Here is a 72,089-nt window from a genome sequence, read left to right as displayed (position 1 = left end):
TCAATAAACCCTAGTGGTTCCCTCCTTCCACTAGGACCAAATATAAATTCATCCAATTATCATTTAAGGCTTTTCACACCTGGCCCCATCCTAACCTCACCTTTGTAGACTTATTATACATTTCTCACCCTTCTTCACTTCCTTTACAATCCAGTTATACTGTTCTTCTGCAGACTTCTTATCTCCTTCCATCTACACTGGCTGGCCACACCTAGAATGTCCTCCTTATTTTCTGGTTGAATGCCTGAGAGATTCAGCTAACTGTCACCTTATTCAGGAGGATTTTCCTAGTCTCCCAGTAGCTAGCTAGTGCCTCCCTACTCAACCCCTTACTTTCTGGTTTCCCTCCACGCCTCCTCCAGGGTACCTTGGCTCTGCATTGTATCTGTTTGGCACAAATCAATGCACAAGTATTTAATGAAGGCTTTTTGACTGATTCGTTTTTTTAAAATCTTGCCTTGAATTTAGAGTTCTATGAAATGGAAGCTTGGGTTCTAAAATGTCACTGCAGCTGGAAAGTAAAAACCTTCATGGATTTTAAACTATGCTTTGAAGAATAAACAAGTAACTTCTTTGGGAAATGTGCGCCAGACCTAAAGGGTAGTCTAAAAAGAGCAACATGATAAGAGTGGGCAGAGGATTTAGAAGTGCCATCAGGCGACCTGTATTTGAATCCTACATCTGCTGTGTGACTTTGGACAAATTGCTTCATCTTCCTAGGCCTTCATTTCTTCATCAGTAAGCTGAGCCAGTTGAACTAACTGACCTATAAGGTCAATTCTAGCTCTTCGTGCTATTATCATAATCAAAGGGCAGTATCTTAGCCAGTTTCACTTGAATAGCTTTCTATCTAAAGAGGGGAAGTAGAACAATGGATAGTGCTGGTTTTATAATTTAGAAAAAAACTTTGTATGCATTCTGCCTCAGATCCCAGCTAGCTGTGTGAATCTGAACATCTCTTAATCTCTCTGAACCTCAGTTTCCTCATCTGTAAAATGGTAATTACCATTTTACCAATAGTAACTCTGTAAGTTTGGAGAGGCTCAAATGAAATAAAATATGTTTATCTGAAAACATTAAATGTACTATGTAAATGGGAGCCACAATTATTTTTGTCACATAGAGAGCTATGACTTCCCTATATTTCCCTTGGATATTAAGCAGAGGTAGCTAAACTTGTTACAAAAGCCTTTTAATATGCAGGATCCCTTTCTCCATGTTTTTCATGACCACTGACTGACAAAAAGCCAAAGTGAAATAAAGAAACGTGATCAAATACTGGTCTAAACAAGACATTAAACCTGAGAAAGGCAAAAAAAAAAAAGGAACAGATGCATTTATGGTCAGGAAAACTTTCTTTGAGCTGACAAATGGATAATTTCTCTTTTGGATTCATTCAGGACATATAAAAGACTAGGGCTAAAGCTGAGCTTCCAAAACTGTTAGGAGATCTGAGATTAAATTGTCCTGAAGAGGAAAGATGTTTGAAAAAAAAAAAGTGCTCTGTAATTAGATATACATCAGTATTTTCATGTCCCCTTTGCTATTCTCTTCCCTCTTATTTCTGCTTTTAATATACAAGGGAATCAGCTAAGGGGAAAAGGTATGTAATGAAACTAATCCAAGTTTTAAAGTTTTCAGAGCAAACATATTTTTTGTTGTTGTTCAGGCATTTCAGTCATATTTACTTCTTCATGACCCATTTGGGGTGTTCTCAGCAAAGATACTGGAGTACTTTACTACTATCTTCTGCAGTTCACTTTACAGATGAGGAAACTGAGGCCAGCAGGATTAAATTATTTGCCCAGGGTCACATGTCTAATAAGTGTCTGAGACCAGATTGGAATTTAGGTGTTCCTGACTCCAAGCCCAGCATTCTATCCACTGCACCAACTAACTGCTCTAATATCTGTTTAGTTATGTGTGTGTGTATACATATGTATATATATATATATGTATATATGTATATATACAAGATACAAGATATATATGTATATATATATATTGACATTTTTATTTAATTAATTTAGAACATTTTCCCATGGTTCTTTCCCTCCCCTCCCTCAACCCCCTCCCGTAGCTGACAACAATTCCACTGGGTTTTACATGTATCGTTGATCAAGACTTATTTCCGTATTATTGATATTTGCACTAGGGTGATTGTATAGAGTCTACATCCTAAATCATATCCCCCTCAACCCATGTGATCAAGTAGTTGTTTTCTTCTGTGTTTCTACTCCCACAGTTCTTTCTCTGGATGTGGATGGTGTTCTTCGCATAAGTCCCTCTGAATTGTTCTGGATAATTGAATTGTCACTAATGCAGAAGTCCATTACATTCGATTGTGCCACAGTATATCAGTCTTTGTATACAATGTTCTTCTGGTTCTACTCCTTTAGCTCTGCATCATTTCCTGGAGGTCATTCCAGTTCCCGTGGAATTCCTCCACTTTATTATTCCTTTGAGCACAATAGTATTCCATCACCAACATATACCACAATTTGTTCAGCCATTCCCCAATTGATGGGCATCCCCTCATTTTCCAGTTTTTGCCAACACAAAGAGTGCGGCTATAAATATTCTTGTACAAGTCTTTTTCCTTTTATCTCCTTGGGGTACAAACCCAGCAGTGGTATGGCTGGATCAAAGGGCAGGCAGACTTTTAAAGCCCTTTGAGCATAATTCCAAATTGCCATAGAAAATAGTTGGATCAATTCTATGTGTATGTATATTTTAAAGCATATGTTATCTCATTTGATTCTCACAACATTATGAAGAAAAGATTATATTGTTCCCATTTTACTGATAAGGAAACTGAGAACCTAAGTGATTTATTTGCTTATGATTACACAGCTAGGGAAGAGTCTGAGGCAGGATGTGAACCATGTACATGCTGCCTCTCAAAGCAGAATGTTTAGGCAGTTGGAAGAAATAGACAATGAGCACAACAACCCTCTCTCACATATAAGAACTAGCATTCCACATTCACTGGTGGTGTATGCTCAATACATCACTGATTAATACAATAAAGAAAAGGAGGGTAAGGCTAAAGCAGTGATGATGAAATTTTTAGAGACTGTGTGCCCAAACTGAGTGTCCAAACTGCAACCCTCATACTACATGTGAGCTGCTCCCCCCCACACCTTAACCTAGACAGGGAAGGGAAGAAGTACTCCCATTGGGTTGCTGGGCAGAGGGGCAAGTGATGCGAGAAATGTCTTCAGGCACCCATGGAGAGGGGGAAGACAATGGCCCCCTCTGGTATGTGTGCCATAGGTTTACTAACACAGGGCTAAAGAAAGCTCACTTCAGCTGAATGGCACAATACAGGCACAGAATGTTGACCATATTAGGGGAATTTTAGCTTTTTCTCTCTGAAGTGGTTTGCTGAATGGTGAATTTAAGAGTTGAAAGTGGAGAGAGGTGATTTTTCAGTATGACCCATTTCTTCCCTTTGATCCTCTAAGGAACTATAGCAAACATGGTAAAATATCATAAAAGGCAGCAGAGACTTGTCTAAAATTTAATCAGATCATTAAATGCTTGGGACCCTATGAAAGAAGGGAAACCCCAAGATGTAGTAGAGGAGTGATTCCATTTTTAGCGATCCCATTTGCAAACCTTAGAACTCTAGAATTTAAACTTTTATCTCTGCCTTAAAAATATTAATCAGTTTGTAATTGACTAGGGAAACCTCTGTCATTTGTTATTTCATTTCATTCCCTTACCTTAGGTTATATTCAAGCCTTTTGTTTCACCTCTCAATTATGGAGCATTTTCATGTTATTTTACATTTTTAAAATGTGCTATTTTACAAAAATGGGGTTCCAACAATTCCTATTCATATGATGGCCTAGAAACCCTTAGAGAATTATTAAACTTCTAGCATCAAATAGTGTCATTATCATTCATGTTGGACAGTCATGCTATTCAAGCTCTGGAGTCACCTACAGGTAACAAATGGCTGCTTTTATTTTTTAATTGTGCAATTCTCCTTAGTACTATGAATATGATTTTTTAAAAAAGCATTTACTCCCTGACCTACTTTGAAAATGAGGAAATGAAATTACTTTGAAATTCAACTTGAAAAAATCATTAAATATCTATATTTAAACAGACCAGTCCAGATCAAAAACACCCAGAAGCAAGAGAATACAGTAGCCCAGTGTTTAGTAAGCCCAAGTACACAAAACTTCCAGGGAATGACTCTCTAGTCAATCAAGAATTTCAGGGGAAAGAGAACCCTTTGGCAGAAAATAGGTTTAGTCTAGTATATTACACCAGCTATCAAGAGAAGGGGAGGGGCAGCTGGGTGGTTCAGTGGATTGAGAGCCAGGCCTAGAGATGGGAGGCCCTAGGTTCAAATCTGATCTCAGACAGGTTCTAGCTATGTGACCCTGGGCAAGACACTTAACCCCCATTGCCTAGCCCTTACAAAACAGAAGGTAAGGGTTTAAAAAAAAAAAAGAGAGAGAGAGAAAAATGGGTTTAGGATATCTTTCACAACTATCTTTATGCAGAGAATGTATAACCAATTAAAGGATGGAGATTACCAAAAGAATAAGCAATTTTGATTATATAATATGTATCTATAAATTCTTGACCAAACCTCTCCAAAAACATTGTTACCACTACACTATAAAGTCTTATTTCACATTACTTCCTAGTTTACATTAATTATAAAAGAGAACAAAAAAAAAGTAGCCATTGTCAAGTTTATATTAGTTTGCATTTCTTCAACAGAGAAACCCTCAAAACCGGGAATCTTTATAACGAAAGTTGCATTCAAGAGCTCTTTCCTCAAGCAACATGCGGGAAGTCTGAAAAGAGTAGGGAAATCTCAGTTTCTTTGGGGTCCATTTAAATCAGAAAATTTGAGAAGCATTTAAAATTTTTCAGTGATGAATTGAAAATGCCTATCATCCCATTTAAACTCTTTTCTTTTAATAATTCTTCTGAAGAATGAAATGCTTCAAAATATTAACTACAGGGAAAATCTCAGCTAGCTGGATTTTAGACACATTGACACCATCAATGGATTAAAAATATCATTGAGTTTTCAGATTTTTGCTGCTAGCTCAGTCACAGTGAGCAGGAAGAGGCTTTTTAACAATTAAAACACAACGTTACAAGGTGGGAGCTGTTCGAAGATAAGGATTGTGGTTCACTGGTGCAAGAATGTTGCTCTTTCCTTGACTGAGCAGGAGGAAAGTTCCTTCCTCCACATTTCACTTTTAAAGGTTGCCTGCATTTTACTTTGCCCCCTCCCCCAAGCCCAATTTTGAGCAGTTGTAAAAATGTGAAGCCAAGGGAGATATTTAGGGAGGTGGAAAAAGAGAAGGAAGCCATGACTCCTAAGGTGGACAGACAACACTGTGGCCAGCAACAGGATAAGTTGAAATGGAGCAAAAATTGAGAAAGCATCAGGTAGGACTAGAGAGGGAAGAAGGGCTAAAAAGGAGAGGAGGAGCAGTCGCCTGGATCATTCCGTACGTGACAGTTTCGCTTTCATCAAAGTGGCCTGGGCTGGGCGGGCAGGCAAGCGCATCCGAAGGCGGCAAATTAACTTCCTGCTCCTCTGGAACCCACGGGGAGCCGGAGACCATAACAACGCTGGGCTGGCCCATCCTATTCCAAGCTTTTTCCAAAAATCTCCGTCCAGAAAGCTTAGGGGATAGAAGCTAAGAGGTCAGGATGTTCTATGATAAAGGAGGGGATGTTGAGGCGGAGGCGGAGGAAGAAGGAAAAGGCAGGAGGGTTCCTGCGTAAATCCCCCCCACACCCAGCCCTGGGCTCCTTCCTACCTGCTGCCTTCACCCGCGCGGCTCCGAGAGAGAAGCAGGACCAGAGTAGGGCAGGTTCCCGCGACAGCCTCCGTGGACCAGCTCCAAGAGAGAAGTGGGGAGAGACGGAACTCGGGATTTCTGTCCATCCTGCGGGGCAGGCTCCGCTCTGCTCTCTGCGCAGAGGGACCCGAAGGGGCCCCTCTGCGTCCTTCTGCTCCTCTTACGAAGCAATCAATTCCCCACCAGCGGCGGCGGCGGCGGCGGCGGCGGTGGCGGTAGCGGCTGTAGCAGCAGCAGCCGCAGCAACAGGCACCCGTCTGCGAAGCGGTGGCAGCCGCCGGGCGGGGGCCCTAGGGAGGCGGAGGAAGAAGGAGGGGGGAGAGGGGAGGGGGAGATGGAGGGAGAGGAGGTGGTGTCTGTACTGAGCTCGCGCTTCCTCTTTGTAATCTGAAGGGCGCGGGGTAGCGGAGGCTCTAAGTGGGGGAGACAGGAAAGAAAGCAGAGAGATGCGCCCAGGCGACAATAGCCACCCGAGTGGCCGCCGCCACTCAGCCTTGTGACTTTTTCTCAGGCCACAGAACAACGTCCCGGGCCTGTCACATGCAGGGAACAGCTGCTGCAGTGCGGGTCTGGCGGGTGCTTTGACTCGGCCTCTCTCCTGGCCAGCTCTGCCCTGGGGCACACTGCCCTAGGAGTCTGGGGAGAGCGTCGGACTCTTAAAAGGCTGGGTTAGAGGAGCTACAAACTCTTAAGGCCACCGGGGGCCGGTGAGAGTGGATTGAGAGGGGAGGGGTGGTGGAGAGGGAGTGGACAGTTGCCCACCTACCCCGCCTCCTGGGGAGCTCTTGCTTCCCCCCTCCAAAACCGTTTCACCCTCTTTCTTTCCTCACCCCGACTCCTTTTTGGCCAGGGGAGATGGCCGCAGTCTGCGTTCTATCCAAGCAACAACCCGGTCAGGATTAGAATCTGGACCGTAGCGGGTTTGGGAGCACGCACGCACACACCCGTGTGTGTGTGTGTGTGTGTGTGTGTGTGTGTGTGTGTGTGTGTGTGTGTGTGTGTGTGCACTTTGCTGACTCCCCGAGGGAGGTATGATTGCACAGTCTGTACCCAACCATCTATTTATAGCAATCCAGCCAAGAGCTGGGCGCAGTTATTAAGGCCCGGTCTGCACCCTCTACCTTTCTCAGCAACTGGCGTGACTATCTCGCTGTGGGATACCTCTATCCAGTTCTCCACTTCCCAGTCCACTTTCTCCTTTTATGCACTGCCCCCCACTCTTTATGGAAAATGTGTCAGATGCCGGGAAAGGGATTGAGGAGAGGATCCAAGCTACTTTGCCCAAGTGCACCTCTAAATTATCCAGAGATGTCAGGGGCCAGATAGGAAGAACAAAGTATTCCCTTACTCCCCCGGAAAAAAAAAAAACAAAACTAAAACTAAAACTAAATGTTGCTGCGATCCTGAAACAGAGGCAGGAAATCTCTATCCCTGGGAATTTGATTTAAAAAAAATATCCAAAGAAACTGCTAATGTCCAAAACGAGCTCAAGAAAACCCCCTTATCCCTTCTCAAAGCAACAAATCTGCATGGTCAATCCAAACTAAACTCCTCCCCTCCTTTCCCATTTAGAATGAAATCTTCACAGAAAATACAGTCGTTCCAGAAAAGACACTAATTAAGCTTGGACAAAAGCTCTGGGTCTCAGTTCCCTGCACTGTAAAATAAGAACGCTGGATTCTTAGACCTCTAAGCTTCCAACCAATTCCAAATCAATGATCATTTGCTCTTCAGAACCCAGCAGATAGATAGGTGCTTGAATCGGAGAAATTTGAGTCTTAGAATAGGAAAAAATATTTTCTTGGGGAAAAGAGGAGTGAAAAATTAATAAGATTAAGTTTCCTCAGAACTCAAAAGATAGGCTGTTGGGACTACAAAAAGAGGAATTTATAGGGGTAAGGGGACTATCCCACGCGTTTATTTCACATATTCAGGGACTTGGTTTGTTTGTTTTTTCAGCCTTGAACAAGGGCAACAGACAGGTTATTGTTGGTGGTGGTGGTGGTTTTATTAGCTCAATGACACATACCCCATAGGGAGTGGTACATTTTCAGCAACACATAACCACGTACAGAAATGGATCTGTGACCTTATTAATGTGGAAGTTTGCTTCTATATTACAGATCACAACCTGTCCATCCTGTGGGACTTTTGTCTGAAACTTTCCCCAAGTTCTTCATAAGTTATTCACTCACCAGCCTCACCTTTTCCTGACATTCCAAGGATACCAGTGGAACGCAAAGACAGCTTGTTGGTTATCCCTTGCTCATGACATATGAATAGCCCATCTTCTTTTTCCTTCATGCATTTCTTTGGAAACAGCCTTGACCCTGTAGCACTTTATTACATGCTGCATCTTGCTCCTTCCCACTATCTCTCTCTATTGCCCTCCTGAGTGATACTCATTTTTTAAATCTTCAGAGACTACAGTGTTCTATGACTCATGGCTACACAACAGTGGTAGTAGAATTTTGGCATTTTTAAAATAGACCTCTGTTTCTAGGGAAAGTTTAGTGTAATTAAAGGGGCTTTTTCTGTTTTAACTCTATTTCAACTCATTATCTATTTGCAGTGTCAGTCCAATTATGTGCCATAATCAGGATAATGGACATTCTCTTGGCTTTTCCCTTTGTGCAACCAAAGCAAGTAATATATATTGCCATGTATAATTATTTTTCTTTTATACTCTACATGTGGAAATGCCCATTGAATTTGGTGTGTAAGTGTAGAATAAAAATAATTTTAAAAAATAAATAGAATATGTTCTTAATTTCCTCATTTAATGTTTGATTCATCTTAGGCATGTTTTCCACTGAAGTCCCTTTGCAATATCTCTTTGTAATGTCAGAGTGACTCTGGATTCTCAAATGCTGTCCTAAATGAGTACAAGTTTGGAAACCCTTCAGACATAGCTTCCAAGATAGATTGTTATCCAATGATTAGCCTCACTTAATTTGGACAAAATCTTTACTGGCCCTTTGTTATTAGGCATTATTGCCTTCTTTATATTTATATCTCCTGCCACTAGGATAGATTTTGCTATAGAAGAAGTGAATGCTGTAGGATAATAAATTTGGGAGTCATGAGAACTCTCAAAACTCATCTACTATATTATAAAATGACAGTGAACAAGACATTTCATTTCTCTGGGCCTCATTTTCATACTTTCCCAAAAAAATATGTATAGTCCTATAAAGCAAGATGCTAGGAGACCTTGTTGAATTAGGGCAACAGAGCATTATTTTGGCTTATGGTTATGAAATGTATTATTGGCAATAATTTTTTTATGAAGATAAGCTTAATTAAAATCCCTTACCCCATTTTTAGCCCAGATTCTTGATATCATCATCATTTGTATATTCTATGGCCAAATCTGAGAAACATTGGCCTAATGGGCTTACATTTCAAGTTGGACTTGACTTGATTAGAGAAATGCAAATTAAAACAACTCTGAGGTACCACCTCACATCTATCAAATTGGCCAATATGACAATAAAGGAAATAATAAATATTGTAGGGACTGTGGCAAAATTGGGACACTAATGCATTACTGGTGGAGCTGTGAACAGATCCAACCATTCTGGAGGGCAATTTGAAATTATGCCCAAAGGGCTTTAAAAGAATGCCTACCTTTTGATCCAGTAATACCACTACTAGGCCTGTATCCCAAAGAAATTTTTAAAAATGGGTGAAGACATGTTTATACAAAAATATTTATAGTTGCTCTTTTTGTGGTGGCAAAAAAAAAATTAGAAACTAAAGGAATGTCCTTCAATTGAGGAATGGCTGAACAAATTGTGGTATTCTGATGGTGATGGAATACTATTGTGCTATAAGAAATGATGAACAGAATAATTTCAGAAAGAGCTGGAAAGACCTACATGAACTGATGCAGACTGAAATAAATAGAATCAGGAGATCATTATACACAGTAACTACAATACTGTGGGATGATCAAATGTGATAGATTTTGCTACTTAAAGCAATACAATGATCCAGGACAATTCTGAGGGACTTAAGAAAAGAATGCTAGAATAATATGGAAATATGTTTTGCTTGATAATACATGTATGACCCAGTTGAATTGTGTGCCAACCCTGAGAGTGGGGAAGGAAGAGGGAAGGGAGACAACATGAACCATGTAACTTTGGAAAACATATGTGCAAATTTATTATTAGAATAAAATGAAGAAGGAAGGAAGGAATGCTATCCAAGTTGGACTTGATGGCCTCGGGGACTTTTCAGCTCCTAAATCTATGATCCTATAATATACTTGCTTAAAACACAGAAATAATTACACATCTTTTCAGGCTAAGGAACTAAGTGGACATTGGCATTTGTCCAGTATCTATTTTCTTAAAGTTATTCACTACTTTGTCTCACTTTTTTTTTCATTTTTTATTTACATTAAACTATTATTCCTCTTAGGCAACAGGGAAATCCCTTAAAACAGAGAATGAGACAAATCACAGAAGCTCTTTATTCTAAATGTATGTTGAAGAGGGAACCAAATGGATGGCTATTTCATTGCCTGAGTGGACCAAGAGAGATACATCCCATGTAGATTATTTAGTATGACAAGCAGCTTTGAAGTGTCATGATACAAAATATATTTAGTACCTAAGGAAAGTCACTGTTGGGTCAAAAGTGCTGTAAATAGGGGGAAGCTGGATGACTCAGAGAGTCAGGCCTAGAAATGGGAAGTCCTAGGTTCAAATTTGGCCTCATACACTTTCCAGCTGTGTGACCTTGGGCAAGTCACTTAACCCCCATTGCCTTGCCCTTACCACTCTTCTGCCTTGGAGCCAATACACAATATTGACTCCAAAATGGAAGGTAAGGGTTTAAAAATAAATTAATTAATTTTTTAAAAGTGCTGTAAATTATGGTTGTCATTTAAAGTTTAGAATTCTTTATTCTGCCCTACACCACTTCCCAGTGTCATCCTGAATTTCATAGGTATCAGCCTATCAATTTGGAAAAACACAGAACCAGTAAAGTATTCTTAAAATCAGATCATTAATCAGGAAAAAGACAGGTCCTTAATAATTGGCTACAACACAAAGCCAAGTGCTAAATACCACACAGAGTCAAAACTCTGGGGCTCTGGAGACAGTGCCACTGAGAGAATCACCGCCAAAGATGATTGTCCAAAGAATAATAGAAAATAGGGGTCTTATATATCTTTGGGGGAATTAAGTATACACAGACAGCTATAAGCAGGCTTGGGAAAGAGGCTGTAGCCAGAAGCTAGGGTATCAGGGAGTTTCCTGAACTACAATGGATACAAAAGAATGGCTTCAGCCAGGTGTTGGTCTTCTTGGAAATGGATTTCTGATACAATGGGGGAATCTTCTTAGACAAAAAGGGTGATTGAGGATTTGAGCATTTCTATTATGCTAAGTCATCTCTTGCTCAGTTTAAGACAAAGTCAGTTTGGGACTTTCCTTAAAGGAATCCAAGGAATGGAGGCAAACTTGGGGTTTCCAGAAATTGAGTTGAAAAAAGCCTTAGCCCATGTAAAATGGCCACTGAAAGTGTCCTTCACTCCCTGTTGTCTCATTCTCGGTTACAGAACTACAGAATTTCTTTCTTCACATAGAACAAATCAACAGTATGTAAATGTCATTCTTACCATAAGCATCAAAAACTGAAAATACTGTAATTTATTCTATATCTGAACTTTATAATATCACTTTTAACTTGGGTAAAGTTTTTTAACATCTTTCAACTCTTTTTATCTTTACAAAAGCCCTGGTAGGAACATGGGTCAGGTTTGAGAATAGGACAGCAAGGATCGATTTACAAGGGTGGTGAAAGACCCAGTGGGAATGGGACTGAGGTAAGAAAGTGAAATAATAATTGTAAGCCAAAGGCTAGACAAACAGACCAAAGATACTATTGTGACTGAATTCAAGGGAAAATAGCAGGCTGGCTTGGGGTGAGAAAGGAGATAGCCTGACTTTAGAAGCAGAGCTCAACAGTCCTGGGAAGGAGAGGAATATGTCATGTAAAATCATTCTCCCATGTTAAATAATTTGAACAGTCATTATGTACAGCCCAATAAGCCAAGATACCAAGAAACTATATTTCATTGAGTTAGGGCAGCAGAGCATTATTTTAATCTGTAGATAAGAAATGTATTACAGGAAATAATTTTTTTTAAGAAGATAGGCTTAATTTCCCCTATTTTGCTCAAAAGATCCCTTACCTGACTTTTTATCCCCAATTCCTGAAATCATCATCATTTGTGTATTCCATGGCCAAATTTGGAAAACAGTGGCCGAATGAGCTCACATCCCAAATTTGAGGGGTTAGTGCTATCATAGGTAAAGGAAGGGGCTTACATTGCAGAGAAGCCTTTATAAATTGTTGCTTGATTCTGAGCAGTAATGTTTTAGTTATGAGAGTCAGTATTTTGAATATCTAGTTAATAGGAAGTATTCTTCATGACAAGGAGGAGGACTTAAGTTAAGGTTAAAGATCATAACATATTAACTGATCACTTCTACTGTATTATTTATTGGGAAAATGGGTGGGATTGAAGAGCAGGGGATACAGAAGGTTTTGTAATAGGGAATGGAGGAGCTGAAGGGAGAGAGGGAATATGGCTGCTGCTGAGGTAAAAGGAGAGAGATGTCCCCTGCTGAGAGGCTATTTTTGAAAAATGGGGTTCCTGAAAAATGGGCCACTTATTATAGCCTGTGGGGATGTCTTCTCTATGGATTGATGCTGAATATACCCCAGAGCACATAAGCATGGACCCTCATGAGGGACAAGCCTCCCCCCAGACCAAGGTCACCCAGCAGGGGTCCAATAAGGACCCGTTTCTAGTTGAATGGCTGTCCTGAGGTTCAGTTCCCTATATGTCCCCTGAAAAGATAGTCCTCTTATCTGATTGTGGTTAATTAAATAAAGATAAAATTTAATAGCAAGTTTGGATTGGAGAATTATCAGGGAAGAGGGATTTCCCTAGTTGAGGTTTTTGAGTCTCTCTCAGCTTTTTGAGCTGAGGCCAGGCCTCACAGGCTGGTGGAGGGTTTCACATATTCCTATCTCTGCTATATCTGTGCTAGCTTTCTTGATTTCAAAAGTCTTAGCAGTAGACAGTGAGAGAAAGAAAAGTTCTGAATTTCAGAGCTGGTTGTGCCTGTCTCTTCAGGCTGATGCCCCTAAAGATCGGCCTTACAGTTCAAACTGCTTCCCTTAAGACCATTCCCTTAAGTCAATGACATGATCATAGGAATCCAGGGAGAGCACAGAGTTGGGAAAATCAGGAAAATAGAGGCACTTCTATCCAGAGACCAGGAGAGAGACTCCTTCCAATTCCAAGGCCAGGAATTGAGAGAGGGTCACAAGACTAACTGCCACTCCCAGTTACCCCTCCCCCCACAAACTGTCATTCTTGTCAATATCTTCTCTCTCTAATATTCCCACTGTTGTTTATTCCAACTCAGTGGCAGAAAGTCCAGAACTTGCTTTAATTTTCCTTTCCACAATCATCCCCTTTTTTTTGTTGTGACCTTCCCAAGGTCACTTATTTTTATTATAGTTACCAATCTACTAACTCTAATTTCTAATTACTTCCTCCAAAATAATAAACTTCCCTCAATTACTCTATCACTATTCTATGCTAACTTTATCTACTCTAAGGAATTCTATGCAGGAAAGTTTGGGTAAGGGTAGTTTTAGAGTTTTACAATAAATTCAGTACAATAAATGTTTGAACAAAACCATTACAAAATTTTAAATCTTAGTGTTAATACTACTAACTCTTGCTAAGTTAAACTAAAACAAACAGTTTTCCTATTTTATATATCTATTATTTGCAAACTAATTTTATCTCTATATATTTCCATTAACCATAATCTCAGCATCAGCTTTAAAATAAACAATTAAAACATTACTATCTGCAAATGCAGCTTAAATCTATACCTATGTATAACTAATTGTCTATGCTATGTTTAACTTAACTTACTCCTCATCTATTCCCTACTTATTCTATTATCTAAGTCTCTAGTCTAATTTATAACCTAATCTTATGTATAACATACATACATGCTATGCTAAATATTTACAGACTCTATCACTATGTTACTAACCTAATTATAGTATATACTTTATAGATTATTTACATATAATACAATAATATACATTGTTCCACATCCTGACATCAGTCAAATAGAAATATCTATTGATCTTTCTATTTGCCCAAGACCTTATGGAACTAACTATATACATATTTACATTTTGCATAAATATAATTTCAAACACTTGTTTATTTAAACAAGGTCTCCCAATATGTCAGTTTGTGATTTTGTGTCTTGTGTCTAATAGTGTTGTGTTGAATTAATACTTATCAAGTTTCTTAAGATTTCCACTTCTCATGTTGATTGATGGATCTCTTCTTTCTTCCAAGTTATATGGTGATGCATGCTATTTCCCTAATATGTGAAATTAATTTTGTTTTATTTTTTCAACACACTCAGTCTTACATATAAGTATTTTTTTCAAAAATAGCCTCTTGGCAGGGGGCATCTCTCTCCTTTTACCTCACCAGCAGCCATATTCCCTCTCTCCCTTCAAATCCTCCATTCCCTATTACAAAACCTTCTGTATCCCCTGTTCTTCAATCCTATCCATTTTCCCAATAAATATTACAGTTTTCCCTTAAGTCCTTTTGTCGATGACACGATCACAGGAATCCAGGGAGAGCACAGAGTTGGGAAAATCAGGAAAATAGAGTCACTTCTATCCAGAGACCCGGAGAGAGACTCCTTCCAATTCCAAGGCCAGGAATTGAGAGAGGGTCACAAGACCAATTGCCACTCCCAGTTACCCCTCCCCCCACAAACTGTCATTCTTGTCAATATCTTCTCTTTCTAATATTCCCACTGTTGTTTATTCCAACTCAGTGGCAGAAAGTCCAGAACTTGCTTTAGTTTTCCTTTCCACACTACAAAGCTAGTTTCTGAAATTGCTTTTTGAGAGAAAAAAGGTTGCAAATGAAAGAGGGTTAAAAAAAAAAGACAGTTTATGTATTATGCTGCCTTTCTAATTTGTACCAACAAAAATTGCTATTATTTGCATTTAGAAACAGAATTTACATTTACAGTAAATTGGTTACAATTTATTTTTGAAATTTATGATTGCCCAAATCCACATGATGAAAGTATTAGTGAACTGTGTCTTCAGACATTAATAGAACTTGTGTGAAGCTTAAAAATCTCCTTTTATGGTCAAGGCAAATAATTCTGAACACTACTCCAGTTTCTTTTTCAACAACTTGCTCTATCAGTTATCATTCTACAAAAGCAAGTGCCCTCTTTAGATCTTTGGAGGCCCTTATATTGCCTTTTTTTACGTCCCTCTTCTGAGGGAGAGGAATTTGAAAGAGGAAAGATCACCAGTGCAATGGGTTATCCTAGCATAATTTACTAAATTATATAGTACATTTTCTTAAAGGCATTAGACATTTCAACCTCTTTGCATTCTTTACCTGGAGGCATGTTTATATTTCCTTACATGATATTTCCCCTGATCTCACCCTGATAGAACTTCCAACTCTTATCACATGCAATCCTAGTTCATCTTACCTGTGCCAATTGTTTACAAATTGAATCCGCTCAATGTATTCTGCTCTCTATGTATACCTTTTCACATGTACTCCTAAAAAGGTCTGCTGATGGACTCGAATGAATAAATGACTATCTCTTCTGGAAGACTATAAGCTCTTTGAAGGCCAGAAATTTTTCTGGCTTACCTTTGTTACCCCCATAGTAGATACATTGTAGATGTCTGATAAATGCTTTTTGGATTGGATTAGACTACAGATATATTTTTATGGGAGTGATATGATGAATAAAGATAAGATGGAAGAAGAACAAGTGAGAACTATATTTCTGGCTCACAGAGCAATAATCCTTGCTCCACAATATTCAGTGGTAGTGGTAGACTACAGCTGTCTTTAAGATGTTTTCTGCCAATTAAATGTATTCATGATATCCCATGATTCCCTTGCCTGGTAGAAAGAAACTCAAGAATTTTCCTGGAGCATCTTTTTTTAAATCTTTATCTATTGTGCTATATAATTTTTCATACAGGGCAAGAATACTGAAGTATATATTTGTTTTATCATCCGATGATCTTCTTCTTACAGTAAAAGTGAGTAAGAGATGGTTTACCCTCTTACCTCTTTTCTATTTTCAATTATATATATACATATATATATATTAGCAGACAGCATGAAGTCTTCCTGACATTCAAGAGGAGTCTGATTCTTTAAATAAGGAGTTTTGCTGTGGGAAAAAATAGGGGTCAAAACCTACTTGGGCTCCTGTAAATTCAATAAATATTTACCAACATCATACTACTTGTGAGGCTCAATGTTAAGTGATGGATATACAAGGGCAAAAATTAAACAATTCCTTCCATCAAGAAGTTCATATACTACTAGGGGCATATAGCTTGCACAATTAAATCAACATAAAATTTCCAGCTGACTTGGGTGTTCATCCTTGGTGACCAAAAAATATTATTACATTCAGTCTCAGCAATAATTTTAACTCTTACAAAATGGAGGTGAAAGACAGTGCCAAGGATGGAAGGGGATCCAAGAAGGCTTCACGGAGGAGGGGGCACCAGATGTGAGCTTCAAAGAAAAGTAAGGATTCTGTAAAGAATGTATTCCATGAAAGAAGATATGGGAAAGAGAATGTCAAGTTCAGGGTATATTTCATGGACCAGTTTGGAACATGGAGGAGAAAAAGAAGGAGGAGGAGGAGGAGGAGGAGGAAGAAAAGTAGGAGGAGGAGAAGGAGAAGGAGGAAGAGGAGGAGAAATCTAACTGAAAAAGTAGAAAGTAGGAGCCAGATTGTAGAGGACTTCAAAGCCAGACTGAGTAGTTTGCTTTTCCCCCCTAAATATAACAGGGAATCACTGAGGGATTTTGAGCTAGAGAGTAATAGGAACAAGCCTGTGAATATTTGAGCAAGAAGTAAGAAGACCATTAAGAAGCAATGACAATAGATGAAGAAAGGTAGTGAGTCTTCAACTAGGATAGTGTCCTTCTGAGTAGAAAGATCACAGGATCACAGATATAGATTATGAAATGATCTCATAAGACATCTAGTCCACTCCCCTTTTTTGTAGATGAAGAAAGTGGGGCTCAGGGAAGTTAAATGATTTATACAAGGTAGTAAGCATCAAAGAGAAGATTCAAACTCAGGTCCTCTGATCTTTCTACTGTGCTGTACCCAGTTAATCAACTGATCAAAATGTATTTATTAAGGACTCACTATGTGCCACATATTTTGTTAGGGGTTGAAGAAACAACACAAAAAGTCCTCAGAAATCTATAGCTGGGTACCAGAGTCAATATTGTTGGTCTTGAAGTTAAGGAGAGTTGAGTTTGAATCTTAACTTCAGCATTTACTGTGTGACCCTGGGCAAGGTATTAAACTTCTGCTTGCCTCAATTTCTACATCTGTAAAATGGGACTAATAATAAATAGTCCCTGACTCCCAGGGTTGTGGAAACCAGATAAAATAATAACTGTAAAGCACTTTACAAACATTTTAAGATTAGTTATTATTAGTATATATAAATATGTATATACTTACTATGTATAAGTATATAAAATTTAATGTTAACTAGTATTAACTAGCATAACATTATCATTGCATTCTGTCAAGGGTGGCATATGGACATATAGAAGTATGTAAATTATATTAAAAATAAATACATGGTCATTTTTTGTAGGAGAGGCATCAGCAAGTGGAAGAAACAGGAAGGGCTTTATGTAGAAGACAGAACTTGGCTAGGCTTTGAAGGAAATAGGATTCTAAAGATGGAAGGGAACAGGAGTACATTCAACTCATGGAAGGTAGGATATGCAAAGATTTGAAAATGATTCTATCAAACATTCAAAGAACAGCTAACCCCAATACTATACAAACTATTTGACATAAGAAGCAAAGAGAGAGTTCTACCAAACTCCTTTTATGACACAAACATGGTACTGATTCCAAAACCAGGCAGGTCAAAAACAGAGAAAGAAAACTATAGACCAATCTCCCTAATGAATATAGATGCAAAAATCTTAAATAGGATACTAGCAAAAAGACTCCAGCAAGTGATCAGAAGGGTCATCCACCATGATCAAGTAGGATTCATACCAGGGATGCAGGGCTGGTTCAACATTAGGAAAACCATCCACATAATTGACCACATCAACAAGCAAACCAACAAGAACCACATGATTATCTCAATAGATGCAGAAAAAGCCTTTGATAAAATACAACACCCATTCCTACTAAAAACACTAGAAAGCATTGGAATAGAAGGGTCATTCCTAAAAATAATAAACAGTATATATCTAAAACCAACAGCTAATATCATCTGCAATGGGGATAAACTAGATGCATTCCCAATAAGATCAGGAGTGAAACAAGGATGCCCATTATCACCCCTACTATTTGACATTGTACTAGAAACACTAGCAGTAGCAATTAGAGAAGATAAAGAAATTGAAGGCATCAAAATAGGCAAGGAGGAGACCAAGTTATCACTCTTTGCGGATGACATGATGGTCTACTTAAAGAATCCTAGAGATTCAACCAAAAAGCTAATTGAAATAATCAACAACTTTAGCAAAGTTGCAGGATACAAAATAAACCCACATAAATCATCAGCTTTTCTATATATCTCCAACACAGCTCAGCAGCAAGAACTAGAAAGAGAAATCCCATTCAAAATCACCTTAGACAAAATAAAATACCTAGGAATCTATCTCCCAAGACAAACACAGGAACTATATAAACACAACTACAAAACACTTGCCACACAACTAAAACTAGACCTGAACAAATGGAAAAACATTAACTGCTCATGGATAGGACGAGCCAATATAATAAAAATGACCATCTTACCCAAACTTATTTATCTATTTAGTGCCATACCCATTGAACTACCAAAATACTTCTTCACTGATTTAGAAAAAACCATAACAAAGTTCATTTGGAAGAACAAAAGATCAAGGATATCCAGGGAAATAATGAAAAAAAACACATACGATCGGGGTCTTGCAGTCCCTGACCTAAAACTATATTACAAAGCAGCAGTCATCAAAACAATTTGGTACTGGCTAAGAAACAGAAAGGAAGATCAGTGGAATAGACTGGGGGAAAGCGACCTCAGCAAGACAGTATACGATAAACCCAAAGATCCCAGCTTTTGGGACAAAAATCCACTATTCGATAAAAACTGCTGGGAAAATTGGAAGACAGTGTGGGAGAGACTAGGAATAGATCAACACCTCACACCCTACACCAAGATAAATTCAAAATGGGTGAGTGACTTAAACATAAAGAAGGAAACCATAAGTAAATTGGGTAAACACAGAATAGTATACATGTCAGACCTTTGGGAGGGGAAAGGCTTTAAAACCAAGCAAGATATAGAAAGAATCACAAAATGTAAAATAAATAATTTTGACTACATCAAACTAAAAAGCTTTTGTACAAACAAAACCAATATAACTAAAATCAGAAGGGAAACAACAAATTGGGAAAAAATCTTCATAGAAACCTCTGACAAAGGTTTAATTACTCATATTTATAATGAGCTAAATCAATTGTACAAAAAATCAAGCCATTCTCCAATTGATAAATGGGCAAGGGACATGGATAGGCAGTTCTCAGATAAAGAAATCAAAACTATTAACAAGCACATGAAGAAGTGCTCTACATCTCTTATAATCAGAGAGATGCAAATCAAAACAACTCTGAGGTATCACCTCACACCTAGCAGATTGGCTAACATTACAGCAAAGGAAAGTAATGAATGCTGGAGGGGATGTGGCAAAGTAGGGACATTGATTCATTGCTGGTGGAGTTGTGAATTGATCCAACCATTCTGGAGGGCAATTTGGAGCTATGCCCAAAGGGCGACAAAAGAATATCTACCCTTTGACCCAGCCATAGCACGGCTGGGTCTGTACCCCAAAGAGATAATGGACAAAAAGACTTGTACAAAAATATTCATAGCTGCGCTCTTTGTGGTGGCCCAAAACTGGAAAACGAGGGGATGCCCATCAATTGGGGAATGGCTGAACAAACTGTGGTATATGTTGGTAATGGAGTACTATTGTGCTAAAAGGAATAATAAAGTGGAGAAGTTCCATGGAGACTGGAACAACCTCCAGGAAGTGATGCAGAGCGAAAGGAGCAGAACCAGGAGAACATTGTACACAGAGACTAATACACTGTGGTATAATCGAACGTAATGGACTTCTCTATTAGTGGCGGTGTAATGTCCCTGAACAACTTGCAGGGATCCAGGAGAAAAAAACACCATTCATAAGCAAAGGATAAACTATGGGAGTGGAAACACCGAGGAAAAGCAACTGCCTGAATACAGAGGTTGAGGGGACATGACAGAGGACAGACTCTAAATGAACACTCTAGTGCAAATACTATCAACAAAGCAATGGGTTCAAATCAAGAAAACATCTAATGCCCAGTGGACTTACGCGTCGGCTATGGGGGGTGGGGGGGAGGAAAATAAAATGATCTTTAACGAATAATGCTTGGAAATGATCAAATAAAATATATTTTAAAAAAAATAATAAATAAATAAATAAATAAATGCATAGCCATCAAAAAAAAAAAGAATAAAAGATAAAAATATTTCCTGATTTATCCAGGGTTAACTAACAAGGATCTATGGCCAAGTCAACTTGACTAACTTATAGAATATCTTCAAAAAATTTTATTAAACATCTGAAAGGTACAGATTATCAGTCTACTACAGACAATGGGAGAAAGTTTTATTTGAGGAAAAGACTGCTTTAAGTGGTTTGATGTTTGGCCCTGAACAAACACACACACACACTACTTCAAGTTTCTGAACAACTTCTGAAATTATTTCAAAACAAAATTGAGTCATTTCCAAGGGGAAGTCTGAGAAAGTTGCAGATTATGAGAAAATGTTGCTAGATTATGACCAAAAAGTTTCTAAAATTTTTTATTTGTGATGTTTTAAAATAAATTTGTGTTTAGTTGGCAATGGTGAAATCAAATGCCATAACTCACAGGCATACTAGTTTTCACAAAAGTGAAACAATTTTTAATTCATGACTTATTTTAGGTTAATCTTCAGAATCTTCAGAAGCATCAATGCTTGCTTTCTGTTCAGTAAGGAAATCAAACAGTCACTGAATGGAAGCAGACTATTATTGCCATAGTCTTTCCCATACTTGAATAAGAATCCCTTCTATATATCAGATCAAAGTTTATTTAGCCTTTGCTTGAAGACTTCCATTGAGAGGAAACTCATTATCTTCCAGGACAACCCATTCCATTTTTGGACAGTTCTAATTATTCAGAAATTTTCCGTACATCAAATCTAAATTTGCTTCTCTGCAACCTCTGATCATTCATTCAGCAAGTATTTATTGAGTACCTTCTAAGTGCCAGGTACTGTTTCAGTCATTGGAAATATAAAGAAAAAACTTCATTCCTTATATGGCATGATATAGAAGCCATTTACCAGGACCTTGATTGCCCCTTTTTAGATCTAGCTCTCCATTTGTGTCAATTGATGTGAAAGTATAGTCAATTTGTATTCTACTTTTTTAAAACTTGCATTGCCTTGCTTTAAACAACCTGTTGACCTGCACAGACTTACTTTAGAAAAGTGTGGAGGACCAAAAATGTAGACAAACACTAAAGTAAACAATCATTCAATGCTTTATTTTTCTTAAACACAAGGAATTTCTGTTAAACTAGTTATCCTTGATATACAATAGTCTAGATGTGGGCAGACTAGATTCTCCTGGCACTCATTGAATTCAAACACTTTGGGCTTTTGTCCTAGTTCTATCTTTATTCTTATTGGTTTGTTGCCTTTTAACCTATAGGAACTTTGTGTTTTTAGATAGTCTTATCTTATATTCTATATACTGTCTTATCTGAGAAGAGAATATCTTTTAAATATACTTCCTTATACATGCTTTCTGTCTGTAACAGAAAGTAAGTTCCCTGAGGGCAGAAACTGTCTAACTTTTGGATCTGTGTCCCCATTGTGCAATTGAGTGCTTGACAGCTCTGAAATGCTTTTTGATTAATTCATTCGTTATATCTCTGACTGGTTAGATATGCATGATTAGTCAGCTTATGTTTTTAGAATCACACTGAGTAGCGGTTTCAGAACCCTTCTAGTCTAACCTATACCTGAATAATAACTGCCTTTAATAGCTAGCATTTATATTGCATCTACTATGTGTGTGTGGTACTGTGCTAATGTTTTTACAAATATCATCGCAATTGATCTTCACAACAGCCCTGGAAGGTAAGAGCTATTATTATTCCCTCTTTTTTTTCAGAGGAGGAAACAGACAAACTGAAGGAAAGTGACTTCAAGATCACATAGCTTGTGTGTGAGGTAGGATTTAAACTCAGGGCTTCTTGATCCCCAAGCCCAATCTGGGTACCACCTAGTTACAACATTCTCAATAAGTAATCCCATTCCACTTTTGCTTTTCCAAAGAGAAATGGTAAAACAAATTTTCAGAAACAGTCCATTCCTCTTTTGGATCATTCTAGCAATTATTGTAAACCTAAATTTTCCTCTTTTCAACTTCCACCATTAATCTTATACATAATAGCTTCCAATCTCTAAGTCAGTAAAATGTTTTCTTCTTATTCCAGAAGAATGTCAAGAGAAATTAGAGACAAACACGAGGGGGTACTTCTGGTATTTTAATAAAAAAGTACTGCCCTCATTTTATAAATGGAGATTGTGAAAAAAGTTGCTTTGCCTTTTTTCTTATCTAAACTCAAACTTAACTGTTGAGTTCCATTCTCCAGTGCAAAAAAGAGAAAATGTGCTCTGTATTTAACTGTCCTGCGCCACATGGCAGAATGTCAAAGAGGGCTGCTGGCAGAAACATGTCGGATTACATTTAAGTGATCTTTAAAACCCAAAAGCCTTCCTTCCAGGCTAATTGTACATCTCTCCCTCTTAGACATTTTATATTCAAGAACAAATGTCTGTTTACTGTTAACCATACATGACATTTTAGCTCCCACAAGCCCATAACTTTTCACAATTGTCTTCTATGCCTGGAATCCTTTCCCTCCACACTTCCTGAAGTTCCTTTTTTATGAACTAGACAACCAGACCATAGGTGATTGGTCATATGCTACGACGCACAATAGCATTGACCCTGAATACAACTTTATCTCAGAGGTGAACCAAAGAAGATTGTGTTTGTATGTGCTCTTCTGAACTGTGTCTGTGTCCTTCTGATTGTGAACAAAAAATGTTTCCTTTTGATTTTTAATCCTTCCAGATTTCCTGCAGTGTGTTGAGAATGGTTACACTGTGTAGCATAATGGGAAAGGGAAAATTCATAGCTGAAAGTAGAAGCACCATTTTCATAGGAGGTTGAGGAAATATACTGTTGGAACTAGAAATCAAGTCGAAATTTTAGTTTTCCAGTAAACACCCTTCTTTCTATCTTAGAATTGACACAATTATCAGTTTGAAGGCAAAAGAGCAGTTAAGGGCTAGGCAACTGGGGTTGTAACTTGCCCAGGTCACACAGCTAGGAAGAAGGGTCTGAGGCCAGGTTTAACAAGATTCTCCCAATTCTAGACCTGACATTCTCTCTACTCACTGAGCCTCCTAGCTGGCCCACAACTACTTTTGCTGCCAACATCTTAATTCTCTTCTCACCAGGTTGCAATAGATTAATTGCTACCCTTTACTCTCTGATTTCGATTTTTGATCATTTTACTCCCCCAGTTCAGAAACCATTATACCTCTAATCTTGTGTACAGGATTAAATCCCAACTTGTTAGCCTCACATTTAAAGCCATATCTGATCTGGCTCTAAACTTTCTACTTTGCTATTACATGTATTTTACTGTTGTTCCCTCCAAACACCTTCTCTCCTATTTCCATCTTTAGTCATGTGATTTCTGGTCAAAAAGCTATTCTAGTCTGCCATCTCTTCATGGAAATATGAGTCACTCACTTCTTGGTGGTTAGATTAAATGCCATCTCTCCTCTAGACCATTCTACTCAGTCTAGTCAAAAGAATATTTACTCTATCTAATGCCACTTTGTATGTTTAAAAAAAAAAAACCATGCCACAGGTTGCTGTACACTTAATGACTTGTGTCTTTCATTTCCTTAGATTCTAAACTCCTTCAAGGGGCTCTTCTACATCTGTGTCCCACCCTCCTGCCCCCTCTCAGCAGTGTCTCATCTAGACACACCAGAATTTATTGAAAAATCAATATTTAATCTGCTCATGATACAACTGATGGAATGTATTTGATATTGGTCTAAGGGGTTCACTGGTTTTCTGTGTGAAGGATTGATTCAATAAGCAAATAAAGTTCAAGGGATCATATCTGGTGCTATGGGACCTTTGAAATCTAATCCAATCCTCTCATTTTGAAGGAAACTAAGGACCCAAGAATTTAATTTTCTCAAAACATTGAAAAGCCTATAAAAATAGTATCTTAACTCTCAATAATGCTGAGATCAATTCCTATCATAAATGATATCCAAGGGGGCAGCTGGGTGGCTCAGTGGATTGAGAGCCAGGCCTAGAGATTGGAGGTCCTAGGTTCAAATCTGACCTCAGACACTTCCTAGCTGTGTGACCCTGGGCAAGTCACTTAATCCCCATTGCCTAGCCCTTACCACTCTTCTGCCTTGGAGCCAATACACAATATTGACTCCAAGATGGAAGGTAAGGGTTTTAAATAAATAAATGATATCCAAATTCTTTAGCTGTCTCATTAATATCTTCAAAGAAACTTAGATTACTATTATTGAATCACTAATAGTGAAATCTTGCATGAAAAGCAATCACTATGGCAGAGTACTAGATATGGAATCAGACCTAGATTCTATCCCTACCTCTGTTACTGTCTAGTTGTGACTGGGGGGGGGGGGGGGAGATTCCTTTTAACCTAAACAAAAATAGAGTGGGCTGCTGTAAAAGTGAATTCCCAAATTAGCCACTTACTAACAATAGAGATTCCTATCAAGGCTATAAGGATATTTGAAATTTAGTCTTGTTATTAGTTTAGAGATAAGAAGTTAAGAAGCTGGCTTGAGAAAGAATTGGAGTTTCAAACAGAAATGAGACAGTCAGTTTTAAGTCTAATGGTTTTTTCTGTGGCAGTTGGTCTCTGGCAGTTGGCAGTCAAGACTCTTTCTGAGGCCTTGGAGGAAGTAACATCTTTTCTCTCTGTGAGGTAGAAGGAAAGGAGGGAATGATATGAAGGAACTAAATGTTTTCCTTTCCCAACATAGGAAACACTAGTGACCATTACTGTTTTTATAGATTGATTTAACTCTAAGAAAACCCTTGTCTTTGGTTTGGACTCTGAGTTTGCTAAGGCTCAGAGTCCTAACTTGGTTCTTGCTGAGACTCAGCCAGCTAACCTTTGTTACTTTTATAACTTGTAGATGAAGTTATGAATTATAAGGATAAGTGTTTTTTTATTTAGAATAGTAAAAAATTGGGTTAGTCAGATTAGGAAGGATCAGTGTAGTCTTGTGGAAACAGAAGCAGTTCCTTGCAGAACCAGGTTTTATTTGGATGGAGTTGGAATCCCTTAGCTAGAAATCCTTTATGTCCTTCTATTTTCAATAAATATTTTATTTTTTATAACAAGAGTTTCCTTAGCATCTTTGCACCTGGCCCTGAAGAGTTCATTTATGAGCTTCACTTCACCCATAGAAACTGAAGATAATTTGTATGCACAGCAAGCAGAATATCTAAATCAGTTTATAAAACCCATAATCCATTGCTCATTAGTTTCACAGTTTGCCTATTATTTTTACAAGGCAGACAAGTTGATCAATGAATGAAGTTTGAAAGATCCCTGAAATTCCATGATTACACAGGAAACAGACCTGGGATTGCAAATATAGTACTTGACTTTAAATTCAATGCTTTTCCCCATATACCATGTTGCCTCTATCTGAACGATTTTGAACTTGGGATTTTTCTTAAGAGAACAGTACCTTTTTCCTTTTGGCGGAGAGGTGGCTGGTGGCAGCATGCTGAGCATCTTGGCATCTTGGTGTGGCTGCAACTATCATCCCGGTTTGACTATGAGCGTCCTTGATACAATACTGGGAGAAGCTTAGTAGCATAGTTCAGGTAAGAACTTCCCTGAGCTCTCTGAGTTTAGAAAAAGATTCCTTTTCTTTCCTATACCTTTCCTAAAAATGCCATGATAAGACATGCACATTTTAGTTATTTTGTCATACTTCTGGAGTGCTAAAATTGCATGATGAACCAAAATTGTTCACATATGAATGGGGAAACTCCCACTACTTATATAAAATAGCAACAGCTCTTAAACTTCTGGTCTACAAGATATCTAGGACTTTAAAACTGTGATCCTGTGTACTCCAACAATACTACTACTGGGTTTGTCTCCATAAAATATTTTTAAAAAGGAGGTGGGGAGACCTGTTTGTGCAAAAATATTTTTAGAAACTGAGGATTGTCCATCAGTTGGGGAATGGCTCATTAAGTTTTGGCATATGATGGTGATGGAATCCTGGTGGATGATTTAAGAAAGAGCTGGAAAGACCTACATAAAATGATGTAAAGTGAAGTGAGTAGAACCAGAACAATTTACAATATAATCGACATTTATGACTTAGCTATTCCTAGCAAGTTATACAATCATCTCTTCAAAGATTCATGATGAAAAATGCCATTCATCTGAGAAAGAACTGATGGAGACAAAACGTAGACCAAGAGAAATAACATTTTATATTCACTTTCCTTTCATTTGTTCAGAGTTCTCTTTCACAAAAGAACTAACATAAACACTGTTACACAAGCAAAATTTGTTGTCTTGAGTTGAGGGAAGGCGAGGGTGAGGATTTGGCTCAAACTTAAAATGAAGGCTAAAAGGTCTTTTCACATAACTTGATTTAAAAATGAAATATTAGCAAAAAATTTTAAAAATCTAGGTAATAAAGTTTAAGTGGTCACAGTCCAGGATCGCAGAGCCATTACATGTCAGAGGCAGACGGTCTCCTTGATCTGGAACCGATTTCCTAGTCCAGCGATGGCAAACCTTTTAGAGATGGGAGTGCTGAGACCCACCTCTCCCCCAGGTTCACCCTACCCCCTGACCCCATGCAGCAGAGGAACCCCTCCCATTGAGCTACTGGACAGAGGGCCTAGTGGAGAGGGGAAGGGGAACAGCTCCAGGGAGTCCTGCCTTTCTAGCAATGAACTGTGTGAGGGGGGAGACATGAGTGCCTACAGAGAAAGCTCTCCATGTCATCTTTGGCACCTGTGCCATAGGTTTGCCACTTCTGTCCTAGTCACAGATAGGAAGGTGACATTCCTTCTCTTCTGGCACAAGGAAGAACTTAATAAATGCTTGTTGATTAGCCAATAATTATAAATGTTAATTTTATTCACATTCACTAAGTTAAAGGGTTTTCAATAGCCATTGCTCTACAAAAGATAAAAAGGCATAATTGCTGTAGTTTGCCTTAAAAAGGGAAAAATATTTGAAAATTTTATTAGAAAAAAGAAAAAAAACAGTAATATTGCCCTCCTTTTAAAAAGTCAAATATTGATCTGGCCCAAGATACTTCCTGTATGACCCTGGGCAAGTCACTTAATCCCCATTGCCTAGGCCTTACTGCTCTTCTGCCTTGGAGCCAATACACAGTATTGATTCTAAGACAGAAGGTGGCAAAGGTTTTACAAAAAAATAAATAAAAAGCCAAATATTACACTAAATTTTGCTGAATCTTCACAAAATCTATGTCAGTCACAAAACATCCCCAAACCACTCATTAAGTTTTAAATTTCAAACAAATATTTCTTTCGCGTTTCAGAGTAATGGCAGTAAACAAAATATATTTTATTTTAAAAGAACATAAAAATTGTTGACATTTTTCAATATGTGCAACATACAATGGTGTTTTTGAAACAGATTGTTAAATCACTACTTTTAAACTTGTCTTTAAAGAATGCACTTAGCTGCTTTGACCCACTTCATGTTTTCCTGATTGTGAGTGAAACATTTCTTTTGTTCTTTCCTTTCACATTTTAAGTAGCTTCATATTTAAGCCTAAATATACATAGTAACTAGTTTGCCATTCTACACAACAGGCAGGAACTGTCCTTTCAAAAAATGTAAACAACTAGATTTTTGGTTATTTTCCACTAAACTAGGTTTGAGAGAAAGCCAGCATCATACAGAAGCCATTTATGCAAATTCAGACATTTACCCTATAATATCATCTGAAGCCCAGAGAACTTTACACTTGGTTCTGTTAATACCACACTTTATAAAGTTTTGAGGAAAAATTGTTTTACTATGCCTGCTGTTTTTTTTCCTATTTAGAGAAACTAGAGACAATAAGAAACAGATCTATCTGTAAAAATGTAAACATCTTAGTCACAATTTGCATTATTTGGTTTCTAAAAATATTGCTTTATAAGTGAAGTTCAATAACTGCGGAATAAATGTAATTATGTGAACAGTGTAGTAATGTTTTACTCTGACTTAGGCTGTAGCTTGTTTTTTTCTGGCTCAAAGAAATATTCTTCAATGGCACTGACGAGTTCATCCAATTCTTTCTTTAGCTGTTCATGATCACTACAGGAAAATGAAAGGTTCTAAATTAGTAGGTTATTATGAAACTGCTAAAACATACTTATAAAAAATGAAACAAAAGAAGCATTTTTTCAAGTTGGAGAAACTAAAATCACATAATGTGGTACCTATGTTGTGCTAGTTCTATGGGAAAAAAACTTAATATTTTTATGTAAAATTCCAAGTTTTAAGGTTCACCAGTTCTCTCTAGAATATAATCCCCCCTTTGCTTACTTTATTCTCACTAAAATATTTAAGAAACCATCAAGTTTGACCTTCTGTTCCTAAAGAACCAACAGTGTTGCCTGAGGACATTGTATGTCAGTAATAGAAAGATAAGAGTCTTTGACTAAGTTTATGGCCAAAGATTCTTAAAGGTTTGTTATTTCCAAAACGGTCAAGTTACCTTAGTTCCACAGCATAAAAATACACTGAAGGACATAATCAAACATCCATTCTAACTATTAGGATGCTTCTAAAATTATATACATTTTGCATTAGAAACATAAAATTTTAATTCAACTCAACAATTATTCAACTTATTATGTGCAGGAATAGAACAGTACATGGAAGGTTGTCTTCAAAGTCAACTTGCCTGCTATCCAGTCCTGACTCCTAATAGCTGGGGAAATGGGCAATTAATTTACAGGGAAACAGGCAACTAATTTATAGGAAATGCCAAGTATTTGGTGATGTGTGTCAGTGGACAAAGTGCCCTCCACCAATGAAATTATAAATCCTGCCAGACCAAACACCAAAACTACGTATGATCAAAGCATAGTATTAAGTCCATTGACAAGTAAAGCACAAATCCTGTGGGGTTTAAAAGCTGGTGAGGGAGGGCAGCTGAGTGGCTAAGTGATTTGAGAGTCAGGCCCAGTGATGGGAGGTCCTAGGTTCAAATCTGGCCTCAGACACTTCCTAGCTGTGTGACCCTGGGCAAGTCACTTAATCCCCATTGCCCAGCCCTTACCACTCTGCCTTAGAACCACTATCCAGTATTGATTCTAAGATGGAAGGTAAGGGTTTTAAAAAAAAATAGTGAGGGAAGATGATTTATTAACTATGATACAAGGAAGTATGATTGGAGAGAGAACACTTTAGCAGATTAGTTCCAGGAAAGGCTTACTGGCCTTTGAAGGGAGAGGGGGAGCTCAACAGATGAAGATTGGGGACACCAAGTAAAAAACTGACTTCCAGGTATAAGAATCAACTGGGGAAGAAACATGGTACAATGGAAAGAACAGTGGATTTGAAGTCAATGGTTACATATATGAATTCCAGCTCTACCACTTCTAATCTCTGTGCCCTTAAGCAAACAAATTAACTACACCTTAATTACCTCACCTATAAAATGAGAGGGTTGCTGATGATTTCTAAGGTTCCATTCAGGTCAAAATCTATTATCTTATGAAAGAGTATAAAGGCAGAGAAAGAAAAGTACAATAAGAGAAAAGACACAGAAGAGGTCATCAAGCACATGGAATACATAAAAGGGAGTAGTACAAGATAAAGCTTGAAATCCAGGTTAATGCCAGACTTGTGACTTGAATGCCACAATCAGGAGTTTCAATGCAAAGGAGATCTTGGTCTGGAAAGCCACAGAGATAGTGAATGGAGCAACAGGACAATTGGTTGACATTCCTTTACCAGAACCAATAGCAGTATCAAATTTATTTTTCCCAGAGCAAGGAGAGTAAGTGGGGAGGGGGGTATTAACAGGAAAATACAGTAGGGAAAAAGTTTGGTAATTAGAATGAAGAATGAATTAAGAGATGGAACAAGACTAAAGAAAAGAAGATCAGTTCAGAGGTTATTGCAATGTCCTAGGTAAGAACAAACGAGTCTGAATAATGGTAGTCTATGGAGCTATAGAAAGGAGAAATAAATAGAATAAAGTTATGATATTCTAAGATTGGATGATCAGGAAAATGAGGGCACTATTAAAAAAGGAAAGTTAAAAGTATATATAGTTATTGCAAAAAAAGATAAAGAACCAAGTCTGGAAATGCTGAATTTTAAGAGCCAATGGGACATACAGATAGCAATATCTAGAACACAGCTGAAATATGGTAGTAGAATCCTGGAGAGATTGAGGATCATGCTAGAAATTAGAACAATTGGAGTAGGTAAGATCACAAAGGAGGAAGGGTATACGGAGAACAGGGTCAAAAAAGGAACCTATGAGGCACCAAAATTAAGGAGCAGAAACCAAATGAAGCAAAATGAAGCAAAAGAGATAGAGGAATAGGCATAGCCAATGGAGAATGATAAGCACAGTGTCACAGAAATGCTTAGGTAAAAAAGGAGGGAAAGGAGTATCTATGTCAAATGCTGTAAAGTTATCAAGGAAGATAAGGGCAGGAATAAGTCACTAGATTTAGTAATAAAGAGGTAATTTATTAGTGATTTAGAAGAAAACAGTACACTGGTGGGGATGGAAAGCTGACAAAGTTTGATGAATGAGCTGGGTGGTGAGAAAACAGAACAAAGTGAAAGGAGAATTCTCCTAGAAGTTTGACAGAGAAGGGAAGAAAAGAAGGGTTGTTTTTGTTTAGGACAGGGGAGAACATCAGCATGTTAGTCTGAGAACAAGAAGTCAATAGAAAAGTTAAATAACCAGTGCTAGAAGATGGAGAGAAAGAACGTTGTTGATATAGCAAAGTCAGTGGTTATATAGGGAAGGGATGTGTTCGAAGAAACAAGTGAGGGGAAGTTCATTTGGTAAAAGGGCCAACTCTTCCTCTGAAAATGGAGGGAAATAAAGAATGCACAAGAAGTTTATGTGGCTAGGGAAGGGAATTAAGGAGGGGAAAAGTCAAGCAATTTTTAGAGTCTTTTCAGTAAATCAGTTATGAAAGGAGATAGAAAAGGTCTAGAAAACCTTCTGTACGAAATACAAATAGTATTATTATTTTAAAAGGGAAGCTGCCTTTTTAGATTAATCAGAACAGACCACAAGAAAGTACTGGTTATTGAAGTAGAAATGTTGGGAAATTCATGATAGAGGAAAGATCAGACAGCCTAATATGTGCCCTAGATGTGTGTATATGTATATATATATATTATATATATATATATTTTTTAATATAGGTGATAATTAAAGTCAGAATGTACTGAGAAAGGACAATAGAAGAATCAGACCCACTGTACTAAAGCAAAACAAAACAAAATCCTGACTATCATATTGTTTTTGCTATTGTAAATATTAGAGTAAAACATAGGCTACACAGATCTCCTGAGGAATGAATTATTCTAACTACAAATTTACCCCTTTAAGCAGGTGAAACACCATAATCATTGAAGAAGCAAAATTGTGGATATAAACCAAAGAACTACAGAAGGAAGCAGGGCACAATTAGCTTGTAGCATATTAACAATGATTTATATATAAGGAATGGTATAAAAGAAATCATCCAAGAGGTAAAGACAGTCATACAGCTAAAGCAAAAGATAACTTGATAGAAAAAATGCTGCACTCATCAACAGAATATTTTCTTTTTAAAAATCCTTTATCTTCTTAAAATTAATAATAGGTATTGGTTCCAAAACAGAAAAGCAATAAGGGTTAGACAATGGGGATTAAGAGACTTGCCCAGGATAACACAGCTAGCAAGTATCTGAAGTCATATTTGAACCCAGGTCTTCCTATCCTAGGCTTAGATCTCAACCCACTGAGTTACCTAGCTACCCCCAACAGAATATTTTTTAAGAAGAATTTAAGAGCAAGATATAAATTAAGAATCTGCATGGTTGGAAATAATATCAATATTTGTACTGCAGTACCAAAGCATTTAACTATTTGGAATAAGAGTCTTTCTAAAATACGTTATTATTTTTCATGCCTTTTGAAACAAGCATATACTAAATATAACCTTTTAAGAATGACTAATGGGTATTATTAGACAAGATATTGAGAATGCTTCTCAGAGCATGGATTAAATAAAATCAGGAGACATTTGAGGTAGGGAGACCAATTTAAAGCTGTTGTAATAATCTAGGTAAGACTGGTTAACAATTTACTGAAAAAAAATTATCAGCTCTTTTTTGTGGTGGCAAAGAATTAGAAATTGAGGGGATACCTAACAATTGGGGAATGGCTGAACAAGTTATAGTATATAACTATGAACAAACAGGATGGCTTCAGAAAAACCTTGAAAGATCTATATGAACTGATGTAGAGTAAAGTGAACAGATCAAGGAGATCACTGTAATAATAATAAGAACAATACTGCAATGATGATCAAATGTGAAAGCCTGGCTCAATACAATGATCAGAGACAATCCCAATCTACTCAAGAGGAAAAATATATACCTCCAGAGAACTGATGAAACTTGAGTGCAAACTGAAGTTTAATTCTTTTCAGTTTGTTTTTCTGTGCAACATCACTAATAAGGAAATGTTTTACATAATTTTATGACATCATAGATTGCATTTTCAATGGGTATGGGAGAGGAAGGAGGAAGATAATTTTCAATGTTAACAAAAAAGATAAAAATCATTCCAGTTGCCCTACAGTACCTGTTTCCAGGAGGCACACAGAGTTCAGCATAATATTTGATTTTGGGTTCTGTTCCACTGGTCCTTAGAGTTGCCACTCCTCCATTTGCAAAGGTAAAAGTAATCATTTGGCTGCTTTTACTCGTAGGAAGAATCTATAAATGAAGTTAGTGGCACAATATATTTAAGGTTCATATTTAAGTGGAAGTTATGAATCTTTAGAAAGTATAAGTAATCTTCCTTTAAGGGAAAAAAATAAACACAAAAATAATCCCGAGGCCAATATTTATAGTTAGGAGGAAAAAAAGATCACATACTTGATAGAAATACTACCTAATTCAAAGTTAATTTATAACAGTGAAGTGACATTATAAAATGGAAGAGAATAGTAACTAACTCCAAAATTTCCATCTTAATTATCTCAGATTTTTTTCTTGCTGAAATATTTCAAGTAATACATTTAATGAAATAATTGATAATTTCACTGGTATAATATCTTTTGTTCATGATATTAAAAATGATAAAAAGGCAAATGTCAAAAAGAACCATTGTTATTAGAGAGATCAAAGAAAATAACTAAGCCTTCATATTAGTTCATCAGTGTTTCTGTTTTATCTACATACTCAGCATTGCTATTTTCTGTTCTTTGCATAAGAGACTTACTTTGATTTCAATAGGAAAACACACAAGAGAACCAGAGAATGTCAGAATTGCACAGGGTCTTAGTCTAAACATCTATTTTTTTTTTAAACTGTTTTTTGGCTCCAAGGCAGAAGAGTGGTAAGGGCTAGGCAATGGGGGTCAAATGACTTGCCCAGGGTCACACAGCTGGGAATTGTCTGAGGCCAGATTTGTCCCTAGGACCTCCCATCTCTAGGTCTGGCTCTCAATCTACAGAGCTACCCAGCTACTCCCTCTAGACATCTACTTTTACCAAAAAGGAAGCTGACCCAAGAAGTAGAGACTTGTTTGTAGTCACATGAGTGGTTACTTACTAAGACAAAACTTGACTAGTTTCTAGACTAGTGATACAAGTTATGATTCATTCCTTCTGTGTGTAAATCGAAAACCTAACTTATAGTTAGGATTTCCTATCAGTTTAGGCATTAAAATATTTTAAAACAAAAATAAATTATTTTTTAGACCAAAGAATGTCGATCTCTCAATTCTGTAAATCGTTAGTTTTCTTGTAATGATTCTTCATTAAAGTCCTATGCCAAAACCACATTTTGGCATGTAAAGGGCCTTGGGTTCTCGAATATACTGAGGATTGCTGATAGATTGTAATGCTTGAGAATCAATTTAGCTAAGTTTGAAGAAGTCCATCACGAGGATTACACATCAGGAGAATTATTTTTGTCCACAGAAGCTGCTAAAGCATGAAAGATCTGCAATCTACATCATGGAAGATTATATCAATCCTGATAAAATCATGGCTATTTTGAGGACATGAAGCAGTAGTATAGCAATGGGCATGCCTAGAACTTATTTAGATTATTTCTTTCATTTCTGTTTCGTTTGAATATTCAGTATATGCTTGGAAATGAGTTTTAATCATATAGATCAACAAAGATACTCACAGCTTTTTTGTCAGGTTGGCTGCTATCATAGCCAGTGGTAAGATCCCTAATTCCAGAAACTTCAAATTTGCCACAAGTCTTTGGGTAATTGTTCTTCCCATCATAATTTCTAAGATTTTCAAATAAGTTTTGGATGATGTTTTGGTCATGGCAAATAAAGTATGATGCCTTGGTGATATGGTAGCCATATCTATCAAATCAAAGAGAAAAACAATTTTGTATATTTATATTAAGATTCAGTATAAATAATCTGAATGATGTAATCAACAGAATTTAGAGATAAATCAAAATGTGGAAATCATCTAATCCAACCCAACTTGACTTAAGGAAATTTTGTACAGGATGAAGGACTATCCATTTCTCCTAGGCTCACTCTCTAATCTGCTTCCTCTCTGCATCAGTGGTCTTGCACACCCCAGGATGACACCACCCTGAGGCCTGCTCAAGACTGATGAATCCTTAGCCACAAAAGTCCTATCTTAAGGAGCCCTCGGTATGCATCTCATTTTACTTTTAGCTCATTTTCCAGTCTGCTCTCCCCACCAACTAACGGTCTTTAACGTCCTTAACTTGTTGGAAATGTAAGCTCCTTTATAGATGGTCTTTCCTTGTTTTTTCTCTACCCACTTAGCCCAGTCCCAGGAACACAATAGGGACTTAATGTTCTTATTTTTTTATCAGCAATAAAACTCAATGCAAAAAACATTTATATACTATTAATAAGGCATTGTGTTAGGTGCTGGGAATCCAAAGAGACAAAATTCCTTTACTATAGAAATCCATCATTTATTCTGGATGATGTTGAGGGGAAGGATCAGAAGAAATATGTAGTCATAAGGCAGAACATGAAAAGGACTAAAGAAAAATCTTAAGTGCTCTGGGAAAAGAGGAGAGAACAATTTCAGAGGGAGATCAAATAAGACTTCAGAAAATGAAGGCACCTTATTGGAATTTTTCATATAGAATTTAAAAGGAAAATCAGTGGCATGGGCCTCTTCTTTTGGCTATAAATGGATACCTCACATGTACTTAGAAAGACGCATCCATGTAACTGTAACACTCAGATTAAGAACCTATAGGGTGGGCTTTTTTTTTTAAGTATCTTTATTATCTAAATGAAAAGGAAAATGACAAACAAATGTTGGAGGGGAACGTGGAAAAATAAGTACAGTAATCATGCGCTGCTGTGGAATTTGGAACTATAGCCAATTATACATACCCTTTCCCTCAGCAAACGTACCACTACTGGGTCTGTATCCCAAAGATATCAAGAAAAGGGGACATGCTTAGGTGCACAAAAATACTGATGTCAGTGGCCAGCCGGGTGGCTTGGTGGTAGTGCTGGCCTGGAGTCAGGAAGACTCGCGCATTTACTGGCTGTATAAAACAAGCCAAGTCATTTAACCTGTTTCTTAAGAGCTCTTGAGATTATTAAAGTGATTATAAAGTCTGGCAAATAATAAGCACCATAAGATATTAGCCATTATTATTGAGTGAGGAAGCACCATGAAAGCAACTGTGCACAAAGGAGGTATAGATGGATAAAGAAGGCATCAAGATTAAGGAGGACAGGAAAGGGCTTGGCGAGTTAGGGGGCACCTTTAGGGCGAAGGAGGCCAAGGTGGTAGAGATGAGAAAGAAGAGCAATCCTGGCAGGGGCGACAACCCATGAAAATGCCTGGAGTGCGGAGATGAAGCGTCATGAGGGAGGAACAGCAATCTGTAGTGGGGTGTAATGAGGACAGGCAGGACTGTGAATTTTGCCACACTGAGATTATGCCTGGTGCTAGAGTAACAGGGAGCCAAAAGGTCAGAACTGCAACGGAAGAAAATCTCTTTGGTGGCTGTTTGGAGAATGAGGGCTTCAAGACAGCCTCCAAGACCTCTGGCCCCTCCTCGTCAGCCCAGAATGCACCCTGCTATTAAGGCCCATCTTTTCTTGAAGTCTTGTGCTAGTTTTCCCAGCACCCTCACTCTCCCCCCTCGGAATTCCCGTGGCATTTGATGTTGCATGTTCAGATTTGACCACCTCGCATGATAATTATTCACGTACTTCTAACTTCTTATACTTTACTATATGTCCTGTAGCACCTAGGACAGCGACTTGTGTACACACATTCACGAAATATGTTTCAAGGACACCATCACCCCTTTTTATTATAATTATTAAAAAAAGTCAGTAGCAACTTACTCAACATAGATGGCTTTTAGTTGCTGAGCCAAAGACATATTCTTAGTTGCTAGAAAACTAGCCAATTCTGCACTTATAACAGCAGCACTGACACCATCTTTGTCCAGAACAAAAGGACAGCACATATAGCCTATAGAAAACATAGATATAAAATTATCAGAATGAATCCCATTACAAATTACATGCTTGTGTACTATATGCCTAAGTTGTAGATATTGCAGCAAAGTGCTGCTCACTCTTTTTTTTTTTAAATAATAAAAACCCTCACCTTCCGTCTTGGAGTCAATCCTGTGTATGGGTTCCAAGGCAAAAGAGTGGTAAGGGCTAGGCAATGGGGGTTAAGTGACTTGCCCAGGGTCACACAGCTGGGAAGTGTCTGAGTCCAGATTTAAACCCAGGACCTCCCATCTCTAGGCCTGGCTCTCAATCCATTGAGCCACCCAGCTGCCCCCACATCTCACTCTTTGCATTACTATTATTTTTATTCCCCATTTTGTTCTACTGGACCCAGAACACATTTTGCTCCACCTGTCCAAAATCTTACCCATACTTTAGTATCTATTGCAAGTGTGTGCTCCTCTCAAAAAATGTCTACCTCCCACAGCCCCATACTATATCATCTTTGGATGGTACGTTGGGCTTTAATAGTATAGTGTCCTGTACTGTTACTTGTGTGTGTGTGTACCTCGACTCAATGAAACTGTAAGCTCCTGGAAAGTTCCGAGCAGTAGCTCTCATTTAATTTGTACTCAATTTGTTGCAGAGTATCTAACAGTAAAGGAAGGGTGTTTAATAAAATGTGTGGAATTAAGTTTCTGAATATAATATGTATAGCTTTAAAATCTTATAGAAATGTATGTTTCTCATATCTGATATCAAAATATTAGAACTTTGGTTCTTGTCAGGACCGAGAGGTTGAAATGTTCTCGTTTAAAAAATTCAAACTGGAATCTTTTGTAGTCATTCCTTCATCATGTTAACTATCATGGGGAGGGCAGTTTCTCAGTTTTAATCTGATAAGCGCATGAGGTCTTCCTTGAGGCACTGATTCTCTCATGGCCTAGGCTATTCAGAGATAAGGAGTGGGTCAAATTGAGTTAGCAGCCACATGAGTGAGTTTTCAACAAACTTTACTTTTCAAAACTACCTGACGGCCTTTTGACAGTGTACACAAAGTCTGACTGTTACCTGGTAAAGTCATTTGAAAAGAGGAGCAGGCAAGAAACCTAATGATGATTCCCATTTGACTCAGTTTCATTTCTCACATGAGTACAGTGCTTTTAACTGGGAAAAAAAATTCTAGATATGTTGTCCACTATAGTACTTAAAAAAAAAGTATATTGATTGCTCAACTCATCTGATATGAATAAGTAATTTATTTCATCCTAGACTTAGAATATATTATTTTTAATCAATTCCATCTTATGATAGACTAGATCATGCTTATTTTACTTCTTACCAATAGCTTCTTCAAATGCAAAAAGAACAGTTTTTCCCTGGTCTATTAATTGTTTTGCTCGATTTCCCATCCACTTAAAGCCAGTTAACGTTTCCTAATGAGGCAATAAGTAAAGGAAAAATATTATAAGATCTCCTACAGAGCAACAAAAATAAAGAGCATAGATTTATACAAACATATTACCTCAAAATGAAAACCTTCCTTCAAGGCAATGGCCCTCAGGATCTTTGAAGAAACTGTGCTGGATAACATGTATAGGTCTTTAAGAGCATTTTGATCTTGATTCTTTTCCTTCCAACAGGTAAAGAGCCACCAACCTAAAAGAGCACCCATCTCATTTCCAGAAAACACTTTCCATTCACCACTGGAAAAAAAAAATGCATCCATCAGCAGGACAATCTTGAAAAGGGATACTGGAAATGAGGATAAAAACAGAGGCATTGGGACACAGTGGGCAAAAAAGCTGGCCTACAAATCAGCAAGATAGCAGGCTTGCCTCTGACACATACTGGCTATGTGACTCTCAACCAGCTCATTTAGGACTCAGTGCCAAGAGCAACTAAAACTAAATTGTAGAGAAGCCCCCGAGTGGCTCTGGTAGAACAAGGTTCCTATACCAGAATACACAAGTATGATAAAAAACAAAACATGTACAAGACTATAAAAAGATTGAAAAAAACAGATTCCCACTATTATTCTTTTAAAAGTAAACAAATATCACTATTGAAAATCTGGCTATCTTAGAAAATCTTATGAACATTTCTCTACCAAAGAGCAAATAAATGAGAATATGTTCATTTGGGGTTTTTTGTATATGCTCTGGGATTTTAAGGCAGATAAGTATTAATACTCTCCAAGCATAAACTTAATCTTATTTTAGGGCTTGCTCAATATTACTGAACAATAGGAATTTCTTTAAAGGTCCATGATCAAAACCAAAAAGAAAATGATCATCAAAGGGCAGTGACCAACATGAAATCTCAAAGTTGTGACTGCTAAATTAATTTCATCTTCTGATCAATGGTGACTTTAGTAATTTAGTAATTTTTCTATCAGCAAAAAATGTTTATGTGGGATCATTTTATCTCATACCTCATACCCATATTGCTAGTCTGGGGATTTACCCTAAATTACATACTTAAAAGCATTATACGTATATTCATCAGAATCAAAGGAAATGAAAATGTTTTATAAACTATAAAGTATTAAATAGAAGTATGACAATGAACATTAAGTTTGCAAAGTTTAACTTCAAATTCTTTTTTTTTTTAAACCCTTACCTTCTGTCTTGGAGTCAATACTGTATATTGGCTCCAAGGCAGAAGAGTGGTAAGGGCTAGGCAATGGGGGTCAAGTGACTTGCCCAGGGTCACACAGCTGGGAAGTGGCTGAGGTCAGATTTGAACCTAGGACCTCCCATCTCTAGGCCTGGCTCTCAATCCACTGAGCTACCCAGCTGCCCCCATTAACTTCAAATTCTTATACTCTGGTATTTTTCTATGTACTAGAAAGGGAATTGAAGGAAGTAGTTCAAAATTATTTCTTCCCCATTTGTAAGTTAAAATAACCTACTAAATACATTAAGATGAATCCTATATGTTCTGTAGTTTCCCCAGAAAGTTCCCTAAAAACAATGTCATAAGTGTATGTTAAAAAATATAAAAATATTTTTAAAAGCCGCTAAACATACTTTTCTTGCTGTTCTGCTACTGCAAGTCTATCAGCATCTGGATCATTTGCTAAAATGATTTTAGCCTGTGTTTTTTCAGCCAAAGCAAATGATAATGTCTGTAAAAGAGTAAGGAGAAAACAATTACTTCAATCAAGAAAAAAGTTAATAGTGTTCAAAAAATTTAATTCTTTTCTAAAATTAAAAAACTCTAAATCTAATGATATTTCTAAAAGTTACTAAAGGTAATCATTGCATCTGACATTCTGTAATGAACAGAGGTCAATAATCATGGTGGAATTAGAGGCAAAATTAAAGCCTATGATTCATTTGAGCCATCTTAGCAATAGATGTGTGGTAGGGTTGGTATTTGGAAGTCATCAAGATAAGATACACACACACACACACAAAGATAAGATACACAATAAGCAGATTATATGAATATCCTTAGTCTAACTTTGAAAAAGGTTTCAAGAACCAGTCACAATATAAAGACACACCTCAAAAATCCCCGTTAATGATGCAAACTATGTAAGATATCTCATTTTTGTTCTATAGCACAACATCCTCAGTCAAAATTGAATAATGTAACCAATTTGGAAGATTCTTTGTGAATTCAATAACTAGCTTATGTTAAAACAAAAAGCCCTCAGTCATGAGAGGAAATTTCTATTTTACTTAAAGGACAATAATTTATTTGCTATTAACTAAAGAAAGAATTTTTTAAGTCAGAAAGTTACCAAGACACCTTTACCCTCTTCAGGATTTGGGTATTTCACTGTTGGAAATTCTGGGTCAGGAGCTTTCTGTTCAGGAACAGCATCGGGAGGAACAAAGTCAAATGCCTTGAAAGCAGACTGTACAAAGTCATGGCCTACTCCATGAACAGAAGTATGGACAAATTTCAATTGGGTTGACTGGTCGATATTTCTGAAATCAGATAAATCAAAAATTATATTTTAGCTCAGATATTAATATTATTAAAGATGGGAATGTTTGGACACTATTTGAAGATAAGATTCTTTAAAAAGCTATGAAAATACTTTACCATATTGTCTATAACATTAGGTAGACTGAATAAATTTATGTTTGACTCTTCCATATAATGTAAAATTTTTTTTAATTAAAACTGCTTATCAAACAATAAGTACTTTACAAATATTTCACTTATTTAACATCTACAAGTCTATAAAACTTTTATTGACAATTTAAAGATTGTAATCAATTTATTCTACTTTAAAAACATTATGAAACTGTGATACTTTGAAAATTAGAGATATGTAATATAGTTATTAAACCAATATAACCAAGATAGGTGAATATTTTATGAAAACCAGTGCATTTTACAGGGAAGGAACTGAAAGACTGGAGAAACCAACTAACTCATTTTAAGTGATATGGCTAGCTAGGTCATCTGGCTCCAAAGCCAGGTAGTGATTTAGTGCATAAAAATACTGATAGTTAAGGATACTTTTAAATCACAGATTGTAGAGTTGACCAGTACTTTTATGTTGTCAGATGGCACCCAGCAAGTTAAACATGACTTAAGTAGAAATGAAACCTAGATAAGTCAAATATATTCTCACAGTAACTAAAAGATCCCCTTCCCTATGGTTTTCCAACATTCTTCTCCAATATAAGGATTCCAACATTAGCCCTCTAATCACTCCTTATCGCAATCTTACCCATACAGGAAAATGAAAAAGTTGCTCTATTTGGAAAACAATGGAGCCCAAACTTTATAGATTGACCAGTCCAAGAACATAAACTAATTTGTGGCTTGCTTAGGATTAGAATCTAAGTCTCCAAAGTTCTTTTTATAACATGCTATTTCAGTTCTAGTTAAGGACTTGACCTATACAATCTTGACTCAGGAATAACATAAATAACTTCCAGAAAGATTAAAAAAAGCTACCCACCCTTTTTATATAAAAAGATGTATAGGAACTTAACTAGCAGAATGACATGGTGTTATTTACTATTATGGAATAATAATGAAAATTAAATTATGTTCAATTAGGCAAGGCAAATATTCATCAAGCACCTACTATATGCAAGGCACTGTAACAAGCGTTTGATATTCAAAAGTGAAGCAAGACAAAGTCTTCACCTTCCAGTTGGTAATTTAGGAGGGGGTTAGAAGGAAGTAATAGGACAAGGACATAGTTAACTAGAATGTGAGCCATAATATAGAATAGATGAGTTAAATGAAGTGATATGGGTTTGTACCCTAAGAAGATAATAAGGAAAATACTTGTATAAGAATATTCATAGCTGTGCTTTTTATAGTGGCAAAAAAAAGTGGGAAATGAGGGGGTGTCCCTTGACTGGGGAATGGCTGAACAAATTGTGGTATCTGTTAGTAATGGAATACTATTGTGCTAAAAGGAATAATGAACTGGAGGAATTCCATATGAACTGGAATGGCCTCCAGAAATTGATACAGATCAAAAGGAGCAGAACCAGGAGAGGATTGTACACAGAGACTGATACACTGTGGTACAACCAAATGTAATGGACTTCTCTACTAGCAGCAATGCAATGATGCAGGACATTTCTGAGGGCCTTATGAAATAGGTACAATGGCATGTATAACCTAGTGAAATTGCTTGTCAGCTCTGGAAGGGGGGGAAGAAGAGGGGAGGGAAAGAACATGAATCTTGTAACCATGGAAAAATATTCTAAATAAATTTTAAAAATAAATAAAAATAAGAAAATAAAATAAAGTGGCATGAGATTTTTTAAGAGGAAATCTTTATGTATAACTATGGGGAGAAAGAAAGGCATAATGAAGTAGTACCCGAGTTATACCTTCAATTCAACAAAGACACACCGCATACCTACTACGTTATGTGTAGAACACTGCTAAATGCTGAGATTAGACTAAGCTTAAGCTAGCAGAGAAATACCTATTATATAAAATAATATCCAAGTGAATAAAAGTTGCTCAAAAAAAAAAAGAGCAATGCAAAAGCGTATACTGAAGAAAGCTTCCTAAAAGTACAATTGAACAACTGAAGATGTAAAAGTTAAGATGTAAAAAGGATGGGCAAAGTAAGCAAAGGCATGGAAGTGGGAAAAGTTAGCTCATGCCACCTCCTACATGAAACTTAACCTGATGCCCCCTGCCAGCTATCTCTCTCCAAAATCATTCTGCATTTATTTTGCTCATACTTTGCATTCACTTATATGCAAACAACAATTTCCTATGAAAGTTCCTTGAGGTCAGGGACTATGGTTTTGTCTTGTACTCTCAGCACAGTGCCTATACACCGCAAGGCACACATCATAAATGATCACAAATATTTGTGGATTATAGTTTAAGCCATTTATAGAGTAATCTACTCCATGTTTCCTGGGTCAGATTCAAATGGCAGAGAACACAAAGACATAGTCACAGACCCAAAGGTTCACATAAATAACAGAGTTGCAATATGGGCATCCCATACAGGTTCTCTTCTTATTCTCTTCTCTCCTCCCTCTCTCTTCTTGGCTCTCATATATAGGTCAGTTCAGAAATACCCAAAAGTCTGCTGGCTACAAGACTCAGACGGAAATGGAAGCTGCTGCCTTCATCTGGGTTACTGCTAATAGCTGCTCTCTTCATGCTCAACTGATTATCTGCCTTGCTTTCCCAACTGTGATGTGCTGACCTCCTTGTTTGTCTTTTTTGCCCTTTAGATTTTACATATAAACAAGTCACTAAGAGCATGTCTAGAATAATTTCAGGAGTTTCATTTCAATAAAATATGGTTGCTGTAACAAATATGCCAACATCAAAAAAAAACCAACAACAACATATTTTTTTTTCCATTTCCCCCTATACCGAACAGTGCATTTCACCTAGCAGTTACTTTGTTGAGTGAATGACTAAATAAATTAAACTACATCTCAAATAAGGTTTTATTTGGCCAATATATACAGGATTTATTTACCTGTGAAAACAGTATTTCTTTAGGTCTTCAAAGTAATCATTATTGATTGTAGAGTATGGATCATGATGAAGTGGGTTGTTATTAATTATACTGTCATCCCATGCCTTAGTCCATGGCTCCAGATTTTCTTCAATAGCTTGAGAAATTCCTTTGTCATGAGGAGAAATGATCTGAGCTCCATTATCCCAATAGACCTAAAGAATTCAATAAACACAAGAGATTCACAAAAGATTTTTCATGGATGAACACAAACCTAGTGCTTAAGTTCAATTTGAAATATAAGGTCATGGGAAAGAATACAAAAATACCTTATAACCATTATCCTGCTTTGGGTTGTGGGAGGCTGTGACCATGATTCCTGCACAAAGATTCAGATGGGAGACGGTATAGGGCTGTAAGAATATTGGAAGATAACAAATAAACTTTTTTTGATGCAATTATAATAAATGCTTTCAAAAGGATATATTTTTACAAGTTATTTTGACTGTATTAGTAATCTTTTAAAGTAACCAAAAAAAGCTAACCATAACATGCCATTTAACTTGCAATGAACAAGCAGTTATAAATCCATAATTAGGCTTGGAAATAACTTGATAGTAATATAATGCCTAAATAAAAGTGTAACCAAAGTATTTTTTTCTAGGTATCTTCTTGATGAAGAGTCTCTCCAATTTTAGCTAGTGATCTCAGATGACAGAGAGTTCATCCAGGCAATTCCTGTAATCTTTCTAACTCAGCAAGACCCTGTAAATTGCTCAGTACGGGGAAGCTAGCAGCAGAATGCCAGCCCTAGAGGCAGGAGGAGCCAGGTTCAAATATAACCTCAAGATACTTCCTACTTGTGTGATTCTGGGCAAGTCACTTAACTCCAGTTGCCTAGTCCTTATGATATTGAGACAGAAGGGTTTTAAAAAGAAAAAGACTGCTTAATGGCGATATAGTCTTTGAAACCCAGGTTTATCTCCATACCACAATAGGATGATAGAGGATTTTATTAAAGACAATGCAGTCCCTACTCCCATGAAGCCTTTCATCTCTCCCTACTTTTGCTTTATGGCTTTGAACTCAAAAATGTATAAATATGAATTAATATTTAATCATTATAAATTTCCCAACATTTAGCAGTCCTCTTAAAGCATATGTGTAAATAAATGTTTATTGAGGGGCAGGTAGGCAGCTCAGTGAATTGAGAATCAGGCCTAGAGATAGAAGGTCCTGGGTTCAAATATGGCTTCAGATACTTCTTAGTTGTGTGACCCTGGGCATGTCACTTAATCCCTATTGCCTAGCCCTTACTGCTCCTTCTACTTTGGAACTAATACACAGTATTAATTCTAACATGGAAAGTCTAGGTTTTCAAAACTAAATGTTTCTTGAATTCAACTGCCTTTCTACATAGTAGCCATATGAATAGGTAACATTTTATTTTTATTCTAGTACAATGTAAAATATCCATTGGCATCCAATACTAGCAACTGAAGATTAAAAATGCGTTTTCCCAATAACATCCAGATCTTTCATCAAAATTTCAAGCTACACAATCTGCCATCTAGTGGCCAACATAATTAGTTACAATAGTTCCACAGCTTCCTCCCAACATGAGAAGTTGTTCAGTGTTTTTCAGTTGTCTGACTCCCCATTTGGAACTTTCTACGCAAAGATACTACAGTGGTTTGCCATTTCCTTCTCCAGCTCATTTTACAGTAGAAGAAACTTGAGGCAAGCAGGGTTAAATGACTCCTCACACAGCTAATAAGTGTCTGAGGCCACAGTTGAATTTAAAGTCTTCCTGCCTCTAGACCCAGTGCTCTATCCAGTGCACCACCAAAATAATGTAAATTGTTGGATGTAAATAATGCTGTTGCTATAAATTTTTAAAATGCATTAACATAAGACCTTCACTCTCAAAATTCTACTAGTGAGCAATAGTAGTTTCTCCTATAGCTTTTCTTAACACATATTCACTTAAAGGACTTAATGAACATCTTACTAAATCATACCAAATGCATTTTATTAACTTCTTAAAATGAGACATCTCCCCAATTAGTAAAAATGAATTAACAACTAGGTTAAGTAATAAAATAGTCAAATAAAGGGTCACCCAGTTAATCACTGAACATTGAATCCTGCCTGGTTGGAAAATTTCCAGACAGGAAAATATGAAATTTGATGGAAATAATTTTTCAATGATAAAAAATACTTTTCAATGTAGAATTCTCCAAGTGTGTATAGAATAATGCCCAAAACAATTAAATATAATTCTATCTACTTCTTGTTTTGGTGACCAGGAATTTTTAAAAAAGGGAAATGCTACTTACCACAAAGGGAGTTGGTGTTATATTAGAAAAGAGATACACAGGAACCCCCTGACTAATAAAAGCTGTTGCGGCTAGCTGTGCAAACCTGGAAAATACAGAATTACAGAGAAAATTGAAGATGTTTTTCTTTATAAGGATATCAGAAACCTCAAAGTATATAAATTATCAACTCCAAATTCTTATTCACTGAAAAAACAAAGAAGTACATGTAATCCTTTTTAATTTGCAGTAGTGCAACATCAACACAACTGGAAGGGATATTACAAATTATTTAGTCCAAGCCTCTTGTTTACTGATAACAAAAATGATTCCAGGAGATGTAGTGCCTCAGTCAAGGTCACAAAACTACATGTTAACAAATCTGGAACTAGGACCTAAGGCTAATAATCAATTCAGTGAACTTAATGCTATGATGCTTTAGGAGGATATATGGTGGACAAAAGTTCCATATCTGTCTCATTTGGGATCAAATTCTAAGGGTCAATGCTACTTCTGAGATGTTATGTCACTGTCATAACTCTTTTTTCATAAGATAACTATTTTTGAAAAAGAAGGAATTATTTGGAATAGTGGAACTGTTTCAAAGTTATCTATAATATAATGGCATGGCATTAATCAATGAGTATTTATACTAAATGGATACAAATACAAAGAATGAAACAATAGTGTCTGAACTACACCCCCTTGCCCAGAGCTAGGGCTTCCCCTTCTAATAACATAGAAGTTATTCTATGAAACAGAAGTGAAAACTACTTTCCAGGCATAGGGAACAACCACTGCAAAGGCTCAGAAGTGAGAATTTGAGTGCCATGTGTGAGGACCTGAAGTCCAGTTTGGCTGAATCCCAAAATGCAAGAATGGAAGCAGATTGGGTAGGATTTCAAGAGCAAAATTGAGGAATTTATTAGGAACAAATGAAGAGAAAACAGAGAAAAAAAACTTAAGGGCAGACCAATAATGAGAAACACTCACTTCAAGGGATTAAGAGGTAAAACAGTCACCAAAGCAGACAGAAAAGAAGCAGTTACATGGGTTGAGGGGATATGGCTGGGGATCTAGACTCTATATGAACATCTTAATGCAAACATCAACAACATGGAAATAGGTTCTGATCAAAGACACACATGTAATACCCAATGAAATTGCGTGTCAGCTATTGGGGGGGGGGTAGGAGGGAGGGAAAGAATATGATTCTTGTAACCAAGGAATAATGTTCTAAATTGACTAAATAAATTAATTTTTTTAAAAAAACAAAAGAAGCAGTTAGAGCAGGAAGGGAGAAGAAAATCCAGTAGCAAGAATGGATAATGACAAAAACTAGAAGAAATAAAAAAAACTAAAAAAATTGCCATTTGATTCATTAATTAGATGGTATGGGTAACATTTGAAAGAGCAGCATCATTAAGAGTAATGAGAATAGAAAACAAATGAAAAAGAGTTAGGGTAAGGTTAGGTAGTAAGAATATAGAAGTTCTATGTAGACATAAGGGTGTAGACATTTTTAAAAGTTTTAAAAACACAGGGAATGAAAGTGGAGTGTGCCCATTTGTGTGTGCCATCTCTGTGGTTTATCTTAAATTATTTTGGAACTTCCTTGAGAACAAGGACCTGGTCTTAAATATTTTTGTTTTTCCCTACAATATCATCTTGAACACACAGCAGGTATTGAATAAATTCTTCAAGACTTACAGAATGCACAGCAATAGCAGTATTGCAGATTAACCCTGAATGCCTTAGCTATTCTCAGCAATACAATGATCTAAGACAGTTCCAAAGAATTTATTTTGAAAAATGATATCCACCTCCAGATAAAGAATCCGAGGATTGACACATTATGTTTTATATACAACAGTTTAATGTCTGTTCTCTCCAAAAGCTACACAAGTTTTATATCATTGTTTTTATTTCTTTTTTTTTTTAATTTTTGGTCCATACCTATGGTTTCACACTGGGAATAAGCTCCCTTCACCAATTAATTATTTTGAAAGAATTGCCTGTAATACTAAGGAGTTAAGTCATACAACCAGTATACAAGGAAAAGAGAACTACAAAAACCCAAATGATCCTAATTCTGAGACCAGTGCTACTACCTCTCACACTGTCCTTAAATTAGAAGCTCCTAATAAAGAAAGAACTACTAGATCTAAGCAATTCTCTTTTCAGTGTGTGGTACCACATACACAGCTAGAAATCTGCAAACTTTTTTGATGACCTAGGTTCTCATATTTTTATAGTCTCAGATGCTTGTGTCAGGGCAAAGTGCCGAGATTGGACTAAAAGGTTCTCTTTCACAACAGAATATAAGTAAAACTAAGTATGAGAATTATTGAGTGTTGAGGTTTTTGTACGGGATATTATACGAGACTTCTAGCTAGGGTTAATTAATTAGTTGAAGAAACACTGAGTTTTGTAGAAAGTAGAAGATAAAAGAGCATAAAAAGGAAAGGCAAAAGGAAAAAATAATATGGCTGTCACTGAAAATTGGCATCATTAATTAGAAATATTAAATTTGCATAAATTTGGTTAAATTCCATTTCTTTGATCTGAACTTAAAAGTTGAATTTATAGAATTTCCAAACATAAATTGCCAACAACTTTTGAAGCTAAAAACCAGCATTCCTAGGCAAATGTATCTAAATAGTCAAAAGTACTAAATATAATACACATACTTAATACATACAGATAAAAAAGCATCAAATAATCTAAAAATCATTCAAAATACCTTTTGCTGCCACCTCCACTGGATGGGTGAGCCCGGGCATCATAGCCAATCACCACACCTCTTTTCTTTAGATCACTGAATGTTTTTTCCAAATATCTGCATAATCCCTAAAAATAATTAATTTACATAAAAATATGATTTATTTTAGCTTTAAAATGAAACTTTAAGAACTTTAAAAAATTTAAAGCATTAGGCAAAATTAAAAATTTTCTAAAGTTCCTATCATATATCAAGAGTACCTCCAAAAAGAAATCATTGGTAATAAAATAACACATACTCGCATGACAATTGCTATCATTTTTCTAGATAGAAAAATCTTAACTGTCAAAAAGCTATGGAAAAAATAAACTCTGAACTGAAAAGTTTAAATACTGGATATAAGAAAATCTGGTCAGTCTGGTTAAAGTTTCATCAAATTATAGAAATCTGAATTAAACTGATAACTTGATATTGATTAAAAGTCTAATATGCTCCAAGTAATGGTTTGTGGAGAACTGTTCAGTCTTTAAAGAGCAATTAAGAACTGCCAAAGCATTCTAGAGAAGAATCCTTACATCTTAAGTTTGTAGGTTTATAAAGGAAAGCTTTTAAATAATATACTGACTCAATATTGCCACTGTTTGCCTTGCTGCCATTATCTAGTCAAGCTTTCTTTTCTTTTTCTTGATATTCAAGATTATAACTGAAATAAACAAGGTGGTAGGGACCAGATGTTCGGGTTTTATTGGTTTCTCTAGAGAATAACCACCAGAGTAACAGCAACACTTAGTAGTTCTGAGATGCCTTGAAAACATAGACTAGACTAGGAAGTTTTCATGAAGTTTATAGCTACAAGCCCATCTTCCCCAGAAAGATGGACAAAGTGGTCTTTTGTGAGAGTTTGAATGAAATTTAATTCCAGGACATCTAGAAGAAGGCAGGGATAAGAATGAGGGAGACCAATTTCAGTCCAGAACTCCTTGGGATTGCTGTTATTTAGCAAGCTATCTGACCACAGGTTTGGGGGGATTAAAAAAAATGTTCTTTGAATTTTTTTAAAATGCAGGAAACTTGTGGTATTCCCCCTTCTACCAATGCAGATCTACAACTTACCTTGAACTTTTGTTTAATCTTAAGAGACTGCCTGAGACGTTAAGGGACTTGGCTTTAGCCACACTGCTAATACATCAAAGACAGGATTTAAACCTAGGCCTTTCTAACTTCATACCCAGCTCTGTATCCACTCTATTCCGCTCAGAATTATTTTTACCTATGGTAAACCTGGGCTGAAGGAACAATTCCACAGCTCAGTGAACTAAATAAGGGCTGTTAGAGGTTTACACAACCTAAGAACCCCTGCAGCATGAGATCAGAAACTAAGGTCAATGGTTCTCCAGGTCATTAATAGCACAAATGGGCTTCAACAAATTTTTTGGACCATAACTTACTACTGTGATTCAATACAAATAAAGTTCAGAAAATACAAACATAATTAAAGTAAATTAGTTCTGTCAAAATGAAAAAGCATACATCAGGGTTACTATTAAGTAATCAAATAACATAAAATAAAAGGTACCTGAGTAGTCTGAATAATAGTTAAGTCATTCATCTGTGCAAATCCAGGTCCCATTGCAGCTCGAAGGCCAGCAGTTCCAAACTCCATTCGGGAACCAAAACATTTTTGTAGTTCTACTCTATTGTTATTGGCAATTATTTGTTTCACCATTTCTAAAGTTTTAGGATTCTGTAAAACATAATCATATGTGCTATACAAGCCAAGTGATTAGGAGAATTAGGAATCTAAACTTCCAAATCATCAAAGTAACTAACCCACATGAAAAGCTAGCAGAAAATTTATATATATATATATATTTTTTTTTTCTCTTTTAGATTTCCTATCACTACTAAACTGCAAGGCCAAATTATTAACTTATATTTCCTGGGAGTGTGGGAAAGGAGATTGTAGAGATAACTTTGAAAGACTTAGGAACTTTGAATAATACAATGACCAATCAGAATTTCAAAGGACACATGATGAAACAAGCTACCTACATCTAAGGAGAAAGCTAAAGGATTCAGAGTGCAGAGGTCTCTTTTCTTTTTTTTTTTCCTTTGGGGGATGAACAAAAGGGGAGGGAGGCATGGCTTATATAAAGGAATTTGTTCTGCATGACTATTTGTTATTGTTCAGTAGTTTCAGAAGTGTAGGACTCTCCTTGACCCCATTAGGGGTTTCTTGGCAAAGATAGGAGAATGGTTTGCAATTTCCTTCTCCAGCTCTTTTTGCAGATAAAGAATAGAAACAAACAGCAGCTTGCTAGGATCACACAGCTAAGTTTAAGTGTCAAGAGGGCGGATTTGAACTCAGGAAGATGAGTCTTCCTGACTTCAGGCCTGGTACTTTGTCACCTGGCTGCCCAAAGTGACTATATGCATATCTGTAATGGGTTTGAGGTTTTGGTATTGTTTTGTTTTCTCAATGAATGGGCCAGGAGGAAAGAGAGAACTCTAAACTGAAAGTAAAATAAAAATTGAATTAAAATAAGACTGGAACTTCAGGCAGGCTCTCCTTCAGAAGGGTCAAAGAATTAAGATCTCAGTACCTTTATAAATTTGACAATCTAATATACCTTATTTTGTTGTAAAGTTATTTTTTGCTTTAGTTTTCTTGTAAAGTTTTTATATTCCAGTAGTAATTCCACTGAATTGAGACTGTATCTAAGTCCACATCTGGCCCAGGAATTTCCCCAAGTGTCCCAGAGAGACTAGGCAAAGATATGGATATTGGCAATGGATATAATTTCTGGGATTCAATGGAAGCTATTTCTGGTGTCCCAAGGATGCTGTTTTTCTACAGGGCTGTTTTCCTGTAACTTAATGAAAAAAGACCAATAATAAGCAAGCTGAAATTCTAGCTTTGAAAATCACAACACATTCAAAATGATGATGCTTAGATATCAAGAACAAGTTCGATTATGTGCTATCTATACTCTGACTTCTTAAGCAGGGATATCTATGAACAGGTATTAGAAGGTACCTATTTAAAAATTCCATTTAATTTTAGCAGCTTCAGTTTTGCTATATGTAATGTGAAATATGGCTCCAATAGTGGGCAGCTGGATGGCTCAAAGGATTGAGGTCTCCTGGGTTCAAATCTGGCCTCATACAAGTCCTATTTGTGTGACCCTAGGATAGTCACTTAACCCTCATTGCCTAGCCCTGAGAACCAAGACTCAATATGAATTCTAAGAGTGTTTTAAAGATACAAACAGAAATATGGTTCCAATAACAAAAAGGAACTCCACATGCTACTTGGACAAATCGACATTATTTTTGATACCTCATTTTCCAAAATATTTAGGAAAACAATGAATATCCCTGGACCTTTTGATTACAACTTGCCCTCTGCTACACACACAGTGCCACTCATAACATTTTTTTTAAACCCTTACTTTCCATCTTGGGCGTGTCTGAGGCCACATTTGAACCTAGGACCTCCGGTCTCTAAGCCTGACTTTTAATCCACTGAGCCACCCAGCTGCCCCCATAACTTTTTCTTAAACCCTTACCTCCCATTTATAATCAATATTGTGTATTGGTTCTAAAGCAGTAGAGTGGTATTAGGGCTAGGTAATGGGGATTAAGTGACTTGCCCAGGGTCACATGGCTGGAAAGTATCTAAGGTCACATTTAAACCCAGGACCTCCTGTCTCTGGGTCTGGCTCTAAGAGTGTTTTAAAGATACAAACAGAGCCACCTAGATTCCCCCACCACTCATGATATATTGCAAAAAGCAGGAAAGCCTGGAGACTGTTAAGCCCAACTTCTCTAACAGTTGGACATACTAAGGCCCAGGAAGGAAAAATGGCTGGACCACAGACCCCTTGGGGGCAGCGTTTGGCAGAGGTCTCTTAAATGGCTCCTTTTTACCACCAACATTTCTGTAAATTGAGTCACTTAACCTATCTCTAGCCTGTTTCCTGATCTATAAAAACTAGGGTAAAAATGCTTATATTGCCTAACTCAAAAGAGTTGTGAGGATAGTACTTGAGTAAAAAATAGGAGGCTGAGCACAAGGACAAGAAAAAATTGCTGGATTTAAACATTTCTGTCCTCTTCTTATATCTAATCCTACCCAGCTAGAAAAGGCTTGGAATAAACTGTTTTTCACATAGTAGGCATTTCACAAATTTAGTGTGGCTCTGCATGACAGTCCTTAAGTCAAGTCCCTGCCTCTGACACATCTCTCCTCTCCAGTAATTCTGGTCCCAGCTCTACTCCAGTGAATCTTAAGACCAAGCCCTATCCCTAAGGGCAGGTTGGACATGGTCTGAGGCCCAAGTGGCTAAGTTCAGAGGCTTATCACTGAAGGCCAGCCACTTCGAGCATGGATTTCTTTGATCAGAGCAACTCTGAAAGGCTGTCTACCAAGTTAAGGATTATGATTACATGACTAGTAGAAGGCAAGGACTGTGCATTTGGGGTTTGTGGAGCTAACATTTTTGGTCATAAATCCATGATAGTCTGGTGAAGGCTGAATCTTTCAAGATAATTTTAAATGCATAAAGTAAAATAGTATTACAAAAGAAACTTAAATCTATTGAAATCATTATAAAAAATTTTATCTAAGTTCAGGGACCCAGGCCTGAGAATGCCAGGGCTAGTTCCTCTTCCCAGTTTAAGCTTTCACAAAGAGCAACTTCCTTCCTCGCGCAACAGGAGAAAGGGCGGGCATCCATTTAAATGCACAAGTGGCCAGTTTTAAGGCGGAACGAATTCTCCAGATCAACTTTGGGCCTGGAGAGCATGGAGTTCGGCCTCTCCAGCATTTGGGGAAACTAAGGCCCAGGAAGGAAAAGCGCATGGCCCACAGCCCCGGGGAGGGGCGGGGGGGGGGGGGGGGAGGTGAAGCATCTGGCACAGGGTCTCCTAAGGCCCAGCTCTGAGCGTCTCCGGTCCCAAGGGGGTACCAGCGCGGGGCCAACCGACATCCATCTCGGGGTGGGGGAGCATATGGGGGATGTGAGGGAGGGATGGAGCCAAATCTCGTCCTACGATCCTTTTCCCCAGGGTTAGAGGGAGCACAAGCAATTAGGAGAAAAGGATGGTCTCTTTCTAGGAGGCCAAGAGGAGAGGGGAGGGGAAGGGGGGGGTAAGGGAAGGAGAATAAAGGGGAAGGGGGAGGGGAAGGAAGAAAAAGAGGAGGGGAAAGAGAGGGGGAGGGGAGGGAAAGGAAGATTTGGGAAAGGAGGGAAAGCGGGGGAGAGGCGAAGGAAGCGGAGAAATAGGAGGATGGAGGACGAGGAAAGGAAGGGAGGAGGAAGAGGGAAGAGGCCGAATGCGGCCGTTCATCAAACCTGACTCTCACCTTGTCCCACCGCAACCACTGGGTGGCCGCCTGGTCCAACCGCGAGTCCCCGCCCGGACCATCCCCCGCCGCCACGGACATAGCTGCCGCAGCCGCTGCCGCCTCTGCTGTTCTGGTCGCCATCCCGTCCAGTAATGTCCCGTTGGCTCGGAGCCTACCACGCACTCGACGGACTCTGACTTCCTTACCTACGCTCCCGGCTCCAAAAGAAGAGGTCGAAGAAGCCTCCGATTGGTGCCAATCCAGAGCCCAAACCCCGCCCCCAGACCGGTACTGGTCTCGCGCCGAGGGGCGGAGCCTCACGGAAAGGAGCACCGAGGCCCTGCCCACCGCCCTGAGCCAGATCCGTCTCATCTGGCCACCGGGCACTGTCTACCTACATTTATATGGATTTTCTGTCAATAAACAAACAAATTATTTTCTCTCCCTTACCTCCCTCCACCCCAAAAGAAATAAAAGTAAAATCTTTGTAACAAAAATGTACAGTCAAGTAAAATAAATCCCCACCTTAGCCTCGTTCAAAAAATGTGCTTCACATTGTACTTTGAATTCATCACCCCTTGGTCATGAGTCTAGTAGCATGCTTCCTATTCAGTGCCTGGAATCTTGGTTGGTTATTGCATAGATCGGAGTCTTTTAAAGTTTTAACAAGCATTTCTTAAATCCTTCTGAACCACGTGCCAGCCCCTGTGCCGGCTCCTAGAGATTTGAGCACAAAGAAAGAAGCCCTTCTCACAGGGAATTTGTCTTCTGCTAGAGAAATAAGGACATATATAGATATACACGGCCCAAATATAATGGGAATAAACACAACCATGTACAAAGGAGTTCTAGCTTGGAAAGGTGCGCATTAATAATTCCGGAATCTGCCGAAGGTTAGTACCTGCACAGCTGCTTTAAGGAAGAGAGCCTCTTGAGTAAGGGAAAAGGTAGAGCAACAGCGACAGCGCAATCCAAGCATGTGAAACCGCAGCGGCAAAGGCATGAAGAAGAAAAATCTAACGCTCATTCTGAAAAGCAGAGAGAAGACCAGTCCTACACAATGCTGGAGGAAGAGTACTATCCAATGACATTTGAAAGATGGGCCAGGGCTAGGTTGTGAAGGGATTTACTAGCTAAACAAGTTCATATTTTATCCTAGAAGCAATAGGACGCTACTGGAGTTGGTTGAACAGGGGAATCCACTAGTTTAATCCAAAAGCATTTATTGGGGTAGCTAGGTAGCTCCAATGCCAGGTCTAGAGTCAGGAGGACTTCAGTTTAAACCTGGCCTCAGATGCTTCTTAGCTATGTGACCTTGGACAAGTCTCCTGTTTGCCCTAGCCCTTGCCCTTCTCTCTTAGTATTATTACTAGGACAGAAAGGAAGAGGTTTTTTAAAAGCATTTATTAAACAATTACCAAAACAAAATTTTAACAAATATTAAACACTTCTGACCAGGTATTCTGTTAAACTTGAGGAATATAAATTAAGCAAAACAAAACAAAACTTCTATTCTGGAGAAGCTCACATTCTCTGGACAAACTGGGAATAATGTGTACTTTTGTAAGTATATACAGATTAAATATATTTGAAGATGAGGCGTGTGCACAGATTCCATTGTCTCATTCAGCATATGCAACCCTTCCAGGGGATTTGCTGTGCCTCCGAGTGTGGTTTATATGTGAACATTCAGTAACTGTTTCCCCTTGACTAACCATTTGGTTGGAAGGAGCCTCTTTCAAAAGTTTAGCATATTTTAAAGAGGCTGTCAGCTTCAGCTCACTCATGTCTGGGGAGTTCTATGACTCTTTCACTCATGGTGTCCAATGAGAAGTCATTGGAAACCAGTCTTCAGACATTCTTCCTTTCTGAAGTCATATGCCTTTAAGAGCTGTGCCACAGCCTTTTTGTTTGATCTTTTTCATTCTAAGCGAGGAGAGTGGAGTCTCTGACCTTGGTCAAGAGTGTTTATCTCAGGAATCCAGGAGTAGCATACTGAGACCTTAAGAATCAAGAAGTGATTTTCAGTAAGGACCTTTTGATTCCCCTGCCCAGTGGACAGATTTCCCCTTTTCTCCCAAGTCATATCACATCCAGACATAAACACAGTGGGACCAAGACTGTAGGAACTCAACTAAATTGTGTGGCTTTAAACATGTTGGAGAGGAAACTGAAAACAAGGCTGCAGCCCCTTTCAGACAAAGAAGTTAGGACTTGGGTGAGGAGTAAACTAATTTCTTTTTAAGGGAGTAGAAAAAAGGGAAATTATTCAGAGCCTAACCAAAGCCTGCAATTATTCTATAACCAAAGAGAATTTTTTTTACCTGAGAAACTTCTTAGAGGTGCTTCTGCATGACAGAGAATAGGGATTAGATCTCTATTTCACTGGTATAAGGAATTTTGAGATAAGTAAACTCTTGTCTATCAGGGTTAGAGGAGGCTTTGTTGTTTTCCATTAGCCTCATCAGATATGTCGCCCTCTTTTTAGGAGACCAATGACTATTACTTTAGTTCATCTTAATGATTTAACTTCAGATAAGCTTTAAGAAAGTAATATTGACATCAAAAGAGTAGAAGGAACAAGTGCACCTCTCTTTCCCTCTAAAGACTTCCAATAACACCTCAGTCGAGTCACTAGGCAGAAGAGGGCATATTAGGTTCACTGTTTAACACAGTTCCTACATAGCATCAGTCCCACCAAGTTAAAATCCAAAGGTCCCTTGGGCTAGAGTTTTGAACTCTCCAGTCTCAGGGCATCACTGCTAGATTGGCTCTTACACCTTGTCTGGATTCCAATGAATTGAACCCTACACCTAGCACTAAAAAGAATAATTAAAATCCGGGGCCTTTTATGAGGCCCCCTGGCCTAAGGAATGGGGGTGGTGGGCCCTTAGGCCATCCTCTCTTATCAGATGGTGTCACTTGCTGTAAGTGAAGATATCCTTCTTCTAAGGCACAAACTGCAAGATAGAGAGCAGACTGCTCAAATCAGATACAGACAATTCTGGCTGTAACCAGAGGGGGAAAAAAAGTTGCTCTCACTGTTGCAGTAGGCCAAGGCAGAATATCCATGTATGCAGCCAGTTCTCTTATCCCTCATTGTCTCTTAAGTGTGTGTCTTGTTTTCAGCATAGCTGATCTGAGTATGTGCCAAACTCCCATTCTATCTCCAACTTACAGTTTTAGAGAATTGCCCTAGGTACCCAAAGGGACTTGCCTAGGACTAGCCAGTGCACATTAGAAACTGGACTTGAATACAATTAGGATGTATTCAAAGTAGGGCTTGAACTCAGATTTTCCTGATTTAGAGGCCAGTTCTCTGAATGACATTATCTCTAATGATAGAAAATATCAACTTAAAATTAAAAATTATTTCAAACTAACGGGGAAAGAAGTTGCCAGCTGGGAGCTAAAATGTCAAAGTAAAGGATGTTCTTTCTGCTTCCCCTAACCCTACACATATACACAACACCCACATGCAAAATAAATCTCAAAACAAAGGAAAGGAGGAGCACATCTTACTGGGGCAAGGAGTCACCTATACAGTACAGCATCTTTGGAAATGGGCAGAACTTGGCACAGCTCAATAGGCTGCTTGCTCAGGCAGAAGCTACAAAAGTGCAGAATGAGCCCAATCTGAATCACTGGATGCAAGTATAGAACACAGAGAGGGCAGAGTGGAGTATCCTTCCTTCTTAAGCCATTTGGCAAGAGCAATGAAGTCAGTGATGGAAGAAACCTACAAACTCCCATGTGGCAGCAGAGCCCAGAGCCAGTGACCTACTCAGAGAAGCAGCAGAACAGGGACCAGCCCAGCCAATGAAACAGCTGGGGGACTGGTGACTCAAAGAACTGAATCTAGTTGGATAAAATAGCTGCAAGACTCCCCAGAACAAGCCAGCAAGGTCATTCATTCTTTCCTGGGAAACAAAGGTAACTAGGCCTTCCCCAAGTACCAAAGAACAGTGCTCTCTATCCCAGGAGCAGAGAAGAACCTCAAAAGAGAGAGAAAGTAACATGGGGAGGAGGCAGCTGGGTATTTGGGTAGTTCAGTGGATTGAAAGCCAGACCTAGAGACAGGAGGTCCTAGGTTCAAATCTAGCCTCAGACATTTCCCAGCTGTGTGACCCTGGGCAAGTCACTTGACCCCCATTGCCTAGCCCTTACCACTCTTCTGTCTTGGAACCAATACACAGTATTGACTCCAAGATGGAAGGTAAGAGTTTAATAAAATTTTTTTAAAGGAAAGTAACATGGGTGAGAGGAGGGGTGATAATGAGAAAACCTGAACCTCAGAAAATTACTTTAGTGAATATACTTTAAGAAGATCAAAATACAAACTCAAAAGAGGATAACAATGATGAAAAGGAAACATGTAAAGTCCCAAAGGAAAACATGAAAGATTTCGGCCCCCAAGGAACCCCTTGGAAGAACTTAAAAAGAAGTTTTAAAAATCAAATAAGAGAATTGACAGAAAAAACTCAATGGCTGAGGGAAAAAAAATTACTAAAGAAATCAAACTAACCTGGAAACAAAGTTGGCTCCTATTGATTAGGAAATGACTGAACAAATTGAGGTATATAAAAATAGTATAATAGCATATAGTGTCATTAGAAATGATGAATATAAAGAATTCAGAAAAACTTGGAAAGACAGATATGAATTGATAAAAAGTACCATAAACAGAAGGAAGAGAACAATATACATAATGACCACAATAACCTAAATGACAACAGAATTCAAATCAATGCAGTGACCAATCATGATTCCAAAGCCCTGAGGATGAAACATACCTCTCTCTCCTCTTGGTGTATTAGACTAGAGGTATGGGACAGAACATATTCTGGCAGACCTGGCCAAAATGTTGAATTGTTTTGCTTGACCGATGTTTTGTCTATAATATTGGGAAATGATGGTATTTATTTTTAAGCATTAATGAAACATTAAACATTTAATGCTTTTCATTGTTTAAATCACTTAGGAAGAAATGCATAATAGAAAACCTTATTGAAATTTCATTAAGGAACTTTTGGGACAAGAATTCACTATTTGATGATAACTGCTCGGAAAACTAGAAAGCAGCTTGACAGAAACTGGATATTTCAGTATCTCACAGAGCATACCAAAATAAGATCCAAATAGATACATGATTTAGACATAAAGAGTATTACCATAAGCAAATTAGGGAAGCATGGAACAGTTTACCTGTCAGATCTATGGGATAAGGAAAGAGTTTATGGCCAAACAAGGGACAGAGAGCATTATAAGATGTAATATGAATACTTTTGATTATATTAAAAGAAAACATTTTGACACAAACAAAATCAATATAGCCAAATTTTAGAAGGAAAATAGAAAAGTAGGAAAAAATTTTGTGGCCAATTTCTCTGATAAAGATCTCATTTCTCACATACTTAAAGAATTGAGTCAAATTTATAAGAATATAAGTCATTCCCCAATTAACAAATGATCAAAGAATATTTTAGATGAAGAAATCAAAGCTATAATATAGTCATATGAAATAGTGCTCTAAATTTCTATTGATTAGAGAAGTAGAAATTAAAACAATCCTGAGGTACTGCCTCACACCTATAAGGTTGACTAATATGATAGAAAAGGAAAATAAATGTCAGAGGGGATATTGCAAAACTGAGACCTTTATGCACTATTGGTTTGAACTGATCCAGTCATTCTGGAGAGCAATTTGGAACTATGCTCAAAGGGCTGTAAAACTGTATACATATCTTTTGGCCCAGATCTACATTACCAAGTCTGCATCCCAAAGAGATTTAAAAAAGGGGGAGGGGGGAGAGAACCTAGATGTACAAAAGTATTTACAGCAGCTCTTTTTGTAATGATACTTTCAGAAAAATTATGAAAGACTTCCATTAACGGATGCAAAGTGAAGTGTGCAGAATCAGAACATTGTACTCAGTTCTTTATGATCAACATTGAATGACTTCCCTAGTCTTAGTCTTACAAAATTCCAAAACAATTCCAAAGGACTTCTAATGAAAAAATGCTCTCCACCTCCAAAGAACCAATTCTGTTGGGGTTTTTTTCTGTTTGCTTTTACAACAGTACTAATATGGAAATACGTTTTGCCTGACTGCATATGTATAGCCTGTTAACTATGGATATTTAAAAATATAATGTGCAATAACTGTGATGTTTAAAATTATAATAATGTACAATATAATTGTGAAAAATCCCTAGCATAGTCTAGCCACAGAGGTCACTGTGACTTTCATTCCGGACATGCCAGAACTGTGATTAGTTGAATAGACAATGCTCAACTAGATATTCTAATGAAAGAACCCTAAGGACATTCTTCCTAGGACATTTGGTGCAGATATCAAACTGAGCTCCTAATCCATCTCCTACTTGGATATCTCACCCTCTTCAGGAATTGATAATGAGCCTCTAATCCCGCCTCCTGCTTAGACAGTTCTGTCTTGTTAGTTTCCACATCACCCTTCCCCCCTTTTTCCTGCTTTGACATCCTGCCTATTCCTGAACTAATCAGTGAGGTTGTAACTTTTTAAAAGTCCTGTGTATAAACCCCCTCAGCATGCGGTCTTCCCTTCTGGGAAGGCTTCACACATGCATGTGTAACTTTTCTCTCTCTCAATAAATCCCTCTTATTTTAAGGCAAATTTGTCTCTAAAAATTATTCTTAAAGTTACCAAACCTATTTCAAATTGCTTGCCTTTTTAATCAGGGGGAAGGGGGAGGAGAAAATTTATTAAAATTGTTTTTGCATATAATTTCTAAAAATAAAAAAATTTAACTGTGTGGAAAGTTGAGTTGATTCTTTTATTATACAATTTTAGTAGTTGTTTATTGCATTCCTTTTACTCATCCTAGGTTGTACTCATTCCTCTCACCCTAGGTTGTGCTCTAGACTTTTTCTACTGTCCCAGATCTGGAGTATCTTTAATTCCCTATCACCCTTTCAACTCCTTTTTATGCCCTGGTAGAATATAATCCCATAGGAAATGCTTCATAAATGCTTGTTGGTTGAATTGATGGAACATAAAACATTTCTGGGTTTATGATGAATTAATATAATACTGCAGGTTAGCTAGAGTACCACAGAGCATTATTTGCTCTTTATCATTTTTAGTATGACAAATGTTTTTATTTTTTAATTTAAAAAATATTTAATTATTTATGACCAATTTAGCTTGTCATATAATTAAAAAGAAATGAAGTTTCTTTTCCTTTTCACATTTATAGCTACCATACTATTCTAGGTACTCATTATGTTATATCAAAAATAGACTCCACCGCTGCCTCAATTTATGCAATAAAAATTTCACATGCCTTTTAATCAGAATAATCATCTTGAAAATATTTTCTTCATTATACTCTTCCTCTGGTCACTATTATACCTGCCCAATATCATAGTGGTACTGTGAAAAAGGCTACAAACTATAAAGCCATAGGACCTAGGTTCTAATCTTACCTCTCATGCTATTTGTGTGAAAGTAGGCAAGTCACTTAATCTTCCAGGACCTCAGCTTCCACAATTGTAAAATAAAAGAATTGCACAAAATAAACTCTGAGATCCTTTCAATCTCTAATGCTATGATTCTTTCATTCTAAATTTTGTAGCCAAGCATGGGTGGTACAATGAAATGAGCCCTAACATTGGTGTCAAAGGTCCTGAATTTAAGTTCTACCTCTGCTCTATGCTGTTTTGCTACCTTAGATAAGTTTTCCCCTTTATAAAATGACAGGGTTGGATTATGTGAGCTTCTGAGCTCACTTCTGGTGGTAAGTCTATGATCCAACATATTATTATACATGAGATTTTCTGTTTCTTCACTTAAATTTTGTTTCCTACTTATCTTCTTATGCATTGAGACTGTCTTTGACTTTTTTCTTTTTTTTTATCACATGGGTATATGTACAAAATAGATTCCTTAAGTATATGTTGAGTCAATGAACATATGAAATCAATAGTGTTTTCCTTAATTTTTATCCTATACTTCCCGTTCCAATTAGTTTAATCTACTTTTAAGCTGACAAACTTTCATTAAAGTATCTACTATATGCCTGGCCCTGAACTAAGAGTTTAAACACAGAAAAAGGCAAAAATAGACTCTTTTGAAGTGGTTCAGTAGACAGAGTCAGGTCTAGCGATGGAAGGTCCTGAGTTCAAGTATTACTTCAGACATTTCCTAACTATATGATCCTGGGCCAGTCACTTAATCCCCATTGCCTAGCTCTTGCCTCTCTTCTGCCTTACAGAAGATAAGAGCTATTTTTTAAAAAGAGGACCTGTCCTTAAGGAGCTTACATTCTAATGGTGAAAACAGTGTGTAAATAACTAGGTTGCTACATGATATATGTTGTGGTGAAAATTGATTATACCAGTTCAAAACTCCAAGCTAAATTGAGAGGTAGCCAGTCTCACAATAAAGCCAGACTCTGGTCAAGATAAAGATCAGAGACCCTAAGCCTCAGGAGATAGCTTTTTTTTTTTTAATACATAGAAACCTGACAACATCCTGTCATAAAAGACTGAATACAGAATTTTTCACATGGACGGATCATGCAAATGCTAAGTAAGCCAGAAAGTATATAAAATTTTTAAAATAAGCCAGAAGGTATGCTAAAAAATAAAAAATAAATGGGTGGTAACTTTATATCTATTTTTATTACTGACTTCTTCAAAACCTTTTCAGTAAAGGGTTAGGATATAATGGGTTTTTTTTTTCCACTGACAACTAGGAATAAGCAGTTAGATGACATTATGACTGACATTTGTTCCTGAGATACATTTGGACCCTGAGAGCAGTCCTCTACCTCTGTCTTATGATTTTGCAACAGAGTGTGGTGGACTTAGTTGAAACTTTTGGGTTTCAGGCTTAGGGTCAAAATGCTTGTCAGCAAGATTTGATACCACCCTTAAATTGTATTTTTCTTAGCTAATGTTCATAATTCCTCTGAAGCAAACTATATTATCTGTGTTGTAAAAGGCTAATACTATTATAAACATAAAAGGGAGTAGGGGATTTCACACTCACAATGTGGAAGAGAGAAAAAAAATACTAGCACCTGGGGGGACCAAAAAAGATCTCCTATAGAAAGTGGGATATGAGTCAAATCTTCAAAGAAATCAGGGATACAAAGAGGTGGAAGTAATGGAGAGGAACATTCTAAATAGGAAGGACAACTAGTTCAAAGGCAAAAAAAGTGTTGTTGCAAATGAGTATGTTCCTGGATCAATAAAATGTATGGAGAAGAGCAAAGTCTAAAGACAGAAAGGTAGGAAAAGATCTGGTTATGAGTTTTAAATTTCCAACTGAAGAGTGATAGGGAACACCTGGAGCTTTCTGAGCAGAGGGAGTAGCATAATTGGGACAGGTGCCTTAGAAAAATCATTCCAACAGCTGAGGAAAATGGAAGGAATGAGAAAAGAAAGACCTGAAACGGAAACCAGATAGAAGGCCAGATTGTGATGGTGGGTATATGATAGAGAAAAGATGATATTTATGAGAGGAGTTATGAAGGTGAAATAACAAGATTTGGCAATAGACTAGATATTTGAAGTGAGGAAGAGTTGAGAAATCAAGGTTTCACCCAAGCCTGAGTGACTGGGAGGATGATGTTGCCATTGACAATAATAGGAAAAAAATAATAATGGGAATAATGACAATGATAGCACAGTTTGGAAGAGGAAAGGTCGGGGGAGAAAAGTAAAGAATTCTATTATAGATATGTTGAGTATGAGATGCCTGGAGGATATTTGATTCAAAGTATATAAAAGATACCTTAAATTGGAGAGAATAGAGCTGGGTCTATAAATCTGGGAATTCCTAACATGACTCACTTGCTTATACCTGTAGGTCTTGGACTGTCCACATCATAGGAGTGGCTTTAGCCATAAAGGAAAGCATACAAGAAGATTTGTGTTAAGGTAGTTGTTACCTCAGTTTTAGAGTTTCCTTCTTACTACTGCTTTTATCTAATTTTCTGGTTTCTGATCTTTTCTTGTTATTAGATCATTCCAATCATGTCATCTTACAAATGAGAAAACTGAGACAGACAAACATTATGTGACTTGGTCAGGGTCACACAGCTAGTGGCTGAGGCCAAATTTGAACTCAGGAAGATTCATCCTCCTGACTCTGGGCCCAACACTCTGTCCAGTGCATCATAGCTGGTTTCTAACTTACTGTCTTGTTTTAACCTCTGTCTTATGCTTTCCGGTTCCAAAAAGGTTTGTTTAGTTTCTGATTCACTGCTTTAATTTTTCTGTCTTTTTGCTAGGCATTTTATAGTTTCTTATCCTTTAAACTCTTTCTTAAACTATATTTAATTAAATTTCCTAGGTCCATTCCATTCCCATTGCTTGTCCCATTACTACATTTTTCTTGAGTCGGAGGTCCCATTCTATCCTTGTGATCTTCTGGCATCCTAAGGACTTGGCAAGTAGAGACTGGCTAAAATATTAATCATATAATTCCAACTAGTAAATAAAGTTCTAAAGGATCCAATTTAAGACTCTAGAACATGGTAGTAACTCTTTGGCTAAAAGTTTCTTTTTTGCACAAGAATTGGTGTAGTGGTGACATTTTGGCCAAAGAAGACCATTTTAACTGTACCTTGTTGAACACACTGTGGGCTTTGAGACCAGAACAAAAGGCTCAGTGGAGTCAACAAGCCTCAGTTTTACTACATATATATAATTCCAGGGATAAGGGAGATAAGGAATTTGTGAAGTAGGAATAATGCTATAGGATTTTTACCATACTTGCTCATCATTTCGGCAAGAACTACACCTACCTCTTGACTTATGGGTATCTCAGATAAAGGAAGTGTTGGAACTATTCATTCTCAATGCATCTCCCAATTGAAGGAGGAATTGAGAGATGTCTACCAGCTAGCCATAGCTTTAGCTCAGGAGATCTGTGACAGAAACAAAAAACATTTTGATATCAGAGTACCATGTTGAGATGTTCAGCAAAAAGGGATTATCCTATTGAGAAACCTTGGCATTCAAGAGACTCACAACTTAGGGCACTGATTGAAAGCTAAATCATATAAAGTAACTGAGGGACTAAGCAACTTTGTCTGATAGTTCCAGAGAATGGAGAAGACTCTGTGAAGATTATTCACCTCAACTACCTACCATCCAAAGGAGAGTTAGTTGAACTTTCTAATGGGAAAATGGAAAAAACTGATGGATACTCACCCAGGAAAAGAGATTGTACCAGCTATACTAAGATTTTCTGACCCAGAAAGTGATATAACTAGTGAAGAAATCTATGTCTATTATTACAGGGGAACTGAACCCAAAGACAGTCCTTTTCATGCTCAAAATTACTCCAGAAACTCATAGAGTACAAATTCAATCCATGGCATATGAACATACTCATAGTTAATCTAGCATGGTTTATAGTCTAGGTGCAGACACACAAGTCTACCATGATCCTGATGGTCAGACCACACTAGTTATTAGCTCTGGAATAGGAGCAGAGAGATCAGTGCCACCAAAATGACAAAGTAATCAAAAGTTAGTTGGAACCTGATCATATCCTCTTGATTAAGAATATTTAAGTGAGTAGATAGCTACAATTTTCGTATAATACTCCCTCTCTGAAGAGAGCAGAGTGATAGCCTCTAGTCTCAGCCTTTTTCTCTCCCTCCTGTCAGGAATGAAAGTCTCCCTTGGAGAAGGGTAGGGGGAGAAGAAACTAGAAATGTCTTTTCTGTCTCCCCTTTGAGTCACACAACAGTGCTCTTGCCACAGGTGGGTCTAAATATATGTAGGGCCCACTCCCTCTACTATTTATCACTACATAAATAATAGCTAACATTTATATAATGCTTTCAGGTTTATAAAACATTTTACATGTTATCTCCTTTGATCCTCACAATAACTTTATGAGATAGGCATTATTATACCTGTTTTATAGATGAAGAAACTAACGTATATCTACATATATAAGCCTTAGTTTTCTCATCTGTAAAATGGGTATAACAACTATTTCACAAGGATATATATGTGTTTATACAAATATTATAATATTATATCTATTTCCTGGTCACAGGTTAAGACCTCTCTACATATAGCCCTGTTAAGATCACATCTCTCTAGGATAGTAAATATCTTGATATGAATCAAGAAGAGAAAAAAAAGGAAATGATATACATTCGTAGATGTATCTGTTAATGAATGACAATTTTCATAATCATACATGCAGACCTATTTTTCAAATGAGTTAAGTGTCTGACATTTCTTTTAATCTGTTGATAAATTTGGTTTTAACACAGCTCATAAACACCTAAACAAAGCAACCCAAAAATGGTACAGAAGGATACCAACACAGTCTATACTTCTGTAATTTCTTGATCCTTAAAAGAAAGGAAGGCAGCTAACTTTAATTGACAATTGACATTTCAGAGTAAAAAAGGAAACTATAAATTGTCTCAAAATACAATCCCAGTCCATCAGCCAGGTTGGTGAAATGAGTAAATAGTGAGTCAGTAAAGCTTATCTGTATCTTGATAATGTCCATAAATACAAAGTACACCAAAAATCATCACAGGTCAGCTGGTTTAGTCAGTTTTTGCTTTTGGTCACAGTTTGGACTGTCTATATAATTTATTTCTATTGAAAGGCAACATGGCATCAAAAGTAAACAGTTGTACTAAGTACCAGGCTACTCCTGGGTTCAAGGTGTGCCTCTGATACCAATTGGCTGTATAATCCTCGGGAAGTCTCTTAACTTATTATAGAGTTGTTCTAGGTAACTCTCTAAGACTATTAGTTACAGAATAGTTATAAATCTGTATTGGCAGAAGGAGTTTCAGTGCTAGTAATTTCCTAAAGCAATGAAATCATAGGTCTGGACAACTATGTACATGAGACAATATCAAGAAAAAGGATGTCATCTTGAATTTATTAATTCTCCATTTTGCAGATTCTTAGACACAGAAGATTGAGTTGAAAGAGTGTTGGATTTGGAGGCCAGAATCCCTGGGTTCAAATCTCATCTCAGACACAGTGTGTGACATTGGACAAATAGTTTGATCTCTCTGAGCTTTGCACCTACTTTGTAGGCTTATTTTGAGAATTAAGTGAGAATAAAGCAGTTTGCAAGCCTTAAAGCACCATATACATGTGAGTTATTATTATGAGCTCCCATTTAGACCTTTTGACTTCTAAAACATGACACAGTACTGGTTTTCAGCAAATTTGTAAAGTAAGTAAAGTTTAGTGGCTCATTTGTCTTTGTTGCTTCCCTCCATTCTTACCTCCTGCCTTGGTGTCTAATACTTTCACAGTCTTTTCTGATTGCCTATAAATACCTCCTCTTAAGAAAGGATCTGATCATCTCATTAATGATGTGATATAAATGACCAAAAATTCAGTGCATTGCTTCTACCAAGAGTTATTGACGTAGCCAGTAGCCACTATTTAGCTATATTCATACAGGCTCAATATGCCTCAGTTTCCAGATATATCAAATAAAGATCATATAATCTGACATATTATATGCCTGAAAGATGTCCTGGTTACTTCAAAGAATTGTTGTGAAAATATAATGTTATAGATACAAAGTCTTGGAAAAGTTAAACACATGATACTGTCACTGTGTTTTTTCCAGTCAACAATACAAACGTGAGGTGTTATTTCTATTTTAAGAAAGTCCTAACTCTCAGAGAGGGATCTCAGGCCCTTGCAAAGGAATAGGAAAGCTATTTTCCTGGAAAGGAAGCTTTTCTTGATATTACTGAAATTCCATTATGTGGACGGATGCCCAAATGTGTATTCCAATCCATCATAGTGGAAGAAATTAAAATCTGTGGTGGTTGTGAATTTAGGCGGCATAAATGGAGTTGTGTATTCAAGAGGCAAACAGGAGACATTGAATTAGATGTTTTGTTCCAGTGACTGTTCCTTCTAAGTTACCCTAATGAGATTCCATTACAGCCCCTCTTCCTCTCTCAATCTTTAACTCTTCCACCTACACTGTTCAAATTGAGGTTGGTTTATAGCCTTGGACAGAGCTGAGCACTTTCAAGAATTAAAAAAACCAAACAACCTACTCATTATAGATGTAGGGAGACCAGGAAGTTTTAAACTGGCCAGAATACAGCAAAAACAAACCCAGGACTTTTCCATTGATTTCAGTCAGCTCAATACAATACCTCCTTGTTTCCCTTCACTCAGATAGACTACAGTTTGACTATCAGTTTCTCCCACACCCATTTTATCTATTTTTAAGGAAAGGTAGACTTTCATATTCTTGTGCCTCAGGAAAATCTGGCAGCTAAAGCCCTTTGGAAGCTATTGCTCGCCCTTCCCCCACATCATGCCTTTTTCCTGCCTCATCCCTACTCCAGGACCTCTAACTGACCCAGAGCTCCTGGATTTTTCCTTTCAAGGAGGAGCCCTGTAACCTTTTACTATTTCTCATCGCCTGACGGTCATTCTCTCATTGCTGTTTTTAACTCTTCTTTCTCCCTGGCATCTAATGAATCACCCAATCCCATCAGCTTTCCCTCAGAAATGTCTCCAGGATTACTAGCATAACGTTGAAAGTAGAACACAACTGACTCCATTTTGTTCTGTATTTGCTGTTATTATATTTCTTTCCTTTTCTTCCTGATGTCTCTTTTGGAATCTCCCTTTCACCAAATCACTCCAAGGTTACAAAAGATAATTTATGGGATCTCAATAGTTCTAGAAGGTTCTCTCCTTTTCCTTTATCTTATCCAATAAAGTATGTAGTAGGTGCTTAACAAATACTAATTAACTGACTGATAAAGAAGATTCTATTTTCTTTCTTCTGGTGTAAATTTGCTCAGGAATACACTTTGTAACAATTTAAGCATTGTCTTTCTTTTTAGTGCAGATTTCTGAGACAGTCTCCCATTGATAGTTTTGTGTGTGTGGGTGGGTTTTTCAAATTCAGAAAGCAGTGAATTTTTTTTTAAAGGTAGTCCATGAATTGAGAGTCAGACCTAGAAATGGAAGGTCCTGAATTCAAATTTGACCTCGGATACTTCCCAGCTGTGTGACCCTGGGAAAGTCAGGTAATCCCCCTTGCCTACCCCTTACCACTCTAAAGCCTTGGAACCAATACACAGTATTGATTCCAAGACGGTTTAAAAAATAAAAAAATGAAAGGCAGTCTATAAACTGATAAAGATTTGGGTATGATGTTAGGTGTAATGCATACTTGTTATGATTATAATTAAAGTGCAGTTTACACCTTTGTCTATACCCTAGGCTGGTTTGTTGGGAAAGTAGCTAGAAAGGATCCTGAAAATTCTCACAGCAATAATAACATAGGAGACAACCAAACCTTGGACCAGTATCAGTAGCCCCTAACCTGGAGTAGGCGACATATAATCCTTGCCACAAGGGAATCACCTATAATTATCAAGGCAGTATATTTCCTGGAAGCAGGATCCTGCCATAAACAGAATGTAGCAAGAGTCATTAGAAGAGTGGTTCAGTCTAATGTATCCCTTCAATTCCCTGGGAGACAGTGTTACTTTGTGAGATAGCTAGCAGTACCTCCAGGGGAGTCAGTGTTACATCCTGGTCACTTGCTGAGATGATTCAGAGAACTCTACCAAGGTCCGCATTGAAGGGAGCTTTCTCTTGAAGCTTTGTCATTCATTATGGGGGAGGGGGAAGACTCCCACTTGAGGAATTTGCTCTCCAAGGTCTAACAGGGTACCTCTTTAAGACCCTTCTTCCTTTTCACAGGAAGTGGGGGTGGGGAAGAAAGAAGAGCCCCTGGGGGGAGGGGCTGAGAGTGGAGTTCTATTCTCCCTTACCCCAGGATAATCACAGCTAGGTGACTTGCAGCTAAAGAAATAGGCTGAAAATTGTGGAATGATCCACTGTGATAGACAGCTATTATCAGAAATACAGTAAGCCAGGTCAATCCTGAGGGATTTAGGACAAAGAAGGCTATCCACCTCCAGAGAAAGAACCTTGAGAGTCAATGCAGATGGAAGCATAGGATTTTTTAATTGTTTATTTGGGTTTATGTTTGGGGTTTTGGTTTTATAAGATGACTCACTTATAAAAATGAACAATATGGAAATGTGTTTTGCAAGATAATAGTATAACCCAGAGCAAATCTCTGCCAATGCTGGGATGGGAAAGGGAAAGGAGGGAGAGAGATAGAATTTGATCATATAATTTAGGAAAAGTTGCTTGGAAAGTTGTTATTACTTGCAATTACAATTGGGAGAGGCTTCTGGAGACAAGAAGAGTCACTCGACTTGGGCTTAGCCTCCAGCTCTAGCGGATTGTCTTTTACCTCAGGGTCCATTATTCAGTCTGAAACTGCTAGTTTGAGATTCCCTTCAGGGTGGATTCTCGGGGGAACTAGGAACCAGGACAAGCCTTGGGGTCTCCAATTTCTGAGCCAGTTCTAAAACTTGGGGTTCATCAAATCTCACTAGGCTACAAGTTTGGGGTTTCTAGATTTCATGTTGATGCATGTAATAGATAAAGTATATAGACTTATATAATTGGTATATTTGTTAAAATGTATAGATGTCTATAAATATATATAATAAAAACGAAAAAAAAATAGGCTGAGTGTTTGCCCCAGTGCCTTTGAGACTAGGCTCTTTTGAATCTTGAATTCCTGGGTATCTTTTTGGGCCTTTCTGTTTCCTTTCCTAAACATAGGTCAATGACTAGCAATACTGAGAAATTGGTATTCCAGCTTTTGTAACTATCTTTTAGGTTGAGATTTCCTGAGCTTTGGAGCCATCACCAGGATTGCCCCTCAATTATAGGATTAAATAAAACTCTCTGGGGGTAGCTAGATGGCCCCATGTACTGATAGCCAGCCTAGAGACTAGAGGTCTTGAGTTCAAATTTGACCTCAGATACTTAGCTGTGTGACCCTGGTCAATTAATCATAGCACATACCTTAACACTCATGCCTTGGAACCAATACACAGAATTGTTTCTAAGAGTGAAGGTAAGGGCTTAAAAAAATAACAATAATTTTAAAAGAAAGCTATCTCATCCCTGGGCACAGTATTTGGATCTCCTTGGCTCTCTGTGGTCATTTCTGAGCTGCCCAGATAGTATATGTTGGAGTGGATGTGAAATACCTGTCAGTAGTCCCACAAAAAGCCTTTATCTTCTAGGAAGGGTATAATGAATCTAATATGCTCTTTTAGGACTTTAGGTCTATTGTGTTTGTTCACATGTGCCTTTTCCTTTCCTTTCATGCACTTTTTGGTGGGATGAAATAAAGGCTGTTTCATCCTCAGCAATCATGTTGTATGTGAAATGCCTAAGATTTAGGGACCCAGCCACTCGCATCTTGATATTCTAAACACCAGGTATAAGTTTTATTTTTGATTCCCCTCCCCTTACTCCAGGCATGGGGCAGAGACAGAGAGAGAATCTGACCTTCCAGTGAGGTCAGGCCCCTTAGGATCAATCGTGCTGTACGTGATCCCAGTTTCCTGGACAGAGATACCCTGCTGGCCACCACGTGGGTGAGCTGCATTTCTCACAGGCAGATGTTTAATGAAGTGAGAGCAGGCATAGCCCTTTTGAACTGGGGTCATATCCAAATGTGCCATCTGTGTAGCAACAGGATCTAAAGCACTGCCATTAGCGACTTACCGCTAGGAAGCCAACCTCTCCTGTACTTACCCTTTCTCAAAAATTTCCTCATATTGGCTGCATCCTGGGATTGAGTCTCTCAGAACATTCAGAATGCCAGCTGCTCTTCTCTTTCCCAAATCACCTTTTTTATTTCCAGACAAATTTTTATTTCAAAATAAAACACATAGGAGACTTTCATGGAGATGATACTTCGAGAGCAAATGAAAAAGCTTACTGCCACAAACATGCAAGTGT

At 37.5% G+C, this 72,089-nt stretch overlaps 2 protein-coding genes across 8 annotated transcripts in view; both read right to left on the bottom strand.

Moving 5' to 3' along the window:
• TBC1D1 (TBC1 domain family member 1) overlaps positions 1-5,939 on the bottom strand; it is a 341,861-nt gene extending 335,922 nt beyond the window's left edge. For all 7 annotated transcript variants that reach the window (XM_007496571.3, XM_056802524.1, XM_007496573.3 and 4 more), the window contains exon 1: positions 5,805-5,939. The gene's annotated coding sequence lies outside the window, so the exon portion shown is untranslated. The remainder of the gene's footprint in view (positions 1-5,804) is intronic.
• Positions 5,940-27,743: 21,804 nt separating this feature from the next.
• On the bottom strand, positions 27,744-54,451 carry PGM2 (phosphoglucomutase 2). Its single transcript, XM_001374412.5, has 14 exons — positions 54,236-54,451; positions 50,444-50,611; positions 48,889-48,995; positions 46,167-46,251; positions 44,157-44,240; positions 43,849-44,042; positions 40,654-40,843; positions 39,935-40,032; positions 38,428-38,608; positions 38,245-38,338; positions 36,786-36,915; positions 34,595-34,784; positions 33,036-33,169; positions 27,744-28,516 (listed from the first exon to the last, which is right to left on the bottom strand). Exons 1-14 carry the CDS (start codon positions 54,356-54,358, stop codon positions 28,414-28,416), a joined length of 1,881 nt encoding a protein of 626 aa, XP_001374449.4. The 5' UTR covers positions 54,359-54,451; the 3' UTR covers positions 27,744-28,413.
• Positions 54,452-72,089: the final 17,638 nt, after the last annotated feature.

Source organism: Monodelphis domestica, chromosome 6, assembly GCF_027887165.1.
Source record: "Monodelphis domestica isolate mMonDom1 chromosome 6, mMonDom1.pri, whole genome shotgun sequence".
In the NCBI taxonomy this organism is placed as follows: Eukaryota; Metazoa; Chordata; class Mammalia; order Didelphimorphia; family Didelphidae; genus Monodelphis; species Monodelphis domestica.
The sequence above is the reverse complement of the archived record's forward strand: the minus strand, read 5'-3'. Positions and strand labels throughout refer to the sequence as shown.

Coding starts and splice junctions, on each gene's coding strand:
- PGM2 (XM_001374412.5), bottom strand. CDS start 54,358: ATGGCGACCAGAACAGCAGAGGCGGCAGCGGCTGCGGCAGCTATGTCC. Junction 44,043..44,156: donor AGCAGGATAATGGTTATAAG/GTATTTTTGTAT, acceptor TGAATTCTTTAG/GTCTATTGGGATAATGGAGC. Junction 40,033..40,653: donor AAGAGGGTAAAGGTGTCTTG/GTAACTTTCTGA, acceptor ACTCTTTTACAG/ACATTATCATTTGCTTTGGC.